The sequence below is a fragment of the Euphorbia lathyris genome, chromosome 7, assembly GCF_963576675.1.
Source record: "Euphorbia lathyris chromosome 7, ddEupLath1.1, whole genome shotgun sequence".
NCBI classification, from domain to species: domain Eukaryota; kingdom Viridiplantae; phylum Streptophyta; class Magnoliopsida; order Malpighiales; family Euphorbiaceae; genus Euphorbia; species Euphorbia lathyris.
In genome coordinates, this window is record NC_088916.1 from 80,576,970 (window position 1) to 80,633,467 (window position 56,498).

The 56,498-nt window shown below is 37.0% G+C and overlaps 1 protein-coding gene, 1 long non-coding RNA gene and 1 other non-coding gene across 3 annotated transcripts; 2 read left to right on the top strand and 1 right to left on the bottom strand.

Annotated features, from left to right (window-relative positions):
- Positions 1 to 21,147: 21,147 nt before the first annotated feature.
- On the bottom strand, positions 21,148 to 27,187 carry LOC136235104 (uncharacterized). The gene is made up of 4 exons (XR_010691652.1): positions 27,131 to 27,187; positions 22,183 to 22,247; positions 21,902 to 21,987; positions 21,148 to 21,177 (listed from the first exon to the last, which is right to left on the bottom strand). It is a non-coding gene; the product is annotated as an uncharacterized lncRNA (long non-coding RNA).
- LOC136201760 (small nucleolar RNA R71) lies at positions 27,147 to 27,253 on the top strand. Its single transcript, XR_010674103.1, has one exon. It is a non-coding gene; the product is annotated as a small nucleolar RNA R71 (small nucleolar RNA).
- Positions 27,254 to 30,502: 3,249 nt separating this feature from the next.
- Positions 30,503 to 47,402, top strand: LOC136201286 (MLO protein homolog 1-like). Its single transcript, XM_065991915.1, has 14 exons — positions 30,503 to 30,628; positions 30,733 to 30,790; positions 31,570 to 31,808; positions 32,964 to 33,080; positions 33,434 to 33,494; positions 33,679 to 33,764; positions 34,998 to 35,072; positions 35,952 to 36,040; positions 37,074 to 37,123; positions 37,578 to 37,618; positions 40,734 to 40,907; positions 42,360 to 42,395; positions 44,744 to 44,872; positions 46,832 to 47,402. The coding sequence occupies exons 1-14, from the start codon at positions 30,503 to 30,505 to the stop codon at positions 47,246 to 47,248; spliced, it is 1,698 nt and encodes a 565-aa protein (XP_065847987.1). The 3' UTR covers positions 47,249 to 47,402.
- Positions 47,403 to 56,498: the final 9,096 nt, after the last annotated feature.

Here is a 56,498-nt window from a genome sequence, read left to right on the forward strand (position 1 = left end):
TCCATTTGAAGTATCAACATAGGTTTTCGGGATACTAACCTCATTGTGCTTCTTTTTCCCAAATGTGGCATGGTTCTGGGAGCTCCCTAAAGCAACAACTTTGGACTCAAATAGAGGGTTAACAGTCTCAACTTTGTTGGCCTCCGGCTCAGCAGATTCTAACTCTGGCATGCTTAGCTCTATATGCTCGTTTGAGAGATTAGATTCATGAGCATCCTCAATAGACAGGACCCCAAATCTAGATCCAGAACCGAGGAATGCTTTATCACCAGAACCAGCATTCTTATTGGGGGGGATTTTCTTTGAACTCAGGGGCAACCTGGAGAGAATTCACTCCTTGCTAATGTCAGGAGGATGACTCTGAACAACAGTTGCCCGAGTTCTACGTCTAACCGACCTCTTAGCTAACATCCAGGGGCCAAAGTTCCTCTCTTCACCTTGAAACCCCTCTTCTCTTTCTTTATCAGCCACATAACCTCTTCGACAAGCTTCTCTTTCTTTGGACACCCTTCATAAGTATGGCCAAACATACCACACTCATAGCAAATATTATGAATGCCTTCATATTCAATATAGTAGACCGTATTCTGGACGCAGAATTTAGACAAAAGAGGCTTAGCTAGATCAATATCAATACAGACCCTGGCAAACTTGCCTCTAACTGCCCCAATGGTGGCTTTATCCACATGATGAACTTTCCTAACAAGACCACCAACTTTATTAAGAAAGCTTTCATTATAGTATTCAATAGGTAAGCCTGGGAATCTTACCCATGTAAGAATCCTATTAACTGGACAATCATGAGGATTAAAATTAGGTACCCATGGCCTTAATGCCAGAACGTGATTAGAGATAATATAAGGGCCACCATTGATAACAGCATTAAAGTCCTCCGCCCTGGTAAATTTGATGACATAATAGTCATTTTCTAAGTCAGTAATGGTGACTTTCCTTTTTTTCGCCCACTGCGCCTGGATTCTTTGGGCGAAATAATTAAAACTAATCCTTTTGCCAAGTACAGTCACTATTAAAGATAACTTCCATCTAGACCTGAGAGCGCGTTTATCCGTCGGGGATAACCGAATCACAGGACATAACGGGTCATCCTGATCTCCATCCTCAACATTAGAGTCAGAATAGACCTCCTCAAAATCATTCTCAATGAAATCTTCATCTAACCCTGGTTCTTCCTCTACCACCCCCATAACAGTATCTTTCCAGGAGTTTTTCACCACTCCTTACTCATTAGAATTTTTATTTAAAACATCCACAAAAGTCCTAGGAGCCGAATTTAAGATGGACGCGGAAACGGCATGAACCGTAGCCCCCTGGACTACCGGCCCACCCTCTTGGACTACCGGCTCACGCTCTTGGACTGCCGGCCTACTCACCTGGAAAGTCGGCCCGCCCTCTAGAACAGGCGCACTCTCCCCCGTCTTATCTCCCCTTCCACTGCTCGCGAAACCACCTCCTATTGCAAGGATTTCCTTGCCACCAGCCGCCTTCCCGCTGGCCTGACCCAGCCGACCGCCACCCCTAGAGCGGTCCGCACGTTCATCAGCCGCGGCAGAACCTTCACTCCCCCCCCCCCGCCTAACTCCTTCCTCAATCTCCTCATCCATCCCTATCGGTCCGTCGCTCGCCCAGAACCGGCCCCCAATCTGCTCGCCTGGCACCGCCCGGGATCTCTCCCTCTCCCTTGAGCGATCCCGCTCCTTCATCGACTCAGGCTAACGAAGAAACAAAGCGCACAGCTGATCTACACACAAAACAGACGCAGATTCAATCTCCCACACAGATCCGAAATCGCCTCACGAACAATAATAATAATAATAATAAATGAAATAGGACCCACTTATAAATAATAATAATAATAATAACAATAATAATAATAATTTTAATAATAATAAATTATTTCCAAATGGTATAATTATAATAAATACTAAAGTTTTGTTTCATAAAATACCCCTATGTAAGATTACGGATGTTACACAATCAATTGCACTATCAGTTCAGGTACACCTCCATTTTTTAATCTCAATGAGTTAACATGAATTTATGGTCTTGAGGTTATGAACGATGGATCTAATTCCAAGACTATGAGCTTAATTATGTGTATATACCTAATTGCAATATTCTAATTTTATGACGGGTAAAATAATAATTGCAACCATTAGGTTTTATTTATAAATAAAGGGTTATAGCCCCTAGATATTAGCATGCTTCCCATCAAATTATAGATGTGTTAGTCGCTTTTAGCTTTAGAAGGTCAATTAACCTAAGACGCTATCAATTTCGTTCAATCCATTACACTATAAATCCAGGCACGCTTCGCTTTTAATCTCAATAAGTAACACAAGTTTATAGTCTTGCTGTTATCAACAATGGATCTAATTCCAACACTCTCTACTTTCTCTCCTTATAATCTTTATCCACCTTTATAATCCGAGTTTACACAGTGAACCGTCCCCAACGCAGATTCAACGATCGAAACAGTCACTTTCCCCAACTACTCCATCATATAATATAGAGATAAGGTGCAAAAATACCTCTGACGTTTACACCTAAGAGAAACTTTACCCCTAACATCTAAAATGGTTCAATTTTACCCTTAATGTTGACAGCCAATAGCAATTTTACCCCTAACGTTGACAAGTTGGGTCAATTAGAGAAATTATTCATCAAATTGTCTTCTCAGTCATGAAAATTGTCATTTGCACTTCACATGCACGTCATTTTATCACCCATAGTAACAAATCATAAACATATGACTAAACGTGAAAAAATTTAAAAAAAAATTAACATAATATAATGTATTTTGTACGAGTTTGACAAAAAACAAATCAAATAGAATCAATATTCTAAAATTAAAAAACATAATGTCTAAAATTGACCCAACTTGCCAACGTTAGTGGTAAAATTACTCTTGGCTGCCAACGTTAGGGGGACAATTGCACCATTTTAAACGTTAAGGGTAAAATTGCTCATGTATATAAACGTAGGGCGTTTGGTATTCTATTGGGATAGGGATAGGGATAAAGGTTGGGATAGGAACAAGGGTAAATGGTTGGGATAAGGATAAAATATAATAGTCGAGAATTATTATTCAATGTTTGGTATGTTGGATAGGAATATGGATAAAATAATACATTTTACTATTTTAACCTTATTTAAACTACATAACATTAATTTGAGGGATAAGGGCCATGTTTGGGAATTAGCTGTTAGCTGATTACATTAGCTGTTAGTTGTTAGTTGATTACATTAGCTGATTTGACTAGCTGTTTGTGTAGACCTGTTTGGTAAAAATTAGCTGATTGATAATAGCGGTTTGTGCAAAAAGACGAATAAGGGCATTAATTTTGGCGCAGGTGATGCGCGTTTTACGTATACGTGCATGTGAAGGCAAGTGTACCTTAATCGTGTATCAAGTAATAAAGTAGAAGTAGAGTATCGTTCCCACGAGGATGGTGATTATAAGTATTAATCTTTTTGCTTACTATCTATTATTTAAACAACCGAAATGTAGAGTTTTGATGGACAACCAAGCTAAGACTTAAGCAAGAAGTGAGATGAAAATTGTACAAAATTAGATGAGAGATTACTTATATTAAAGAAACTAAGGCTTCTAGCTTCACTTAACCTCTTTACTTGGTAATAACACTTAACCCCTTTTAAGATGTTTTATCTTTTTTAAGATGGCGATTTTTCTTATTAACTAATAGATTCTCGAGATTGGCTCTAAACTCTCGATTAATTACTTTCCCTTGGTCCGACTCAAGTAATTAATCTAGAGAAGCATTAAGTTTTATTAGTTCCAAACCTTCGATTTATTACTTTCCTTTGGTCCGGCTCAAGTAATAAATCTAAGATTTGTAATAAGATTTAATCTAAACCTTTTTAACCTACTTTACCTTGGTCCGGCTAAAGTGATTACTTAAGATTCAAGAAAAACCGCTCAAGTAATTAGTTCTAAACTTTCGATTAATTACTTTCCCTTGGTCCGGCTCAAGTAATTAATCCAAAGAAGCATTAAGTTTTCTTATTTCCAAACCTTCGATTTATTACTTTCCCTTTGTCCGGCTCAAGTAATAAATCTAAGATTTGTAATAAGATTCATGAAAAACCTTGGAAAATCAATAAGCCACACTAAATGGTCTTTAGGTCCAACTTATGAATTTCGATTAATCAATTTAATCACGATCAATATAAACGATTAATTATACCCAAGTAGAGAGTTGGCCCATCTCCTACAAGCATTAAGAATCATAAGTTAGTTCTTAAAAAGGATAAAGATAACTTAAATAGGTTAAACGTAATTACCACATAATTAAGGTTAAGATCCGCTTTTAGCCTTAGTTAAGGGGGTTTTAGCCCATGATTAGATTAAAACACACCTTAGTAAGATAGATAATGGAGTTCATAGTAATAAAAGAGATTAAAGTTTAGAAGAAACCGTAATGACGATTGTCGAATGAACTTTTTCAATAACTTAAAACTTACTTTTATTGAATGAACTCTTGCACAAACAACAACTTGAGCATAATAACAACAATTATAATAACACAAACAACTGATTTTTTAAGAGAAAAATCAGCAAAGTAACATTATAGAGGGAGAAGTTAAGCCTAAGCTTGGTGTGTCTTCAAATGGCACCTAAGGTCTCCTTTTATAGTAAAATGGCACACATAATTCCAAAGGCCAAGTCTCCTTATGGCCTCCCACTCCCTAATCTTCTGAATTTTGCATTTAAGAGAGGATGGTGGAAGACTTTGACAATTTAGGAGTTGAAATGTGTAAAGGTGGGAAAGGAATCATAGGCTTCAACATGTTCATCAACTTTGGGAATTTTCTGGGCTTGATACACTTCGAATTTGGAGAGGCCATTATTAGTCACTTGTTCATCTTTCTCTTAGCTTTCCAACGCATTTTGAATCGCCTCAATCCGAGTCCGAAAATACGAAAATGTGTCAAATCTGTCCTAGTGTGAACGATTGGACTTTTTATCTTACAGCACACATCCGCGACGAAGTGCACGCTGGGTGTCGCTAAAATTCCTTTTTTCTGGTCCCTTTTACTCCCGAGTTGTCGCCTTAAGCCCCGACTTGGTTATTTGTGCTGAAAACCTTGCGAAAGTGCCTAGAAAACACACAAATTGGCTTAGATACATAAAATGAAGAAAATATACAAAAACCATTATTAACATTTATTAAAATGGTACAAAATAACTAGTAATTAAATACTAAAAATGCTATAAATTACGACGATAACAACACCCCTAAACTTAAGCTTTGCTTGCCCTCAAGCAAAGAAAAGCTGAAAACAAAATTTATCGTCGAATAAGTTAACGTAAAGACAGGAATTATTTTAATAAAAAATGAGCAAAAATTCTATATTCAAATCTCGGACTATTTCTTTGGATAAAATGATTTGTTTTTACACTCTTATTTTCCAAACCGACATTTTTCATTATGTTGAATAAAATTGAACCAATTTAAACACCTCGCATGGAAGTCACTCTTACGCTCAAGTGTTTAGGGCATTAAATGTTCGCTCAAATCCAATAAAAACACTAACTATTAAAAATTTGCATGGTCATCCAAATCTTTACCAAACGCGACCGACTATAAACACGATCAAAAGGTCTTTAATGGGTTGTAACGTTGGTTGAAGGTAAAGGTATGGAGAAGAGGAGATTTTTGGGTAAATAAATTCACGGGTAATTATTTGATGGATTCACAAGAAGAATTTTGTCTTTCGGAAATTCAGAATTTTTGTAACGGACATCTCTCTTTTATTTATATATGATACTATATATTTTTACTTTTATTTATATATATATTTCTTCTTTTTTTTTTCTTTTATATATAAAAATATCAATATGAATTTTATTTATATGTATATATATATATATAGAAAGTATGAAATATACGAAAATAGAGAGGTATAACCGTTATATATCGGTATAAGTTTTTGTCTGAATTTCATATTTATTGTGAATCATCATCTCAAGCACATTGGTTACTAATTACCCATAAATTTAGGGGGAACAAAAACGGTATTTATGAAGGGAATGTGGCTTGTAACGTGGTGAAATGAATGGAATGTCTAGGCTCGAAGGGGTGAACGACGGAGAATGTGTTTAAGGTGGGCTATCATTTTGAGTATGAAATGTGGGGGTAAAACAAGGAAGGCCTTGATCATATCGTGTTTTGAGCTAGACGCGTGAGGTTTTGATCAGTATTTGATGCAAATTCTCAAGTTTCATGTGATTATGGAACACTCGTGAGAGAGAAAAAAAATGAAGCATTAGTGAATGCTTTTTAAATTAGGCTCAAAAACTCACTTTGGAATGGTAATGTGTGCTAATTAACTCAATTTTTATTCCTCAAAATGTAAATGTCGATTTGTTAAATACTGAGCGTAATAACAAAATAAAATTACGTATTCAAAATAGTCCAAAATTCGTTTACAAAATTTAAGATTTTCAAGTAAAATTTCATCCTATCAAAATTTAAAATTTATTCTAGATAAAATTTTGTTTGATTTTCTCGTTTGATTAAAACAAAACTTTAGAATGGGGTTTTTATTCAAAATTATTTAACAAAACATTTATTTAAAAGCTAAATAAAGATTAGAAATAAAGGGAAAAACATAACTATTAAAAATAAGGTGCAAATTAATAAAATAGAGTGCAAAATATCATAAAATTGAAATTAAACGTACGAAAATAACAACTACTGAAAATAAAGATAAAGTTCTATCCTTTACTCCCATCCCCCATTAGTGTAGCGTTTAGTCCCAAAATGCGAAATAACACTAAAGCAAAAGTAAAGGATAGAAGAACTCCCTGTCTAAGGCAGTTGCCAGTCGTGCTGACTGGCATAGTGGGCCATGAACTGGGCCATCTGCTGGAGTATAGGGTCTTGCTGCTGTTGATACATCTCGATGCGCTGCAAAGTGGCCTGATTCTCCCTCCCTAGTAGCTCGAGAGCCTCAAGCCTTTCGTGAATGGAACGTGGGTCAACTGCCGGTGCACCATTAGGATCAACTGGTTCCTCATCCCCCGCACCCTCCATCTCATTTTCCTCCATTTGATCATCCTCAGTTGGGTCCACGGGCCAAAACTCAAAATTTTCTGTCATATATTGTGCTTTCCGCAAATAGGATTTATTGAAAAATTTAGGTGCGAAGTGAGGGACGCCCCCTAGACGGTCCGTATACCCAAAATGGTTGGCGATTTCAGTAATAATATGACCAAAAGCTAAAGTGCGCCTAGAGGTGTCTATGATGTCTTGCATTGATTTGAAAATGAAGTGGGGTAAGTTAGGTCGGGTTCGGGTGGACAGACAGTGGAGTAGAATGAGTTCCCTATTGTTGACTTTATCGGAATCTTTCTTACCCGAAATGCTATGACATATGAATTTGTGCATCAATCTGAGATTTTGATCAACAATTTGCTTGTTTAGCAATTTGTTAGAATCATACAACGCATTGTCTGTGATTGATGCCCAAATTGACTCAAATGTAACCCCTTCGGGAAGCAATTCTAAACCTCCCTCAGACATGTTAAACAATGTGCAAAACAGCCCTTCAGTCACTTCTCTTTCTTCCCCCAACAATCTAAACATTATTTTGGTTTTATCTTGTTCATCCGTACCCGTCCTAAAGCTAACAAAAAATTCCGTAATCAGTGACGGGTAACTAGAAAGTGGTTTTAATGCAAAATCATTCCATCCTAACCATTCTAAGAACTCATAAATAGCACCAAAGTTTCCCAATTTATTCAACACATCAAAATCAAAATAATAAGGATGAGCAAGATACATGACACGTAATCGCTCATACCGGTCACCTTCCCGAGGAGATTTGAGGGGGAACGGACACTGAAACTGTTCAGATAGGCGGCTCCGTGGTTGAGCAATTGGGGCATTTGACCCAGCTCATGTTCGGGACGTGCTAATTGGTGGATTGCTCTTCCTTCCCCTTTTGGAAGCCATGACAATGCTTAATTGGAGGAAATTTGAGTGGATTTGGTGTTTTGGAGAAAAATGGAGAAACTAGGTTTTGATTTGGGGTTTTTAGATTCAAGGAGTTTTTGAGAAAATTGAGGGTACAGAAACACTTACCTAAAGAGGAGGAATGGATTAAGAGCTGTTTTGGTGTGGTTTAATGGGGGAATCGATGGGGTAAGCTTGTGGAGAGTTCAAGCATGGCGGAACCTATAAGAAGGAAGAAGAACTGTTAGAATAGAATATAAGGAACATGGAAGCAACTTAACCAGCTTTTGCTGGTTAAGTGATAACCTCGACGAGGTGGGGCCTAACCTCGTCGAGGTTAGTATGCACCTCGACGAGGTTGTGATGCACCTCGTCGAGGTGCTGCATTAGCGAAACTAAGCGTTTCGCTAATGCACCTCACTTCGACGAGGTGAGAAGTCACCTCGTCGAAGTGAGGAGTTCCAGAGACTCGCAAAAGTCTCTGGAACGTCACACTTCGTCGAGGTGTTAATTCACCTCGTTGAAGTGATGAGTTCCAGAGACTTTTGCGAGTCTCTAGAACTTTACATTTCGACGAGGTGGGTACACCTCGACGAGGTGTACCTGTAGCCTCAAATTTTTTTATTTTTATTATTATTATTTTTTTAACTTAATATTAAAAATACGAAAATAAAATAAAATAAATATATATATATATATATAAAGATAAAAATAAAAGCAAACGTAAAAATTAAAATAAAGAGGTTAGAAATATCGGGTTGCCTCCCGACAAGCGCTAAGTTTAACGTCGATCAGCTCGACGTTATTGAGTGGCTAATTGCTCGTGGTCGGGGCATTGAGGTATACGACAGAATCGTTCATACTCGTGTCTCTGGCCTCGTATAGTTTCACTCGTTGTCCGTTCACTTTGAATGGTGCCATACCTTCTCGTTGAACCGTGACCACTCCCGAGGAAAATGTTTCGGTTACTTCATACGGCCCGTGCCATCTCGACTTTAGCTTACCGGGAAAAAGTCGTAACCGAGAGTTGTATAGAAGAACTTTATCCCCCGGTTTGAATGTTCGCGGAATGATATGCTTGTCATGCCAACGTTTTGTCCATTCTTTATATAATCTCGCGTTTTCGTATGACGAAAGGCGGAATTCATCGAGTTCATTGAGCTGCATCAAACGTTTTTCTCCTGCAGAACACATATCAAAATTTAAAAACTTGAGAGCCCAAAACGACTTGTGTTCTAGCTCTACGGGTAGATGGCATGCTTTTTCGAAAACTAGACGATACGGTGAGGCACCTATAGGGGTTTTAAAAGCCGTCCTATAAGCCCACAAAGCATCGTCTAACTTAATCGATCAATCCTTTCGGGATGAATTTATCGTTTTTTCTAAAATACTCTTTAATTCCCGGTTTCATATTTCAACTTGACCACTTGTTTGGGGATGATACGGGGTGGTTACCCGATGGGTGACTCCGTATTTCGCCAACAATTGGTCAAATTGCTTGTTGCAAAAGTGCGTGCCACCATCACTAATGATCGCTCGGGGTGTTCCGAATCTAGTGAAAATGTTTTTCTTTAGGAACTTCGTAACCACCCGAGCATCATTAGTAGGTGAAGCAATCGCCTCTACCCATTTTGATACGTAATCTACTGCAACAAGCACAAACTGGTTACCAAATGAATTCGGAAAAGGACCCATAAAATCAATGCCCCACACATCAAAAATTTCACAAACCAATATACTCGATAGGGGCATTTCGTGTCTACGTGATATGTTACCCGTTCGTTGACACTTATCGCAAGATTTTACGAACTCATATGCATCTTTAAAGATCGTAGGCCAATAAAACCCACACTGTAAGACTTTGGCAGCCGTGCGGTTTGGACCGTGGTGGCCACCGGGTTCACGTGAGTGACAAAACTCAAGTATAGATTTTACCTCTTCTTCTGGGATACACCTACGAATCATATTGTCTCCACAAACCTTAAAAAGGAAAGGCTCATCCCATAGATAGTGCTTTGCATCGGCGAAGAACTTACGTCTTTGTTGGTATGTGAGCCCGTGAGGAAGTATATTACCTGCTTGAAAGTTTGCGAAATCGGCGAACCATGGTAGTGTTGATACACTAAACAATGGACGTATCCGCAAAAAGTGACTAAGAAAATAAAAGAAAAGCAAAACGACCAAAGTCATTCTGTATCTACGATATATATCCATCCCGAGGGTAGTTAAAGAAAATAAACCAATGCCGTTAAATACGTGCCTCGAACGGGTATATACACCGCTTAAAATCACAAAGCCGAATTAAGCTAAACCGCGTAATCGCACCATATGGACGAGATTGTGGGTTTGACTAATGGCTCGATCATTTCGACCGTTACCAAAACTATAAGAAATATGGCCCGATCTGCGTGTTTGCTTAACTCGCGCCTAAATGGAAAAGAACGGTAATATCCCTGCTTCGAATAAGCATGCGATTAAACGAAACGTTGATTTTCTATAACCACGCTAGGATGATATATCCCGTAAATTGGAAGAAATAAAGAGTTGTTATTAGCCGAAAGATTACCGCGCGCTCAAATAAGACTCATCGTCTTTTCACGTAGCCAAAACGAGCAAGCGGATTCTTGACGTTAAAAACAAACACGTTACGCGATGAGTCCGTTCCTTAAAATAAAAAGTGCTTTCATCACTAAATAAACACGTGGTTACGTCTCTCGATAGATCCAAAAAGATCCCTTTGTAATCTAAAAATCGAAACACGAACCCACGCGAATAAAAGGGAACGAGTCATTGTCAATAACGAATGATTGAACCAGAAGAATAACTTGTACCACGTCTAAAATCCGAGATGCGCTCAAAGGGAGTCAAAACCCAAACTAATGCGTCTCGTAAAATGACAAAAGACGAGTTATTCCGAAAGGACAATCCAACTTGGTCGATATCTTAGTCACTAAACGTTGATATGTCAAAACAAACTGTATTGTCTGATGAATGATTTACTTTTCCGCAATAATCGACGGCATCACGCGTCCCCTGGATCGCAATGTGGGCCCCAAACCAAAATCCTAGGAAAGAGACTTGGACCATCGAGTGTGTGGAGGAATAAGGGTGGAAGAGAGATGTTGTGATACGTGTAATTAGACTAACGTTTGTTCTTCTTATCTTACATATCCGTAAATAAATAAACGCACACACCACGAATCATGCATATAAAATCATGCATACATACTAATGGATACCATTCGCGCAGACGTCATCATTAAGCGATTGTGGTACCGAGAGAGCAGTCGGCTAGTTAGGCAGTTTGACCAGTTACAGATTGACAGTTCTGAATCGGCAGTTGTGGCTTCGGAATCATCTTCGTCCGAGTATACTCAGTCTTCAGCCAGTATGTCTGCGTCCGACGAAAAAGTGGCCGGATTGGAAAACTCTGTGAACAACATTAATGAGCAGTTAGCGGTAATAGCGGCCCAGTTAGCTAAGTTGGCCATGAGGGATGACAAAAGTGGCAGTAAACACGCTGAGAATGAGGTGAACGATGGACCTCGCTTTGGGAATGAGGATGACTATCAGGATTATATCCGGAAGCAGCTTGAGAAAGAGAAAGCTAAGGAAGAGGAGTGGAAGCAACACATCACTCAGGAGGTGCAGGATCTACGTGGGGGAAGTTCCGGGAGTCAGGACTTTTATAACTTGAAGAATTGTTTATCAGCGACGGCTTTGCCTTTGAAATTCTGGCTCCCTGACATGAAAAGGTTCGATGGAACTGGGGATCCCACTGCCCACATGAATCAGTATGTCGCTATAATAAAGCACACGATCCTGACTGAGGATCAAGTCCTGGGGCTGTTTAACACCTATCTTGAGGGGGCTGCCCTCACATGGTTTCATGCATTGCCGATGGTGATGAAGAGGGATTGGAAAGAGTTAGCGAAGTCATTTATCGCTCAGTATAGCTTCAACACCATGCTTGAGGTCACTTTGAAGGAGCTTGAGAGCACTAAGCAGCAGACTGGGGAATCTTTCTCCGATTTTGTGAAAAGATGGAGGGCCAAGGCCGCGGTTATAAAACAAAAGCCGCTTGAGCAGGATCAGATCCGAATGGTAGTCGGTAACACATTGCCGTATATTAAGAATGAGTTGCGGTATATGCCTTTTACCGATTTCAATCAGATGTATAGCTGTGCCTTGACCGTTGAGGGGGATGGAGAACCAAAGAAAGCCTATACCAAGTGGACGAAGTCTGGATATAGTGCCGGAGGGCCAAGTGCGAGTACATAGTCCGCTGCAGTGAAAGTGCTTGATCTTAATGCTATCGAAAAGAGGCAGTTCGCCAAGTTTGATCAGACTTACGCGAAAGTTTTTGAACGTTTGCAGAAAAAGGGATTGTTGAAAGCCCTTACTCCTTATAACAAAGCTCCACCTACTCCGCAGATACAGGCTAGAGGGTATTGTGAGTTCCACAGCAGTTATGGGCATACAATTGAGAATTGTGAGAGGCTGAAACACGAAATCCAGGATTTAATCGAGGAGAAAAAGATAGCTGATCCTTCGTCAGCAAACCCTTCCACTAGGCGTAATCCATTGCCTAATCATAGGGTGAGCATGATTGGAGTTGGTTTGACAGAATGCGTAGTGATGGAATCCTTCACGGAGAACGTAGAGGAGTTGCTGGATTCCGACGAAAGGAACAATGTAGGAAATGGTCTATATGTGTCCTTCTTTGGCGAGGAACAAGAGGATGAACCGATGGGAGAGGGATTGGATGGTGGAGCACCGTATGATGAAGATACTGCCGAAGAGACCGGAGAAGGGTCGTCTCGAACTATTGTGCCTAATTTGGGTCTGTTTAGTGGAGGGGGAAATCCCGAGGTGCACTTTCATGAATATATGCGCGATATGTTTGTTGAATCCTTCGGGGTGGATGAGATTGCTCAGTGGTTCCACCATTCGCTGATAGGCGAGCCTTTGGGGTGGTTTCACTCATTACCCGACTCTTGCAAGTATGATTGGGATCAATTGTCAGATCTATTTCTAGAAAAGTATCAAAGAGCTGAGGACAGGACTGCAGAGCGCTTTGCGATGCAGATCGGACCTATCAAGCGTCCGCTACCGAGGGTCAGTAAGTATAATGGCAACAAAGATCCGATGGAACACCTTCATTTCTACTTGTCGGCCATGGCGCCCTTGGGTTTTAAGGAAGAAGAGATCACCAGCTTGTTCTGTAATTCATTGATGGGTGAGCCGTTGATGTGGTATATGTCACTTCCGATGTATGTTAAGACCGATTGGGCGGCAATGACGAAGAGGTTTATCAAAGAGTATACGGTATGGATGTTGGCGGATCAAATCCCGGACTCCCCCTCTTATGAAACGCCCGAGGCAGTGTTGGCAATGCCTAGGTATGGTGGATACCAGGATCCTGTTGAGCATGTGAAGTTATTCCGCAACCACATGTATGACGCCGGGTTCCCGCAATGTGAATTACGTGAACATTTCCCAAAAACCCTAATGGGAGAAGCCTTGTTGTGGCACCATGGCCTATCAGAAGAAGAAATGGGTCATTGGATACCTCTTAGGAATGCTTTTGTGGTGAGATATGAGATGTATGTTCCATGGACGGGATCCCTGGAAGATCTGGATAGGATCAGGCAATTCCCCGAGGAACCATTCGTGGATTATGCTAGGAGGTGGAGGCACCGGTATGAGCAGTGTCACGAAACAATGAGTGATAAGGTGCAGCTTATGTGCATACAGAGAGGAGCTATTCCACTAGCAGCAAGGAGAATGAGTAAAGTGTCCCTCCGGGATTATGATGATCTGATAGGTTGGGCATTGTATGGATCGGCGGATCCTTTTTATTTGAATCCGAACATTCCTCACGTTATGGATCTAATGATTGTAGACATTTGGGAAAGTTCCTTGGACGAGGAAGATGCTAATCGGCAGATTCCTATCAATATTTGGGATGAATCTGATGAAGAACCGGAAATTGCTGTCATGACAAGATCAGGTCGAGTGGCCGAGGGAAAGGCACCTGTGGTTGAGACTGAGATAGGGGAAGGATCGGCTCCCAAGCCAGATGACCAAGTCCTCGAGCAGTTGAAGAAAACACAAGCTAAGTCTACGGTGTGGGAAGTCCTATGCCATTCCAAATACCATCGTGAAAATCTGATGAAAGAGCTGCAGAATTTGGTTATTTCTACCGATACCGAGCCGGCAGCGTTGGTAGGGGCGATTATGGCCCGGAAGGAAACCGAAATCACATTTACTGACGAGGTTCTCCCAGAAGAGGGGAAGGCTCACAACAAGCCTTTATACATCCGAGCTGAAATTAACGGGAAGAAAACTAGTTGTGTGATGGTCGATGATGGATCAGCCATTAATGTTTGCCCGCTGAAACTCTTATCTAAGTTGGGAGTAGAAAGAGGGGACCTGACGGCCTCAGAAACTCTGATCAGGGCTTATGATGATAGCCGTAGGCACATCGAAGGAGTTTTTAAGGCCAAGCTGAAAGTGGGGCCGCACGAGGAGGAAATAGAGTTCACGGTGCTAGATATCCCGGTAACCTTTGCTGTATTGTTGGGACGCCCATGGTTCCATAAGTTAGGAGGTGTGCCCTCCACGCTCCACCAAATGATCAAATTCCCCTTCGGGGAGGAGATAGTGACGATCAGAGCAGAAAAATTGAGCTCGATGGCGGCATTGGGAATTGAGCCTCAGCTTTTCTCCGGATTCCAAGTTTCTGGGATTTACGAGTCTAGCATGACCTCCGATGTGGTGAAAATGATGAAAAGGGGTTTCATCCCCGGTATGGGCTTGGGAGCACACCATCAAGGGTTGCCAGAATTTCCGGATTTCAAGAGTCAGAAAACCCGAAGGGGTTTAGGATATGAACAGGGAAGTCCGTCCAACACAAGTAGTGAAGGAAAGGTGGGCCTAAGGAAGTATTTCGTGAATGAGGGGCATGGAAAGGTTTATTCAGGGACCCCCGAGTGATGGACTAGCACCGAAGGAAAGATTCTGCCAGGTTTTGAGATCTTCAATGATGTGACTGACTGGGGCAAAGGAAAGGCAAGTTGCTTCGTCGAGGAGATTATGATGTTAGATTTGAATGCCGAGGAGCAGGTCGTTACTATTGAGGCCACTGTGGGAGCGGTGGACGAGCCCAGTACCTCCAAAGTTCATGAGAAACCCGAGGACCTTAACGATGAAAATTGTATTACTGCTTTATTCGAATCTGATGATGTACTCGCCAATACTATCAATGAAATGAATTCTGATTTTGCTTACTTGCTTGATGTTGATCGTGATCATTCCATGCATTCTCATTCATATAACATGCCTACATTTGAAATCAATACAATAGAAATGTCAACTTTCAATCTTGGCATGGATGAAAATCCTAAACTTATACAAATTGCTCAAGAATTAACTATTGAAGAGAGGAAAGAATTTGAGAGAATAATTAAAAAATACGAAATAATGTTTGCTTGGACATACGAAGACATGCCATGAATCGATCAATCAATCGTAACTCACCGCATTCCAACATATCCCGAGGCGAGGCCCGTGAAACAGAAACTCCGATGCATGAGACCGGAAGGGGCAGATAAGATCAGAGAAGAAGTGAAGAAGCAGTTAGAAGCAGGGTTCATCGAAGTAATCGACTATCCCCATTGGGTCGCAAATGTAGTGCCCATCGCGAAGAAGGACGGCAAAGTGAGAATGTGCGTCGATTATAGAGATCTTAATAAAGCATGCCCGAAAGATGAGTTCGCATTGCCTCATATTGACGTATTGATCGATAGTGCAGCATCGAGCGTCTTACACACGAATGTGGACGGTTTTATGGGCTACATGCAAGTTCAGATGGCCGAGAAACACAAAGCAAAAACCTCGTTCACAACTGAGTGGGGAACATACTGCTACAGGGTGATGCCGTTTGGTTTGAAGAATGCCGGGGCAACTTACCAGCGAATGGCTACAGCACTATTCCATGATATGATACACAAGGAGGTAGAAGTTTATGTGGATGACATGATGGTCAAATCAGAGACGAGAGAGGGGCATTTTGCTGCACTCGAGAAGTTTTTGGCTCGAATTGCAGAATTCAAACTAGGGTTAAACCCGAAGAAGTGCTTCTTCGGCGTTTCATCGGGGAAAATCTTAGGCTATATAATCGGAAACAAGGGAATTGAGGTAGATCCCGACAAAGTGAAGGCCATACGAGAAATGCCGGGTACCAAAGAATGAGAAAGAAGTGAGAGGGTTTCTGGGGCAGGTTCAGTATATCAGCCGGTTCATAGCAAGACTCACTGCAATCTGCGAGCCGATCTTTAAGTTGCTACGGAAAGATCAACCCACGATTTGGAATGATAAGTGTCAGCAGGCCTTAGAGAAGGTCCGGGATTACTTGTCTAATCCGCCAATTCTGAGACCGCCTAAACTGGGAAAACCGCTACTCCTCTATGTGGCAATCGAGGAGCGATCCATTGGGGCAATGCTGGCCCAGGAAGGGGACACGGGCGTGGAGCACGCGGTATATTATCTGAGTAAGAAGTTCCTGGAGTACGAGCTTAAGTATAACATGATCGAAAAGACGTGCGTAGCAGTAGTATGGCTAACCAAGAAACTACGGCACTATTTTCAATCTTACAAAGTGATCATTATTTCCCGGATGGACCCCGTGAAGTATCTGTACCGAACTCCGTCTCTAACAGGGAAGCTAGCCCGATGGTTGTTGCTTTTGTCCGAGTTTGATATTGAATACGTAACGAAGAAGGTTATCAAGGGGAGGGCCGTAGCAGAATTTCTGGCCAACCAACCCCTGAGCGCAGAAGAAGAAGAAGAGATAAACTATGATTTCCCCGATGAGCACTTGAACGCAATAGAAATTATACCATGGAAAATGTTCTTTGATGGAGCAGTTAATTCGAATGGAGCCGGAGTAGGGGTATTACTTATCTCACCAGAGGGAGAAAGGATCCCGATGGCAAAGAAGCTATCCTTCCCTCTCACTAATAATATGGCCGAATATGAAGCGTGCATCTATGGGTTGGAGTCATTAGCAGCACTGGGAGCATCATATGTTGAAATTTGGGGCGACTCAAAACTGATTATCGAACAAGCGCAGGGAAACTGGAAAGTGAGGGAAGAAAGGTTGCCTCCATACCTAGACCAGCTAGAAGGGTTGGCACAAAGATTCAAGGAATGTCGTTTTTATCATATCCCTCGAGCACAGAACCAGGCTGCGGACGCTTTGGCCACTTTAGTGTCAGTTTGGGACAACCCCCGGAACCTTGCCTCGAAACCGTTGGTATTGAGGAGATCTCACAAACCATGCTACGAAGACGTAATGCTGTTAGGGGCAGATGAAAAGCCGTGGTATTTCGATATCGTGAACTTTATGAAAAGTGGAACATACCCGGCAGAGTCAGAACTTAGGGATCAAGCTGTGATTAGAAGGTTAGCTCGGCAGTTCGTCATCCACAACGACTTGCTTTACAAAAGGCACATCGATGGGTTACAACTGAGATGCTTGGATGCGGGAGAAGCCCGCGAGGCAATGGAATCGGTACACTCGGGAATTTGTGGGGCCCATATGGGAGGAGCGGTGTTAGTAAAGAAAATCATAAGGTAAGGCTTCTACTGGCTCACCATGGAAAGAGATTGTAACGAATATGCGAAGAAATGTCACGATTGTCAAATCCACGGGGATTATAGTCATCTACCGGCCATGGAATTGCATGTGTTGGCACCTATTAGGCCATTTGCGGCTTGGGGCATTGATATCATCGGGGAGGTGAGGCCTAATGCTTCGAATGGGCATAAATTTATTGCAGTCGCCATTGATTACTTCAGCAAGTGGGTAGAGGCAGAGTCGTTTGGCAAGTTGGGGTCTAAACAGATGAGGAAGTTTATTGAAAAACACTTAATCACCAGATTCGGAGTGCCTCATCACATAATCACAGATAATGGGGTCCAGTTTCAAGGAGAAGTGAGAGGTCTCTTCCGAGAACATGGTATTGAACATCACAGGTCTTCTCCGTATCGTCCGCAAGCTAATGGCGCAGTAGAAGCAGCTAATAAGAACCTTAAGAGAATTCTCATAAAAACGGTGGAATCACATTGGAATTGGCACGAGCAGCTCCCACTCGCGTTATGGGCTTATCGCACGACGGTTAGGACGTCAACGGGGGCAACGCCGTTCTCCTTAGTGTATGGGGCAGAAGCAGTCCTGCCGATTGAGATCGAAAAGCGATCGTTGAGAATCGTAGTGGAAGCAGAGATTCCCAAGACGGAATGGGTGAAGAAGCGATATGAGCAGTTGGCTTTGGTTGACAAGAAAAGGATGGAAGCCCTTTACCATGTGCAGCTATATCAGAGAAGGATGGCCCGAGCCTTCAACAAAAAGGTCAAGGCCAGCCCTATCAAAGAGGGGGACATGGTGCTGAAATAGATCTGTGTGACGCACACCGACCCTAGGGGCAAGTTTAAGCCTAACTGGGAAGGGCCATTCTTCGTGAAGAAGATACTAAGCAAAGGAGCGGTGAAGTTAACTACTATGGACGGCATGGAATTCTCCGAACCTACCAACCTGGATAGGCTTAAGAAATACTTTTCGTAAAAAAAAAAAAGAAAAATTCCCGATAGGTTGAAAACCCGTAAAGGGCGGCCTATGCAACAATAAGGGACATCCCAGTGGGTGAAAACCCGAAAGGGCACTCATTTGAAAATTCTGGGATAGTAAAAGGAGAGGAGAAAAATCGTCGGGATCCGAAAACCGAAAGGCGGGTCCTGGTAACAGTAGTTATAACTTGAGCAATTACAAAAACAATGTATAAGAGGCTAAGTATTTCTGTTGTTTGTAAATAAACAAAGGCATGAATATATTTGACGAGAATGATTGGAATCATCATAATCTACTAAATGCATGGTAATATGAATCATGAGTTATACATTTCCTACCTTACTTTTCACAATAAAAAGCCTACATGCTATCCACCCCGCTCCCTATACATCAGATATACATCGGGGTAATCCTAATAAAAAAACTACTACAAAGCCATAAAGCCTAATAAGGAGGGATATCCCAGTAGTCCTCAAAATCCCTCAAGCGTGACGCCCGCTCTGCAGATAAGGCCTCCTCGGCAACTCGGAGTCTCTCCTCGGCGACTCGTGCTCTCTCCTCGACAGCAAGGCGACCCTCAGTCTCCCTCCGCATTACCTCCGACCAGTGGTCGTTCCGCTCTTGTTACACCTGGCCAACCCTGGCATCGGCCTCCCGCACCGACTCACTCCGTCTCCGCTCATGGGCGTGAAGATCGCTCTAAAAAAGGAACAAAAAAAGAAGAAAAACAGATGTGAAAAAAAAAAGCAGCATAGGCAAGAACAGAAATCATACATACATGCATGCATTCCACTACACTAAAATAAGGCAAGGGTACATACCAGGTGGTCGGCACAGCGCAAGCTGAGGCGGTCTCTGAGATAACCGGACAGCCCCACGTAGTCAGTACAAGTCTCTCTCGTAGTCTGAGAAGCGTCGGAAGGGTCAAATGGTACCCTCGATGTGAAGACGGGAGGAGCCATCTCGACACCCGCGTAGGCTACCCCGGACTCATCATAACAAAGGGTCGAGAAATCTCTCCCGTAGTCCGGAACGGGCACACCCAAAGAGGATCTCTCCGGTCAGGCAGCGCTGGAGGACTCGCCGACATAGTAGGGGGCTCGCTCGCAGATGTCTGAGCCCGAGCGCCATCGAAGAAGTCTGACAAATGAGCACTCCTCCAGGACCCCTCCTGCAAATGAAAACACAATGAATACCGCTAGCTATCTTGTGAATAAAGGTAAATAGGCTGAACCACTCACCGGGACCTCCTCCTGACCGAAGACTGCCGCGACAACCTCCCGCGAAAACACGTCTGCCACGGGATCCACATCCATCGCCACTGCTGGGGCATCCCTCGCGCTCAACAAAGTCGATAGGTAAAGATCACGGCCCCCGACATGAACCCACACCTCTCTACCCACAAACCGATGGGTCAAGTCCTGACGGATAACCGACAAGGGCATGGTCCGCACCGCGAACATGGAAATGGGGATCTCACCCGGGGACCAGTGCGACGCTCTAATCCCGGTGATGCCCCGGTCGCCTAAGTACCAGGCCCGCACGCAAGGGCCGGTGAGCACGCACTGCTGCTCCTGGATCAAAGTCACGTACGCATAGTCGGGACCGAAGTCAAGGTCGTCCCACCTAAACTTGATCTAAAAACACAAAGAAAAAGTCAGATCCAATCAAACAAGAATCTAGCACGACTAGAAGATATCTACCTGTCCCAAGGTCCGCGAGTCAATCCAGTCTAGGAGCCGCGCCACTGTCCATCTCTTCTCTGCGCCTAAATCAAACTCTCTCCACCGAGTCATGAGAGGGAGCCTCGGTACTCGTGACCGATGCCGAGACTGGCTAGGAAGAATCCGCCTCTCGTACGCCCAAACCTGCTTATAAAAAACAAAGGTTATGAACGGAAAGCATGAAGAAGATAGAAAGGACGAGTCCAGGGTGCACACATACCAGAAGAGCGAAAGTGTAACCACCGAAGTCCTTGCGCTTCCGGCAAGTCAAATCCAAAAACTTCTATAGGAAGGCTAGGCCCACCCCGCCCAATCATAAGACACCGCCGCATCCAAATCGCTAAAAGCCTGAATAAGACCAACATGTACCTTCCCGCTCTTGGTGCGGAAAATCGTCTCACTCAAAGTGTACACTAGGAAGCTACGGACAGCCAAGTCAGCGTCATCCGTCTCACAAAAATCTCTGCGACTCAAGAGGCTCGCGGTAGAAATGAACTTCGCTGGAGAGGATTTGGCACCTGGGTAAACTCCTGGCCCAATCAAAGCGGCTAGCCTAGCACGGTCGACCCGCGGACGTATCATGTCAAAGCAGAAGGGAACTGGAGTGCTACTCCCCGAAAGAAAGGTGGAAGGTATGGGTCGAGTCAACCCACCTCTCGCATAGGGCACGCAGGCCAAAGCGATCGCACACCCCATTGGTGTGGGGCAGCGCTGAAATAAAGGGCTCAAAGCCCAACTCACGCACACGGGCTCTCGTCGCGGCGCCTAACATAGAATACCACACGTGGATCTCGGCCGTGGTCCCGGAAATCTCGAGGAACTAGAAAGAACAATACAGGAAAGTTTAAATATAGTTCCTAAGCTTGCATTTGATGAAAACACGTTAAGACTAGTTATTCTTTCGGTCAGAATCTAACCTAGAGACGTCTGGTCAATTTGGACCAATTTTCTGTAAAATCTCTCCTTAGGGTCATTTATGTGGGATTTAGTTAATTCTTTATTCTTTAATCCACTCTCGTCCGCACTGACAAGGAGCATTGGTCAAGTTTTTACCATTCGCGTGCATTAGTTAAGTTTTTACTATTCACGTGCATTAGTTAAGGTTTTTACTATTCGCATGCATTAGTTAGGTTTTTACTATTCACGTGCATTAGTTAAGGTTTTTACTATTCACATTTTTACTACTCACGGGCATTAGTTAAGTTTTTACTATTCACGTGCACCATTCACGCTTTTACTATTCACGTGCTCTATTCATGTTTTCGTTATCCACGTGCACTATTCACGTTTTTTACTATTCACGTTCATTATTCATGTTCTTTTTACTGTTAGCACGCATAAAGTCGTAGTTTTACTATTCACAATGCATATAGCGCACATTCTTACACCAAAGTAAACAAGTGTTACTTGTAAGTAAAGAAATTCACATTTTCTAACTAGAGTCCTCTAAGGCAATCTAAAGGTTAGCATGCAAATCATATTCGGATAAGGATACTAAAGCCTAGAATTTGAACCAAATAACGAAAAAGTGAGAAAGTACTTACCTCGTTACAGCGTGTCCGGCTCAGATGCGTCGTAGGGTCGTGGAAAGGGTCCACTCTAGCAAGGTTCACGTAAACCTCCTCCATGCCTTTCGTGTCATCGCATTCATCCAAATCCATTCCGAGAATAATCCAAATCAAAATCTAGAGAGAGAGAGAAGAAAGAGAAGGTGTGGGGTTGAAATGGAACCCCACCACCTTATATAGGAAAGAGGAATGGCATTCCCGTAAATAGCGAAAAAAGTACGATGTGACATAAAGGTAAAAAGTAAATAATTGATTACCAGGTGCACAGACCTCCGATTTGCAGTCCGTTTCAGCCTGCGCTTCTCCCAGACAGTGGCCAATACTGTCAAGATAAGAACTCCCAATGACAGTCAATTTTTACAGAACAGTGGCACCAGTCAAAATACAGACGACAGTCAACAGAAAAATAATCGACAATGTGAATCATTCCGAACCAAAAAGACATTCCTACCAAACCATTCGAACCTCCAGGACACTAGCTCCAGTGAGAAAATACAGACAACGGTGTTTTAAAAGAATTCAGAATCGTTAGAAAGAACCTTTTTGCCTTTGAGCCACCTTACCTACGGTTCACGACCGAGGTAGCTTTTTTACGGTTCACGACCGAGGTAGCTTTTTAGTCATCTTACCTACGGTTCACGATCGAGGTAGCTTTTCAGCCATCTTACCTACGGTTCACGACCGAGGTAGCTTTTCAGCCATCTTACCTACGGTTCACGACCGAGGTAGCTTTTTAGCCATCTTACCTACGGTTCACGACCGAGGTAGCTTTTTAGCCATCTTACCTACGGTTCACGACCGAGGTAGCTTTTTAGCCATCTTACCTACGGTTCACGACCGAGGTAGCTTTTTAGCCATATTACCTACGGTTCACGACCGAGGTAGCTTTTTAGCTATCTTACCTACGGTTCACGACCGAGGTAGCTTTTTTACGGTTCACGACCGAGGTAGCTTTTCAGCCATCTTACCTACGGTTCACGACCGAGGTAGCTTTTTAGCCATATTACCTACGGTTCACGACCGAGATAGCTTTTTAGCCATCTTACCTACGGTTCATGACCGAGGTAGCTTTTTTACGGTTCACGACCGAGGTAGCTTTTTAGCCATCTTACCTACGGTTCACGACCGAGGTAGCTTTTCAGCCATCTTACCTACGGTTCACGACCGAGGTAGCTTTTTAGCCATCTTACCTACGGTTCACGACCGAGGTAGCTTTTTAGCCATCTTACCTACGGTTCACGACCGAGGTAGCTTTTCAGCCATCTTACCTACGGTTCACGACCGTGGTAGCTTTTCAGCCATCTTACCTACGGTTCACGACCGAGGTAGCTTTTCAGCTATCTTACCTACGGTTCACGATCGAGGTAGCTTTTTAGCCATATTACCTACGGTTCACGACCGAGGTAGCTTTTTAGCCATCTTACCTACGGTTCACGACCGAGGTAGCTTTTTAGCCATATTACCTACGGTTCACGACCGAGGTAGCTTTTTAGCCATCTTACCTACGGTTCACGACCGAGGTAGCTTTTTAGCCATATTACCTACGGTTCACGACCGAGGTAGCTTTTTAGCCATCTTACCTACGGTTCACGACCGAGGTAGCTTTTCAGCCATCTTACCTACGGTTCACGACCGAGGTAGCTTTTCAGCCATATTACCTACGGTTCACGACCGAGGTAGCTTTTTAGCCATCTTACCTACGGTTCACGACCGAGGTAGCTTTTTAGCCATCTTACCTATGGTTCACGACCGAGGTAGCTTTTTAGTCATCTTACCTACGGTCCACGACCGAGGTTGCTTTCGAGCCAATTTTACCCACAGTCAACGTACGCTAGGGTCCGTAAGAAGAACATCCGCCGGCAGCCGATTTAGAGGCAAGGACGAAAAGAATCGAGAACGACGCCCGAACGCGCAGCGCGAAGGTTAGGTATTCTTCCTCCTACTCTTTACGTGTCTTTTACTTTTATATGTTTTACATTGCATGTGTTGCGTTAGCAAAAAACGTTTTCAAAACACACACATCACTGTCAAAATAGGAAAGTAGGGGCAACTGTAGACACCGAGTCGGAGGACCTGTGACGAAAACCTGTAAACAAGACGGTTGAAACGGTTGATTCCGGAAGTTTTAAAAAACAAAAAAATAATATATAATAAGGAAGGAGAAGTTGCGATGGTGCGCGGTCGTCGATTGGGCGGCTCGCGAGTGCTCAGCGGCGCGGTGCGAGCACCTAGCGGCAGCTGACACGCGTCCAACGATGGTCGGATGCCCGCCCGATAGCACGGGGCGCGCGCTCGACGTCCGCTGGACGCACGCGTCCGACTGCGAGTGGCACGCGCTCGACGTCCGTTGGACGCACGAGCCCGGCGGCGCGGAGCGCGCGCTCGACAGCCACGGGGCGTGTACGCCCGACGGCGCGAGACGCGCCCCGGCAGGCGTCGGGCGAGCGCGCCCGGCAGCCGTTGGGCGAGCGCCCAACGATCGTTGGGCGCGCGTCCAACGATTGTTGGGCGCTCGCCCAACTCTGTTGGGCGATCGCCCAACAATGTTGGGCGATAGCCCAACAGAGGTTGGGCGGCCGCCCAACATGGCTTGGGTGGCCGCCCAACCCCTTTGGGCGACACCCGATCTTGCTCGGGCGTCGCCCATTCCGTCCGGGGATCCAATGCCTATAAAAGGCACGGATCCCCATGCATTTGGAGGAGGCTTTTTGGGAAAGATTTTCTCACTCTAAACATTTTTAGAGAGAGAAAATTGTTTTTTTGGGAAAAAACATTTTTTTTCCTAAAAATTCCAAATCTCCTAAGAGTTAAAATTTTACCAAAAACAACGGGAAGCACGATTCGTGAAATCAACCGACGTCAACCGTCAATACCGAACTTAAGGTATTATCCGAGGATTAGACTCGTTTTTATTTTTATTTAATTTATTTCTTTCCTTTATTTATTTTTATAGTTTTTATTTATTTAGTTGTTCATTTATTTTATCACTTTTTATTTAATTTGGTGTATTTATTTAATTTCCATTTCGGGTTGAATAAAATTTGGTTTTATTTTAAAAAAAAAACCTCGTTTTGATATCCCAATACGAACCGTGATCCGATAAAAAGGGTAGTTCGGGTATTAAAAGACGTTGTAATTATAAGCTTTTTTTTTTTAGAAAAAGAAATTTCCAAATAACGTTTTAAAATAAAAACGTCGTTTTAGGAACTTCCGTTATTGACTATGATCCATTTTTGGTAGTTCGGAAATCCAAAACGATTGAATTAGACTTAATTTAAAGCTTTTGAATAAATCTGGAAATAAATGGAGTGCTGCTGTAATTTACCGTTTCTGTCACTAATTGCTGTTTACCGACGGATTTTCCGTCGGTAAATCTGCCAGAATGTAAAAAATGCTGTTTTAGTCCCTCTTTCTCAACTTTTAAGCTTCTAATCCTTTGTGTATATATATGTAGTTATGTAATAAATATTTTCAAACTATTTTTGGATAGTTGGTACATATAGTTATTTAGGATATTTATATATCATTTTTTGATTTAATCTAATATAAGTATATGTATATATATATTTTCTTTTTCCTTCATTTAAATGATAATGGATTTTATTTTAGAATGTTATTTATTTAGGTGTTTTGGAAGTAATTAATTAGTAGATATTTTGTGGATAATGGGTATTATTTTGATATTTAAACTACATTATGTATATATATATATATAGTTTTTGGGCTATTCGGGTTATATTAGTTATTATTAGGTGAAACTATTTTGGGGATAAATGTTATTTTCTTATTTAGGAGTTTTATCTATTATTTTCACATGTTTAAAGTAAAAATGTATTATATTTAGTATTTTTATTATCATTTCTTATATGTTTATTACATAGTATCTTTTTACTTATCCTTATTTTCTCTATAAATATTTCATGGGTTTTTTTGGCTAAAATGTATATAATATGTCTATATTGACATTTATGGGTCCATATTTCAAATGGGCTTTATTTGGAGTGAATTTTGATTTAATATGTTTATTGTTGTAATTGTGACAAGTAAAGAGTCCATTGAGTCAAAAGGGGGAAATAAATCACCAAAAAGAGTTTTCAATTTGATGATTTAAACTAAAGGCTTTTCTAGAGGTTCTAAAAGTGTAAATAACGTTTTCTTGACATCTTTAACTTGTTTCCAAAACATCACGTTTTAAAACCTTAGTCCGTTCCAACGACGGATTAAGTGAACCTTATAATTAAAATCGTTTTCATTATAAATAATAGAGTTTTTTAATCGTTTTCTTAAATGATTTATACAAAATAAATTGACTTGTATGCTTAACCACGTTTTCTTATTAAAGGTTTTTACCTTAATGTTTTCAAACACTTGAGTCGTTCCAACGGCGATTCAGGCGGACTTCATCAAACGGGGTTTTAAAACGTACCTAAGTCATTCCAACGGCGATTAAGGTGCGAACCATGTAAATGAACTCATTTTGGGGAAATGAGTAAGTATAGAATTAACACGCAACACGAAATGTAAATCACGTTGTAGATAAATCAATTCTTCCTTCTTCCCCTCTCTTTTATATGTATATTGAACTGATATAAATGGGTGATTCTTTACTAAAATGGCTTTTCAATAATGTATGCTCAAAACGGTTTTCAAAACGGTTTTCAAAACGAGAAAGAAAAGGTTTCAAATGAATTTTAAACTTAAAGAAATATACGATTAGTCTGTTATCGCCTAACATGCTGAGTAGGAGGCCGGTGGTTCATAATCGGGCGATGTCGGGGTGCCTAGTAGCCTTTCTCCGGAAAGGAGCTAGCCTTCTCGGCTCGTACCTAAGTTTCCCGAACCCACACCGGTCTCCCGTAAGGGATCGGTGTTCATTTTCCCATTCGTGGGTGGCGACTCTTCCATATCTCCGAGCTCCGGTCCTGCCAGCAGCTTGATTCCACGATTGGTTGCTTTCGGCGCCAATCACCACTTACGTCGCCATGAGGTGTCCACCCCCCGGTCCGCCCGGGAGATTAGGTCGCGGCACCTCGTCTAACATCTTGTTTTGAGGTTTTTCTCCGCTTGCCAATGAGAGCACCTTTCCGCCAATTCTTGGATTAAATCATAAGCCTCCGTTTGGGTCTTCTTAAGAATGTTGCCACCTGCGGCGGAATCAATTGTGGCACAGTTAGCGGAAGATAAACCATTATAAAAAATACTAACCTGTTGCCACTTCTCAAATCCATGATGTGGGCATTTCTTCAATAGTCGACGAAATCGCTCCCACGCATCATATAGTCTCTCTCTCTCGGTTTGGCGAAAAGAACTTATCTCATTTTTGTACATCGCCGTTTTAGATGGAGGGAAGTACTTAGCTAAGAATTTCTTAACTAACTCATCCCATGTCCCAATGGATCCGGCCTCGAGAGAGTCTAACCAGTCAGCTGCATCGTCCCTTAAAGAAAAAGAAAACAACTTTAGTTTAATAGCTTCTGGTGGTACCCCATTTTGCTTAAGCATAGAATAATGTTTAAAAAATTTATTTAAATGGGAGTTTGGATCTTCTCTCGGATCTCCGCCAAATTGACCGGAGTTTTGTATAAGTTGGATCATTGCCGGCTTGATCTCGAAGTTGTTTGCTCCAATGGTAGGTTCCACGATACTTGAATTCATGTCCAAACGGTTCGGAGTGAGTAGATCCATGATGGAACGTTCCTCTTGCGCCATGTTTGCTCTTCGATTAGCCAAGTTCCTGTGGAAAGTACGCTCAATTTCAGGATCGGGCAATAATAAAGGCCAACTTAAACTTCTTGTGTTCATAAAAACAACAAAAATAAAATAAAATAAAACGTCTAAATTAATAGAAGCTCGACTAGATTAATATTATAATTCTACTATCCCCGACAACGGCGCCAAAAACTTGATGCGCGTTTTACGTATACGTGCATGTGAAGGCAAGTGTACCTTAATCGTGTATCAAGTAATAAAGTAGAAGTAGAGTATCGTTCCCACGAGGATGGTGATTATAAGTATTAATCTTTTTGCTTACTATCTATTATTTAAACAACCGAAATGTAGAGTTTTGATGGACAACCAAGCTAAGACTTAAGCAAGAAGTGAGATGAAAATTGTACAAAATTAGATGAGAGATTACTTATATTAAAGAAACTAAGGCTTCTAGCTTCACTTAACCTCTTTACTTGGTAATAACACTTAACCCCTTCTAAGATGTTTTATCCTTTTTAAGATGACGATTTTTCTTATTAACTAATAGATTCTCGAGATTGGCTCTAAACTCTCGATTAATTACTTTCCCTTGGTCCGGCTCAAGTAATTAATCTAGAGAAGCATTAAGTTTTATTAGTTCCAAACCTTCGATTTATTACTTTCCCTTGGTCCGGCTCAAGTAATAAATCTAAGATTTGTAATAAGATTTAATCTAAACCTTTTTAACCTACTTTACCTTGGTCCGGCTAAAGTGATTACTTAAGATTCAAGAAAAACCGCTCAAGTAATTAGTTCTAAACTTTCGATTAATTACTTTCCCTTGGTCCGGCTCAAGTAATTAATCCAAAGAAGCATTAAGTTTTCTTATTTCCAAACCTTCGATTTATTACTTTCCCTTGGTCCGGCTCAAGTAATAAATCTAAAATTTGTAATAAGATTCATGAAAAACCTTGGAAAACCAATAAGCCACACTAAATGGTCTTTAGGTCCAACTTATGAATTTCGATTAATCAATTTAATCACGATCAATATAAACGATTAATTATACCCAAGTAGAGAGTTGACCCATCTCCTACAAGCATTAAGAATCATAAGTTAGTTCTTAAAAAGGATAAAGATAACTTAAATAGGTTAAACGTAATTACCACATAATTAAGGTTAAGATCCGCTTTTAGCCTTAGTTAAGGGGGTTTTAGCCCATGATTAGATTAAAACACACCTTAGTAAGATAGATAATGGAGTTCATAGTAATAAAAGAGATTAAAGTTTAGAAGAAACCGTAATGACGATTGTCGAATGAACTTTTTCAATAACTTAAAACTTACTTTTATTGAATGAACTCTTGCACAAACAACAACTTGACACAATAACAACAATTATAATAACACAAACAACTGATTTTTGAAGAGAAAAATCAGCAAAGTAACATTATAGAGGGAGAAGTTAAGCCTAAGCTTGATGTGTCTTCAAATGGCACCCAAGGTCTCCTTTTATAGTAAAATGGCACACATAATTCCAAAGACCAAGTCTCCTTATGGCCTCCCACTCCCTAATCTTCTGAATTTTGCATTTAAGAGAGGATGGTGGAAGACTTTGACAATTTAGGAGTTGAAATGTGTAAAGGTGGGAAAGGAATCATAGGCTTCAACATGTTCATTAACTTTGGGAATTTTCTGGGCTTGATACACTTCGAATTTGGAGAGGCCATTATTAGTCACTTGTTCATCTTTCTCTTAGCTTGCCAACGCATTTTGAATCGCCTCAATCCGAGTCCGTATGAGGGAGATACGTTGAAAATACGAAAATGTGTCAAATCTGTCCTAGTGTGAACGATTGGACTTTTTATCTTACAGCACACATCCGCGACGAAGTGCACGCTGGGTGTCGCTAAAATTCCTTTTTTCTGGTCCCTTTTACTCCCGAGTTGTCGCCTTAAGCCCCGACTTGGTTATTTGTGCTGAAAACCTTGCGAAAGTGCCTAGAAAACACACAAATTGGCTTAGATACATAAAATGAAGAAAATATACAAAAACCATTATTAAAATTTATTAAAATGGTACAAAATAACTAGTAATTAAATACTAAAAATGCTATAAATTACGACGATAACAGCATGAGAATAGAGAGTCTATCTATTAGGGTTAAAGAAGTCCATTAATTTTAATATTGCAAAACGCTAATTGAAAAAGCTCTGGAGCTTTTTCTAAATTAACGTTTTCATCCCAAAACTCTCTCCCAAACCTTTCTCCACCAAACACTACAATCAGCGGTTTCAGTGGTCAAACCTCTAAAGTTGGTCAAAACCACTCTTTTTATCCCAAAACGCTCTTTACCAAACAGGGTCAAGATAGACTTTTCCATCCTATTAAAATCGCAGGAGCTTATCCGACATCCTTATACCACCCCCTCTTGGGTATAGGATTTGAGGTATAAGACTCATATTCCGCTTTTATCTCCTTAACCTATCCCTAAATCAAACATGAGATAACTCATCTCAATTTTTTTATCCCTATCCCCGTGTATTTTTTATACCTTCTCCCTATAATATATATATGAGCCGGCTAATATTAGTACATTAAATTATTTAATTTAACTCTTAAACAATTTGCCGGCTTCCATTTTGCATTATTACATTTCATGAAATAAAAGACTAATTAAATTTTCTCTTCATATGCAACAAAAAAACAAACATTTATAATAACAATAGACTTTATGATACAACATTTTGTCATTTTACTTGATTACAATTAATTAATAGCATAGTTAACTTCTCCCATTAATTAATTAATTAATTACCTAATCATTATTTAATTAATTTAATTTGTTATATAATCCTAAGAAAAAAGTATTGAAAATTCTGTTGCAGCCATGGCTCCTTCTGCTTCAGGAGATAGATCATTGAGGGATACTCCTACTTGGGCTTTAGCATTAGTTTGTGCAGTTTTTGTGATAATTTCCGTCGCGATTGAGCACGGAATTCATTCATTAGGAAAGGTAATTAAGTTTAATTATTTCCTAATTATATTCTTAATTTTATGTTTTATTATTATGTATATTAAGACCTTGTTTGTTTGCCGGAAAATATTGTACGACAACAGTGGTTTCAGAAACGACATAAGAAAGCCATGAATGAAGCTTTGGAGAAGATTAAAGCTGGTCAGGTTAATTTAATTTTTGAAATAAGTGTCAAGTTCTATGATTATTGGAGAAGTTCAATTTTGTTCTTATCGTTTAAAATAATTTAATTTTGATGTTATGATAGGAATTTTAATTTGATTTTGACATTTTTGATGACATTTTGTCGCTAATTTTTGTCGGTGTTGACTTGGAAAAGAGTCAAATTGAACTAGATTTTATATTAGAGAAAAATACAAAAATAAATTACGTGGTTTGACCGATTTAAAAGACAGTACTCTAGTTTAAAAGTCTGCAAACAAGTGTCTGTACTTTTTGTAGTTTACAAACCCAATGATTCCTTTAAAAATTATTGTCGTAACTATTTACCCTAAAAGGGAGCGATTTGGAGCAATTAAAAAATTAACTTTGTAAATTATCGAAAATTCAACGTCTAATTTTGCAAATTAACTAAACCACAAGTATTGTTTAGCCGAAAAAATGACTCATATATTCTTTAACTGCAAAATTCATAAAATATAGACCTATGTTTGCAAACTTTTAAACCACGAGAGCTGTCTTTGCAAATCGGTCAAACCACAAGGTTTATTCTTGTACTTTTTTCCAATTTTTTTTTATGATAAGGGTAAAATTAGGCTATTTTATACGATAACGATAACATTTATTTTTTCCAACAATTTTAAGAGCAAATTTGAATCCTTAATTTTTTTTTTCAATTAATAATTAATTTATCGTACTTTAATTTATTGATTATTTAATTAATATAGAGTTTAATTAATTTAATTTCCATTGAATTACAGAGCTAATGCTGCTAGGGTTTATATCATTGTTGCTTACGGTGGGTACAAAATATATTTCGAAAATATGCATCTCGGCTAGTTACGGAGACAACATGCTCCCTTGCAACCCTAAATATAAGGACAATGACGGAGGCAAAGAAGAAGATCGCCGGAGAAAGTTACTTTCATTTGCCGGCGATGTAGTTTGGCGCCGAGCTCTAGCAGCTGCCCCCGGTGCTGTAGATTATTGCAGCACGAAGGTGATTGATCTGACATCATTTATTATTTTTACTGTTTAATTAGGGGATTATGGGAACCAAAACTCAAAAACTCGGAGAGTCGGTGGGCAAAAATTTAGTAAGAAAATAGATTTTTTAGGGGATTAAGAATCAGCGACGGAATAATCCATCACTAATAGATCAAATTTGTCACAATTCTATAATAATATGTTTAGCGACAGAATTTTCCGTCGACGTCTACTTTTTCATTCTTTTTCTCCCAAAGTCGGGTGGTCGACAGTTCCTCCATGACCCCTGTAGTTCTGAGGTGGCACATCAATAAGGGTGTTGATGTGTCAGCTTCTCAATGGTCTAAGATCTGTTACTCCGGGATCATAGTAGAATTTTTCAATATGGTACTAAATAGGTTATAGGCTCATCCGAAAATATTACAGTTAATTATATATAAATAGGTCTAATACATAAATAACCCCCTGAACTTGCCCAAATGTTGCAACTGTCCCCCCGAACTTTCAATTGTAACAACTTACCCCTCAAACTTGTCCAATTGTAAAACATAACCCCTCAAATTTGTCCAATTGTAAAACATAATCTCAAATTGCTGATATGGACTGCAATTGAAAAAACACGTGAAATACAAAAGCTGCAATGCTCGTGGAGTGTGATAATCAGATCTTTGGCGTGATATGAATCCGGAGAAACGTTTTTACGGTTGCTCAAGTACGGGATAAAAAAATTCTCAATTTGGGGTTATGTTTTACAATTGGACAAGTTTAAGGGGTAAGTTGTTACAATTGAAAGTTAGAGGGGGCAGTTTCAACATTTGGACAAGTTCAGGGGGTTATTTGTGTATTAGGCCTATATAAATACTAGTTGTCACTAAAAGCAGAAGGAGGTGCACGTAAACCGTTGCATTTTCAATACTGAAATCCACCCTGAAAGGAGTCGTTTTAGGAAACAGACAACCTAGGAAGAGAGATTTATTATTTTTACGACGTAATCAAACATTTTATATCTACTGATTAGAGAAAATTTATAACAAAAACCGAGATATGAAAAAGAACAAACGAATACATAAATAAGATTAGTAATTGAATTGTATCAACTAATTAGTTAATTACTTTATGTATCTCATTAATTAAATTATCTAAACGCTAATTTTAATTTTAATTTCAGGGTAAAGTAGCATTGATCTCGCAGACCGGAGTGCACCAATTGCATATATTTATATTCGTTCTTGCCGTTTTTCACATTCTCTACAGCGTCGTTACAATAGCATTGGCACAGGCAAAAGTAAGTTTCATATATATATATGGATGGAATGCAACGAATTCGGTGCACTCCTGCCCTCCGTCACTAAAACTAGTCAAGATTTATATATATGGATGGAATGCAACGAATTTCGTGCACTCCCCCCATCCGTCACTAAAACTATCGAAAGAGTTCGGGGAATTATATTTCTAGCCACTGAAATTCATTCCAAAAAAGGCGGTTTCAAGCAGCTCTTCGCCCGAGAACTCGAAAAAGCGTCTAGGGTTGCTGCAACGGCATCACTAGATTTTTTTCCTGGTTCCGTCACTGATTAATTTATACGAACCATATCGCGATGAAAATGATTAGATTTATTTGTTTGTGGATATGATCAGATGAAGAAATGGGAAACTTGGGAATCAGAAACTTCATCTATGGAGTACCAATTCAACAATGGTAATTAATTCTTGAATTATTATTTTTCCTCGTTCGAATTCCCGTTTATGAAATGGAGAAAACTTTCCATATTCCTGTCTCGGTTGGGATCCGTATTCTCGATTAAAATTAGTAGATTATATGTAATTAATTACTATATTTTCTTAATTAACATTGCATTTTCAATTTTTTTTTAACTTTACAGATCCTGATAGATTCAGATTAGCCCATCAGACTTCCTTCGTGAAACGTCACTCCGGCATCTCAACGGCGCCTGGGATTAGATGGATTGTGAGTTTATTATCAGTTTAATTCATTGAAGTTTCGATTAATTATAATCCCACGTATTAAGTTTCGAGTTACTAGAAAATTTGTGAACATAAAAATCGGTTAAAAAACGTTATTTATTTCATTTGCATTGAAATTATATATTTACAGTTCCGAGCTAACTTTTTTGATCAATTGCTTAATATAAACAAATATAATTAATCAAATTTTCAATATGTAAAATTAAAAAATTAGATACTTAATTAAAATAAATAAAATAATACGAGGCCTAAATATAAATTTTTCGTTATAAATTGATGAGGACCATATATGATAAATATATTACATTCCTATGTTGCTTATAATCAGTAATTTTAGGAGGTATGCCTAATTCATCTTAGCTATTGTATTCAATTAATCAGGGGCAGCCTACGGGGTCACTGAGGGTCGGTCGAACCCTAGAATATATTGAAAATATATTAACCGACGGAAATTGTAGTTTGCAAGTAGACCTGTTCACGGGCCCAGGTACCCGCTCGGTCCGTCCAGGCCCGTGTCCTCTAGGCCGGGCTTGGACATGAAAATTTATCTTTAGACTCAGATTTGCTAAAGCCAGCCTTGTTTTTTTGGACAGACTTAGAATTTATAAAAATAGCACGGACTGGCCCAGCCCGGCCAGCCTATTAATATTAATTAATAAAATTATATATTAATATTTATTTTTAAGTATAAATTTAATTTTTATTATTAAAAATTATACGTATATATTTAGGTGGGCTTATATGGGTTGGACTTGGGATTTGATTTTTGAGCCCAAGCCCGGCCCGGCCCGAGCCGTCTAAATTAACTGCGGAATGGGATGGGCTTGGGTTGAGCATTTTTAGATAAAATTCTGCTGGGCCCGGCCCATGAACATGTATATTTGCAAGATATAAAAATTCCGTTGGTAAGTACGTTATTTCCAGAGCTGTGTCAAATTTGACGTCATTGAGGGAATTAGCGACGAAATATTCTGCGGCTGAATTTAAATTCCACCAACACATTCCGTTTTTTTACTAATTTTTTGCCATTTCATCCTGAATATTTCGCTCTAGTTCCGCCACTGCAATTAATGGATTTACAAGTTTAGTTTTTTTTTTTGTAATTATTAACTAGGTCGGATTAATCGATAAATAGTGATTCGAATTCGAGATCTTTACGTCAAGCGGTTTACGACTTCTGTTACTTAATTCTATATGTGTTTAATCAATTTGGCAGGTTGCATTCTTTAGGCAATTCTTTGGATCGGTGACAAAGGTGGATTACTTAACCATGAGAAATGGATTTATTAATGTAAGTGGATTAGTTTATTCTATTAATCAAAGAGTTAAACGCGTCGTTGGTCACTGAACTTACATGGTTGTCTCAAAATAGTCACGCAACTTGAATTTGTTTCAATAAAATTACTCAACTTTAAGTTTTGTCTCAATTAGGTCACTCTGACGATTCCAGTGATCAAAATGCATCGGAATGATATCATGGCTGACACGTGAGCAAGAGTTAGCTCGGATGTCATGTGTCCTTTCGATTAGATATCTAAGTTGATTCATATCATCATTTTGATCCCTTTTAATCACTGAAATCGCTGGAGTGACATAATTGAAACAAAACTCAAAGTTGAGTGATTTTATTGAGACAAATTGAAGTTGAGTAACCATTCTGTAAGTACAAATCGACTGATTTTATTGAGACAAATCGACTGAATTTAACCTATCCCTACTAAAAAACTACTGATTACGGAAATTTCCATGATTTATGTTAGAAACCCTCTTTTTCGATGGAAATGTAACATAATTTTTTTGTCGGTAATCCATTCTGATTGAACGTTCTGACGAAGTATGATGGATGTTCCGTCGCAAAGGAAGCCATAATTTTTGTGGCTATAAATCAATAGTGGAGGAAACGAGTGCATTGGGATTCGTTGCATCCCGACTACCAAAATCCATTCTAAAAGGATTGGTCTCCAGAGGCCTTCTTCCTGGAAAGAGTCCGGGGTGTTCCAATAACATCCCAGACCCTTTTCTCTAACTCCGCCGCAAAATTTAATCTACCCCTACTAAAATCTATCCGCTTATTTTATCTCGCCCCCTTCTCTCTCTTCATTTCTCGTACTCTTATATTCTTTTCGCCTTCTCTCACGCGAACTGTATTGTGTGTGTATATATAATGTAGGCGCATTTTGCTCCTAATAGCAAATTTGACTTCCACAAATACATAAAAAGATGCATGGAAGATGACTTCAAGGTGGTTGTGGGTATCAGGTTCTTTCTTCTCTTCTGAAAATTTTATAATGGTCCGAGTTCAAATAGATCTGACTAATGAGAAACCGACACGCAAACATACAATGTTAATGTGTCAATTTCTCATTGGTCAACAACTCAATTATTTCTATTAAGGTAGATAGTTTATTATTTTTTTACTTTTTACATACGTATTATTGTCAGTCTGTCCATGTATTAGCAAAAATACATTAAAATGTTCTCACGTTTTGCCCGTCAGCAAATTAATCTCTCTAATTAGAATTATCCAAAAATCTGTTAGTAAAAAACTATGACTAACATACGTTTGACTAACAAATTCTCGAATGATTTTTAGCGAGAGAGATTAAACAGTTGACGAAAACAAAATTTAAAAACATTATAATATATTTTTACTAGTATAGAAACGGGTAAATTACACCCATGGCCACTGAACTTTATCCATTTTCACATTATGGCCACTGAACTTCATTTCTTTCCGGTATAGCCACTGAACTTTACACTTTTTAACACCGGTGGCCACACAACGCCTCAAAACGACCGTTGACGGCTAAAAATAAAAAATCCAAAGCGTTAATAATATTCTAAGGAACTTTAATTCTTGAAAATTTTCATTTTGAGGTCATTTAGGTGTTGTTTGGTTAGGAGAGAGAAAGTAAATTTTTAGAAAGAGAAAGCTCCAAAAAATGTGATTTTTGAAAATAAAAAATGTGGTTTTATGGTAAATGTCGTTCTGAACAACTTTAATTCTTGAATATTTTCATTTTGAGGTCGTTAACGATCATTAACAATCATTTTGAGAAGTTAGTTAAAATTGAGTGGCCACCGGTGTTAAAAAAGTGTAAAGTTGAGTGATCATACTGGGAAGAAATGAAGTTCAGTGGCCATAATGTGAAAATGGATAAAGTTCAGTGGCCATGGGTGTAATTTACCCGTATGGAAACTGCTACGTAAGGACTAATAAATTTTTTATTTTGTATATTACTGTAATATTTGGACCTCACTTTTGACTTTTTATTTTCCTAAACTTTTGCAGTATCCCTCTGTGGATTTTTGCAGTCCTCTTTTTGCTGCTAAATGTTTATAGTAAGTTAGTTTGTACTTTATTGCTCGTATAGTATGATCACTAAACATCAAAACGTAATATATATAAAAATTACTTAACTTTACATTTTCTAATACTATGATCATTAAACTTCAATTAACGTCTTAAAATAGAAAAATGCAAGAATTAAAATTATTTAGAATCACATTTATAATTTACCAAGGAGCCACGTTTTTTATTTTCGAGACAATTTTTTGGAGCATTCTCTATCCTAACCAAACAACACCTAAATAACTTTAAAACGAAAAAGTTGAAAAATGAAAGTTGCTTAGAACATTATTAATTTTTGAAATTTTCTATTTTGAGGTCATGAACGGTCAGTTTCAGGCGTTAATTAAAATTTAATTGTCAAAATATAATTACATTTCATATTAATGTATGGTTATTCCATTAATTATTATCCATAATTTTTCTGATGGGATCTTAAATTTACAGAATGGTACACACTTACCTGGTTGACACTGGTGCCACTTGTTGTAAGATATCCTCAATTGTTATTTTCATTATATTTATTTGAATTAAGTGTCGATTTAGCTCGTGAAGTTGACAGACAGATTTAATTTAGTCTAAATCGAAATTTAAGTATCGATTCAATCTTGAAGTTAGTAATATTTAATAAATTAGTCCAAATTTGATAAAAAAAAAAGGTATTGAAATTGATTGTAGTTGGACTAATTTGTCAAATATTACTAATTACGGAACTGGATTAATATCTATACTTCGATTTGGGCTATATTGAACATCTCTATCAAGTTCAAGGACCAAATTGACCCTTAATTTATATTTATTTATACTATGCATATGTTAATTAATATAGACTGATAAATACCGCCCCCAAATTATTTATCACCGCCCACATTTGGACTTTGTTGCCCTTCTCATAATTTTTAATCAAAAACTGAAAATTCTCTCTCCAAAATCATAAACTCAAACAACAATAATTGAAATTATGAAAATAATTGGTGTGACAACCCAAACCCCAAAAGTGGATGATTACGAGTCGGAAACATTAAATTTTACGTTTTTTTATCAAAGAACTTATGAAAATAATACATATTTTTTATGACGATTTTGCATTTTTCGTCACAAAAAATTAAACGACTTAGTATTTTTCGTCACTAAAATTTTACGATTTTGCACCGACCAAAATTTGGCCTACGCGGATGCCGTATCTGCCCGTTCCATGGCGGGGGCAGATGTCGTATCCGCCCATGCCATGGCGGGGGCAGATGCGGCATCCGCCTAGGCCAAATTTTGGCAGATTCTCTTAAAAAAATCAGTTTTGAAAAAAAATTATGAAAAGGACAAAATTGTCCAAATAGGGGCAGTGATAATTTGGAGACGGTAAATAGCAATATCCTAATTAATTAAATAAAGGGTAAAATCATGCATTTGTAATTGAAAAGTTTACGGACAAAGGTTTGAGATTTTTTCTATTTGCAAAAACATTTTTTTACTAAAAGAGTTTAAATGAGAATTTCGATAATTTTATTGAAAGAAATGAAATTGAGTAATTTTTTCTAAAAACATACGTCAAATTTCAATGATTATCGATACAATTTACCTCTCGTCATCAACACTCTTAACTTAACATGTGTTATGCCAGCTGAGTAGACCTGTTCATGGGGTTGGACCGGGCTGGGCGTGAGCCGGGCCTAACCGGGCTTGTCACATAATTATTTTGTCCAAACCCGCACTATATTTACATCGGGCTCGGGCTGGGCTGGGCCAAGCTAAAAGAACTAATTCCCAACCCCAACCCGGCCCGGCCCAACTAATATCTTTGTATTTTTTTAAAATTAAAATTAAACTAAAAAATTATACTATAAATATATATAATAAAATACAATAAACTAAATTTTAGACGATTATTTCAATAAAAATCAATTAACGCAATCCTAAATAAAAAAATATTTTTTTAATAGTAATAAATAAAATAGTAACAAAAATATGTACACGTTCACCAATTCTAAAAAATATATTTGGAAATTTTTATGTTGAAGAAATTTAAAATTTTTATTTTTGGAATATAAAGTTTATTAAACTATAAAAGTTATTAAATTAAAATTATTATTAAAATTTCGGGCCGGGCTGGGCTGGGCCTGGGTTTTGAGACAAATCCCAAGCCCAACCTACTCCATATGCGGGCCTAAGCGGGCTTGGGCCGGGCCGGACCTATTACGAAACATATACGTCCAAGCCCAGTCTTTAAAGAGCGGGCTTGGACGGGCTGGACGGACCAGTGGGCTTTTGAACAGGTCTACAGCTGAGGTCACCCTCCTAGAGAGGATTGTTTCAGCGCCTAATTTGTTGCCTCTTGTACTTGGTCCTTCAACTGTTCCATTGAACTTTTACGAGTTCTAAATAACCGCACATTCTTATCCAATTGCATTCAATAATCTCATATTTTTCAATAGAATTTATTGATGCAGAAAGTGGGAGACACTCTTCTCCACGAGTCGAAGTGCTCGCCACATGTTAAAAGGAAAATGTCAAATAGATAAATAATTAGGAACTTTTGAAAGTTCAGGGAGCAATTGATGTTTTAGAATTACTGAATGCAATAGGATAATAATAGGGAGTTATCGAATGCAATTGGACATGAATAAAGGCTTATTAAATTAATTGGATAAGAATAGAGAGTCATTTGAAGCTTTTAAAAGTTCAGAACAGTTGAAGTTTTGGACCAAATACAGAGGGTAACAGATGTATTAGGCCATTGTTTCAGCACTTCCAACCATGTACATATGGTTGCTTAAAATGTCATAAATCTTAAATTCTTAACGAGAAACTCGTCACCATTTAATTTTGGTTTCACCTATGATCATTTTGCCCGAAAAGCGACCAACACATTTGCCTGAAGATACCACGTGGATGGCATATCATCAAATTATTGCCATGTGGAATTTTAAAAAAGCATTTCTATTTTTCTATTTCCCACGTGGCGAAATTTTGATGACATGTCATCCGGATGTGGCATTTTCAGCGAACATGTTTACTAGTTCCGGATAAAAAAAAAATCAAGAGTGAAACTAAAGTTAAATGACGTACTTAAAGATGGCAACTGGTAGAGTACCCGCGGGTAATACCAATCCCAAACCTTACCCGTTTATTTTTTAATTATCAAAATATTACAAATTTAACAAAGTATAAATTTAATAAATCATCCATCCAAAAATTGAACAAATCGAACTTTAATCAATAAAAATAAAGTAGTTTAATGATATCACTCGATGGTTGAAAAACAAAAAGTTTTCCACATCTTACATCTAAAAAACAAAAATATTTTTTAATATATAAAAGATTTATGACGGGTAACGGGTACCATGGAGTATTCCCATACCCGTCATGGGTAATTATTTTGATCTCATACCTTTTTATATAGGGTACGGGTAGTCCCATTAGGGTCGGGTACCCGTGGGTACAATACCCGTTGCCATCCCTAGACGTACTATAACTTTCTAGCTAAGATTATAACATTTTTGTTTCATTTCCGTCACTGGTTGAGGATTCGAGTCTTTGTTAAGAACTAATTAAAGACCCAACCTCTGTATTAACGATCGTAATTTTCGTCGCTAATTTTTCGTGCAGATACTTCTTTTGGTGGGTACAAAATTAGAACTTGTTATAATGGAAATGGCAAATCAAATACAAGAAAGAACAACAGTTGTTAGAGGAGGTCCTATTGTTGAGCCTAATAACAAATATTTCTGGTTTAATAGACCCAGATGGATTCTCTACTTAATCCATTACACTTTGTTTCAGGTTAGTACTAATTAATTTTAGTTAACTATATAATCTCATTTTAATTGTTTCGCTCTTATAAATTATTTTAGCGATGATAGTCAATTTTGCTGCTAAAATTATCGGGGAAGTTCGGTTTATCTTCATAACATAAAATAAATCAATTTTGATGCACGATAGGAATTTCAGTTCAATTTTACGAGTTTTCTCAAGAAATTTTGTCCCTAAACGTTCATTTAGAAAAAGGAATAAGGGTCAATTTTGCCCTAAAATTATTGGGGAAATTCAATTTTACTCATATCATGAAAAATTACTCAATTTTCCCCTATAGTAGAAATTTTAGTTCAATTTTACTCCTTTTGAAGAAATTCCGTCGCAATGTTTTGTCGGTATTCACTTAGAAGAGGGTAAAGTTGCACAAAAGTTTATACAGTGGGGCAAATGAGAAATTTTGACTCTTATCCCATTAGAAAATGGTAAAATTGAACTAAAGTTTCTATATAAAAAAAATGAAAGTAAGTTAAACTTTCTAACATAAAATAGCTCAATTTTTTATGCATGATAGGAATTTTAGTTCAATTTTATCATTTTCCTAAAAAATTCGTCGCTACTTTTTGTTAACGTTTATTTAGAAAAGGAATAAGGGTAAATTTTTCCGTAAGGTTATAAGGGTCAATTTTTCCATAAAATTGTTGGGCAAGTTCAATTTTACCCATATCGTAAAAAAAAAAAAACTCAATTTTGACAATGGTAGAAATTTTAGTTTAATTTTACCCTTTTTTTTCAAGAAATTTTGTCACTAATTTTTGTCGATATTCACTTAGAAGAGGGTAAAATTGAGCTAAAGTTTATATAATGGGGCAAAGGAGAAATTTTTACTCTTATCCCTTTAGAAAATAGTAAAATTGGACTAAAGTTTCCATCAACAAATAAAATTAAGTAAAAATTTCTAGCATAAAATAGCTCAATTTTGATGCATGATAGAAATTTCAGTTCAATTTTACTATTTTTTCTAGAAATTTCGTCGCTAATTTTCATTAACGTATATTTAGAAAAGGAATACGGGTCAATTTCCCCCCTAAAATTATTTGGGAATTCAATTTTACCCATATCATGAAAAATAACTCAATTTTTCCCCTCTGGTAAAAAATTAGTTCAATTTTACCCCTTAATAAATTTCGTCGCTAGATTTTTGTCGATGTTTACTTAGAAACGGGTGAAATTGAGCTAAAGTTTATACCATGGGGCAAATTTGACTCTTATTCTTTAAAAACATGGTAAAATTGAACTTAAGTTTTTATCGGAAAATAAAATTAAGCTAAAATTCTAATATGAAGACAAATTCGAGTTATTTTATACGATGTGTAAAATTGAACTTTTTAAATAATTTTATGAGTAAATTTGACACTTATCTCATTAATTTAACGAGTTACGGATTTATTAATTAATTAACTTACTCGTGCATACTTGCAGAATGCTTTTCAAATGGCATTTTTCTTATGGACATGGGTGAGTAATACTTCAATCTTCAATCTTTCTTTTCTTATTTGTCATTGTAAAAAAACGAAAACATGTATCGTATGCCAATTTGACCTATAATTATTATAGCGGAGGGAGATGATATATACGATTCTCCGGCATAAAAGAGGATATGTCGGTGTTACAATTGCACCCCATACTCTATTCCATGTCTTCTCCATTGCCAATGATCAGTGGCGAAACCAGAATAAAAAAACTCGGTGGGTTAGAGTGGACAAAATATTAGGAAGAAAACACATACCCTTTTGGATTACAATTCAGCGACGTACCTACTGTCGCTAATTCAGTGAGAAACTCTAAATTTACAACAAATTTGGAAATAACGAAATTACCGACGAAATTTTTTGTTTAGTGATACGTCTAAATTTATTCTTTTGTTATTTTCTTGCAGAGTTGGAGGGTCGACAGACCCTTCATGACCCCTGTAATTCCGCTCTGCCAATAATGTTGGGTAAATTACACCCATGGCCACTCAACTTTACCTATTTTCACATTATGGCCACTGAACTTCATTTCTTCCCGGTATGGCCACTGAACTTTACACTTTTTAACACCGGTGGTCACTCAACGCCTCAAAACGACCGTTGATGGCTAAAAATAAAAAATCCAAAGTGTTAATAATATTTTAAGGAACTTTAATTCTTGAAAATTTTCGTTTTGAGGTCATTTAGGTGTTGTTTGGTTAGGAGAGAGAAAGAGAATTTTTAGAGAGAGAAAGCTCCAAAAAATGTGATTTTCGAAAATAAAAAATGTGGTTTCATGGTAAATGTCATTCTGAACAACTTTAATTCTTGAATATTTTCATTTTGAGGTTGTTAACGATCGTTAACGGTCATTTTGAGAAGTTAGTTAAAATTGAATGACCATCGATGTTAAAAAGTGTAAAGTTCAGTGGCTATACCGGGAAGAAATGAAGTTCAGTGGCCATAATGTAAAAATGGGTAAAGTTTAATGGCCATGGGTGTAATTTACCCCAATAATGTTAGACTTTATTATTGTAACATGTTGACTTGTTATTTATATTGGCCTTAAGGTTCAAAATGGTCTAAATTTAATTCTAACGTTTTCAAGTAAGATTAATTTTAGTCTTACGTTATCGAAAATTAGAAAATATTGGTTTGACTGTTATTTAATTGTCACATCGAACATATTTAAGATATTTAATGTGTTACTAACACAATTACAAAAAAACCTGTTAAAATGCAAACGACTAAGTCTGTCACATACAGTTAATCACAAATTTTATTGTCAAATTGTCTAAAATGTTTACTGTGTTACTAATATAGTTACAAATAACCAATAAAAATGTACGAAATTGCTTCAGTTTATCGACAAACTTGTTTGGAATGTCTGATGTACAGTTAAATAACAGTCAACCCAGCTTTTTAAATTTTCAATAACGTAGAGATAAAATTGATCTTCTTTGAAAATGTTACGGTTAAATTAAACAATTTCACACATTAGAGCTAAATCTAAACTTCATACAAAAAAAATGTTAGGGTCAAATTTGATAGTAAATTATATACATGGTGTACAACATTTATCATTTTTCACATTTTAGTATATAACATTCAATTTTGCACACAAAACTGTACAACATTTTCATGGCTTCCCACTAAATTGTATAGCCGGTAATTATGGCATGTCAACGTGCCATGTCAATAATTTAACTTCCACAAAAGTCAAAATTACTGACGTGGTGCGTTGACTGTACACTTTAGTGGGAGTTCACCAAAAGGTTATACACTAAAGTGTGAAATAGAACAAAAGTTGTACACCGCGAATGTAATTTACCCCAAATTTGATCCTTATTCCTTTTATGTTAACGTGATATATTGACTTAATGCTACGTGAGTCGTTGCATCAACAAATTTTAATAGACATAATATCCATTTGGCTCTCTAAACTAAGGCTCCAAAAGTCAATTATGACCTTAAACTATCAAAATCATCAATCAGGTCTCTGAACTAACCAAAATCATCAATTAATGCCTCATTGAAAATCATTCGGTTGAACAGTTTCAGACCATTTTCCTCAAACTCATTTTGAACCAACACATTATAGTCTATATCAAATAGTCACAGTTTCTTATTTTAGGATAGGATGAGGATTCAATTGACGATTTTTGCTTAGTTTAAGGAGCTGATTGGAGATTTTGATAGTTTAGGATCCTAATTGAGTTTCAACCTTTAGTTTGGGACCCAAATGGATGTAATACCAATTTTAATATTATTGGTTAATTTTGTTTTATTTTTATATGCACTTTTTTATATATAATTTCTTTTTAATGAGAATTAATTATAATTTAATTTGTACAGTATGAATTTGGGTTGATATCTTGCTTCCATGAAAACCTAGTAGCCATATTGGCTAGGGTTTTTCTTGGGGTGGCTCTGCAGTTTGTGTGTAGTTACATTACCTTCCCCCTCTATTCCTTAGTCACACAAGTAAGTATTCAACTACAAATATTTATTTATTTAGATTCGATTAATTGGTTCGAGGTTATTCGGATATTCTTTAGCTAGCATCTCTTTCAATTAAAGTTTATAGCGTACGTATGTTAGGATTCGAATTCGAAACCACTAATATTATACTAATATCATACCATTCTTTACGATAGGTTTATGTGACAATTTTGATTATCATATCATAGTCGTAACGTAATATTTATTATATATTTCATATGATTATATAAAAATAATAATTTTGTTAAATGAATCGTGTTAATTAGATTATTTTTACAAATCGTGTTATCGAATTAATTTGACACTCAAAAATTAATATCGGTCAAGTAATTGCAAACAATCACTCAAATTAGGGTTTTGGTATATAAAAATTATTATAAAATCATTAAATTTCACGTTTAATTTCAGTAAAATAATTCCGACCATGTCATATATTGAATAGAATGTTGATGTGATACAGAATATAATTTACTATATATCAATAGAGCGTCATGTTCGACAAGAATATGTACATTTAAAATTTGGTGGCTTATAATGTCACATGGCTGTCACGTCAAGCATGAAACTTAGGCATGTTCGATGCGATGCTTAGATAACATATAGGCCATATAATTTGGCTAGAAAAATCGATTGGTGACCCCTAAACTTTAAACATGTATCGTTAGCCTTTTTTTTTATATAGAAAATATCGTTAGCTTTCTAAACTTGCTTACAATGACTTAATAGCTTCTAAACTTGCTTAAATTTATATGTTGCTGCCTGAAGTTATTACAATAATTTATTAGACCTCTGAACTTGCTCAAAATAATATACGTTTTAACTTGTCCAAATCTCGCATTGTTCTGTCAAATGGACTTAGAGACATTTTGGATAAATTACACTCATGGCCATTGAATTTTATTCATTTTTATGGTAGGGTCACTTAACTTTAAAATGTAACACAAAAGTCACAGAACTTTACACTTTGTGGCTACTAAACTTTAACTAATTCCTCAAAATGAAAATGTCCAAGAATTAAAGTTAGAATGACATTTACCATGAAACCACATTTTTATTTTCTAAAATTATCATTTTTGGAGCTTTCCATCTCTAAAAATTCATTCTCTCCTAACCAAATAATCCCTACATGATATCAAAACGAAAATTTTCAAGAATTAAAGTTGCTTAGAATATAATTAATTCTTGAAATTTTTTTATTTTGAGACCGTCAACGGTCTTTTGAGACGTTAATTGAAGTTTAATGGCCACATGTGTAACAAAAATTCAGTGTCTTTTATGTTACATTTTGTAGTTCAATGGTTATACCGTGAAAATGCGTAAAGTTCAATGGCATAGTTAAAATTTACTTGATATATTTTAAATAAGTTTACTGAGCGACCAATGAGTTCTTATATTAAGTATCCGATCATCAATGTTACTTAGATGATCTCCAATTCACATTTGTATACATGTATTATGACCGCAGTTAATAATTAAAATAGTGAGACCTCTTATAATATGTGGGTTCATATTACATCTAGCTAAATATGACATACAAAACTGGACGCCTCTAATAATTTACCGCGACGAAGACAACATAAAGTTTAGATAATCAATATGTTTTTCTAACCAAGTTCAGAAGGTCTATATTATGCCCAAACAACAATAATGTGTGGAGTTCATTGAAATTTGATTTAAGAAAATTGAGCAACTAAGGTTGATCCGAATCGAAAACGCCTCTAATCGTTTAAATTAAGTTTCGGATTCGATTTCTAGTAGACACATAAATCTTAATCGGAAAAGAATGAAAGCCTCTAATCGTTTAAATTAAGTTTCGGATTCGATTTCTAGTAGACGCAGAAATCTTCGAGAAATCGAAGTATTTCCCAAAAAAAAATTGTGTGATTTGGACTCATTTGATTAAAATTGCTAAACTGATACCTTTTGAATATGTTGGAAAAGATGGGATCGCACATGAAGAAGTCGATCTTCGAAGAACAAACAGCAAAAGCTCTAAGAAAATGGCGGAAAGCAGCGAAGGACAGAAACAAATCACCAAAAAAAGCAGGAGCAACTTCTCCTACTCCAGGATTCATGAGCGTCGAAACTACACCAAGCCGAGGAACATCGCCGCTGCATTTACTCCAAGGCCATAAGTTCCGATCTAGCCAAACCGATACCGAAAGTGTTCTTCAGTCTCCGATATCATACAGATCTGACACCGATCTCTCACCTTCCGATTTGTCAGATTACGAAGGATCTAGCCATGGTCGCCGGAACCGTGGCCGTGAATCGGCAACAATAACGCAGTTTCCTCCTCTGAGATCGGGATTACAACAACCGCAAAATCATGGTGAATTTACCTTTGTTAAGATCTGATTTGTAATTCCTTGATTTGATCTACTTTTGTTCTTCTTCGTTGATTGTTGCTCTCTTTTTTGGGTTTTTTTTTTTTCAAATTCATTAATTAATTGTAAAAATATAGATATATGGACTTATTGCTTTTGTGAAAGAATATGATAATGTTAGTACAACAAGGACAAAGTTATTCCCGAAATTATTCGGAATCGGCTAATATGAACCATCATATAAAACCGTGAAATCAAACCGTATCAACGACATTATGTATATATTTTTAGGTGAGTTTATATGGATTTGGCTTATGATTTGATTTTTAAGCTCGAGTCCGCCTAAATTAATAGTGGGATGCGCTGAGCTTGGACTGAATAGTTTTATATGAAAGCCTGGTAGGCCTAGCCCAACCCGGTTCATGGACACGTCTAATCTAACGTATTAAATGGTCTACAAATTTGTCGATAAATTGAAGCAGATTCTTACATTTTTATTGGTTTTTGTAACTATATTAATATTTTAGACAGCCGACAAAAAAATTTGTGATTAATTTATAGGTATTAGATTTGCTTTTTAGAATTTTAACAGAATTTTTGTAATTTTTTTAATAATACACTAAATATTTTAGGCGTAATTAATTTGGAAGGTCTGAAGAGATTCGGCTTGCTGACATGGACATTTCCACTGCCATACAAATAAAAAATAAGTTTCTTCACTAGGCGAGAGAGTAAAAAGTAAAAAAAAAATTACAAAAATCGATTTTCAGTAAGTTCTTCCAATTAGGAAATCGAACTGGTAAGAACTTGCTGGAAATGGATTTTGGTGTTAGAGGAGAAGATCGATTTGGTGATTCTCATACTGCAAATCGTGAAATGAGACAGAAGAAGGTCGGGTTTGTTAGAACTTAGTGGAAATTTATTCCTCTAATTTCTTTTTACTTTTTACTCTCTATCTCTTCTAGTCAATAAATTGTTATTTTTATTTATCCATATTAGTAGGCCGAATTATCCTAATAGCGAGTGCTGTCCCAATTCGATAGAAAATTTAAATAAGAGTCGGATGTATAACGAAATTAATGATTAAGGACCCAATATAAAAATAATAATTGATGTAGACTTAATGGTTAAAACAATTAAAATTCAAGGATTTTTTCCCATAAGAAAAACTTTAATAATTCTAATGCTATGAGTCTATAATGTGTTAAACCCCTGACACGTGTCAGCGCTGACAACGGTCAGCTGATTTGGTGCCGTGCCGGTCGAATTTTCTTTTTCCACTCTCTTTTTGTGTACCCTCCTAACGCCATGTCGTTTAGTGTTTCCCAAGCCGAACCACACGTGTGAAAATACATAAAAAAAAAAAAACCAGTACATACATAGATATATTAATAATGGAGATAAGCTCTAAACAAAAAAAAGAAATCGGAGCTAAGTTACTAAAATAGATCTATTGTTATTTTAAAAAGTATTAATTTCGGCTTCAGTATAAAATAGTATTAATATAAGTTTAATGTTTAAAAAAGAGTACCAATTTAGACCTCAGTAACGGAATGTGACACATTATTTATATTACTTCGTTAAGTTCTGATTTCTCTCCATGTACAATTGATAGAACTTAACATAGTAATATAAATGATGTATCACTGCTCATCAGTAACAAATCGCAAACACATGTATATACATGAAAAAAATTAAAAATATACTGTAATATGTACGAGTTGTACAATAAAAATTAAAAATCCAAGTATTTTATCACATTTAAAAATATATTAATCTCTAATTTTGATATGTATTATAAAAAATGCAAAATCTTTTTTTAGAACAAATTGATATTCAATTGATGTAGAATGCGAGAACAAAATATCTGCACTTTTTAATAATGTCTGAAATTAACTCAACTTGCCAATATTATGGATAAAATCGCTTTTGATTGCCAATGTTAGGGGTAAAATTATATAATTTTAAACGTTTGAGCTAAAATTGCTCCTAACTGTTAATGTTAGAGATATTTTTACACATTATCCCATTTATTATTAACTCTTTTCTCATTACCCTTTATGGAGATAAATACCAAATTTGATCCTAACATTTTAGGAAAATTGTAGATTTAGCCATAACGTATGAAATTGTACAAATTACTCTAGCATTTCCAATGAAAGTCAATTTTAGCTAATGTTACCGAAATTTTGAAAAGATCGGTTTGACTGTTATCTACTGTCACATCATACATTCCAAACGTTCATCATGTCTAAAATATTTAGTATATTACTATCACAATTACAAAAGATTTGTTAAAATGCTAACAACTAAGATTATCACATATAAGTTAATTACAAAAAAAAAATAGTGAAAATGTCTAAAACGTAGTTACAAACAACCAATAAAAAATTGTACGGAACTGCTTCAGTTTATTAACAAACTTGTTTGGAATGTCCGATGTAACAGTTAAATAACAGTCAAATCAAATTTTTCAAATTTCTATAACGTATAAGTAAAATCGTTCATATTTAAAAATATTAAAATTAAATTTGTATCATTTTTATATGTTATAACTAAATTTATACTTCTAAAAAAATGTAAGATCAAATTTGGCTATTACTATTTATATATTTACAATAAAGTCAAATAAAGTCATTATTTAACTTTGTGTACAAATATTTATTGAATTTGGAGGTTATTGTATAAATTTTATTTTATTTTACTTTATTTTTTAATAAATTATTAATTTTATATTTAATTTCAATAAAATTCTTATTATCAATTTATAAAAAACTCATTAGATAAAATAATTGAAACACTTGTTGAGGAGAGCTTCCTTCTAATATCAATTAATATTTTCTTCAAACAAAAAAGACATGAGTTGGACAATACCATGATGATGTTTAATTAATATATATTCAAATGTATATATAAAACTTTGTATAAAAAATGTATATATAAAACTATATAAAGTGCACTTACATATAATATTTTATAGAGATCCAGACAAAATAAAGTATAGACACTAAAAAAAAGTATAGACACATTTCATTGCTTTAAGCAATATCAAAGAAAAAATTTTATATTAATAAACTTTGTGTTTTATAATTTTTGAACAAAATTATTATTGATTATCCATTAGAGATAAAGTATAAAAATACCCCTAACATTTAGGGTCAGAAACAATTTTCTCTATAACATTTAAAATGATATAATTTGATAAATAATTCATCAAATTGTCTTCTCTGTCATGAATCTTATTATCTATACTTATATATGAGCCATTTTATCACTCATTAGTAACATATCATAAACATATGATTAGACGTGAAAAAAATATCGTCTTTTGTACGAGTTGGACAAAAATTTCATCGAATTTATAAAATATTAGTCTCCAATTCTATTATTAAATCATAGAAAATATGAAATCTTTTTTTAAAACAAGCTGATATGCAATTGGTGCGGAATAAAAAATAAAATATATGTGTTTTGTAATAATATATGAAATTGACTCAACTTGCCAATATTAGAAATAAAATTGTACTGCTCGTTGTAAACATTAGGGTATTTTTTTAGCTTATCTCTATCCATTATATTGGTACTTTAATGAAATTGAAGGACCCAACCATTGTTACTTTCTCCTTTCTCAATTAATAAATTAATTATTTTATTCATAGAAAAGCTTAATGATAATTAAAGAAATAAACAAAGATTCGCAAATCAAAATAAATTAATAAATTAATAAGACAAATCTATATATAATATAAAACAGTAACGATGGAACTGAGGTGTCACTTCCTCCTTTTTTAGTGATAAAAAATTTAATACGTTAATTTTAATTTTAATTTTATTATATATAAATATATAAATATTAATAAAAATACAATCTAATAATTACAATTAATGACATAAATGTGTTATATAAATTAAATATTATTATTTGATTTTCACATTTACTTTAAATAATATTTTTATAGATAAATATAATAATAAAATAAAAACTAATATATTATATATTATATTATATTTTTTATCAGTAAAAAAGGAGGAAGTGACACCTCAGTTCCATCGTTACTGTTTTATATTATATAGATTTATATATTAAGATGAATCCGTACATCGCACGGGTCAAAAACTAGTAGCATATTATAAACAAAAGAGGAAATCAAACTAAAGGTTCATGTTCCATTACAATATAAAAATATTTAGGTGACTTATAATTAAAGTAGTTATAATTAAACAAAGAACAATTGCAAAAATCTAAGTGCTAATAGGCAACTAATCATCTATTCAATAAAGTCAAATGCATCTTGATAGAGTATCCAAGATGGAGTGGTAATTCCGGTCACCGGTCATACATCGGGATTGGTTCTCAGTATACTTCGAAGAGGAACTATTGGAGGGAAAGTCTGGTGTTAGTAACCATAGTAATTCCAGTAACACCAGTTGGAACTAGTTAAAAAAACTCGTAGTTGAATCAGTAGAGTCCTAAAAGCAACACCAGCTGATCCCTAATCGGCATCACATAGTTCTTGGGATATTCCGTGCTCCAAGGGATACGCGAGACTCCCGGTAACCTTTTTTAGAAAAGGCGCTCGTCCGACTGATTTTCACACCAAATTCAGTACGACAGGGTTTTGCATCGTTTTCGGTCCAGAGTTATCTGCGTGATCAAATTAGTTATTGATAGATATTAAATAGAGAGATATAGCAGATTGAGTAACTAGTATAATAAATGACACTTTATAGAATTTATAATTTATTAGTTGAGAGAGAATCCACTTAAAAGGTATCTGACATATCTCGAATAGATTAATTAGAAAACCAATTTACTCTCAGACGGATCGATCCAGTCACATCATATGTATGCAATATGTACCTATATTCATAACTGACTTAACAAGTAATATGGCTAGTGCGAATTACTATCATACAGTCATCGAATATACAAGTCCGTGGTTCTAATGATTCCCATGATAGAATAGACTTGGGATATGGTTTTACGATTGTCAATCAATGAATTCTCTATTCATATTGTAGCACAAGATGTAAATGAACTAGATTAATGCCTTTATTAATGTGACACAAATATATTTTCACAAGAATCAATGCATGTGAACTGTGGCACACCAACAAAAATCTATCATTTACTCCAATCTCCCGTTAGCATTTAGTTCTAAAATGCGAAAAAATAACACTATGAAAGGAGAAAGGATATGAAACTCTTTGTCTATGGAGTCAGTTGTTATAACTGGCATAATAAGCCATGCATTGATCCATCCTCTATAAAATAGGGTCATGCATCTCCTGGTACACCTCGATGAGCTGAAGTGTTGCCTGATTCTCTCGTCCTAACTGCTTCATGTTGGTCCCTAGTGAGATAGTATTAGTTCCAAAGGGGGATGAATGGAACTATTTGGTAATTTTGCCTTTTTATAAAATTCTCACTTAGTCAGCACAAAGTTGCTTTGAGTGCAAGATAATTAGTATCAGAGGCTGACGTAAGATAGACAGAGGGATCTGTTCAATCTGGCAGTTCTGATCTTAATTATTTGCTTTTGAGCTTAGCGTTGAACTTATCGGAGGTCTGTTCACAATGTGCTATACTTAAATGAATAAATAATGAGATAGAGGCAGTTATGCAGTTTATATGAGATCAGATATAGCACATGAATAATCAGAGGCAGCAGGTTAGAGATTAGAAAATAGTTACTCAGCAGACTTATCCTAGTTCGGCCTCTAGCCTACATCTAGTCCCCAGAATACCTTTTTCTGGGCTTTAATCCACTAGAGCACTCTTTCAGAGGTAGAGCACAAACCTTGTACAAATAACTAGAGCCTCAGTAGAGTACCTTCCTCTACAATCACTCAAATATCTATACTTCTATTGTTTGCTTATTACTGAAGCAAACAACAGAGCTTCTGATGAAAAATATTATGAATAATGATTTTTCTCTTACAAGAAATACAATGAAGATCTAAACAATATCCTTGGACAAATAAGATAAGAACAATGCTTGAATTTTTTAATATTGTGTTTTGCTTTTGAAGATTGATTTCACTTGAGAGCTTTTGGATTTCGTCAACTTCAATTGGAGCTTGTGAGCTTCTATTTATAGGCAAGGCTGTCAAGAGATCCGTTTGGAATTCAAATAACCGTTCTGATCATAATAGAGGTTGTCTTCTCAGCTTCTGACACCTTTTTGTCTGTTAGGTGAAAAGGTCTGCTACACTTCCAGAACTTCAGTCTTGGGCCGTGTAATTCTGCCACCTTTTCTATTTGCGATAGTGATAGAGGTACGTTGACCTGACATGACCTTTGTAGCGCTTGTACTTTTGGATCAAGCCTTGGGAATAAGCATGCCAGCTGTATATCCACTCTGTTTTGTGGTCTTCTGATTTATAAATGGCCCTTTGGATGAATGGTGAACCTTTCTCTATTTCAAGCCCCCCTATTTTACTTGGCTTTACATTAGTTTTGTGGTCTTCTGATTTATAAATGGCCCTCTGGTGCAAGCAATTGAGTAATTATAGATGAATTTGGGTTGGGGTGAAAAACTCCAAAAGTTAGGGTATGAAATTGGGACATCTTAATTGAGGGAGGATTTAAGCGATTGAAGAGTGTAGAAGTGTTTACCAGGTGTATATGAATAAGTTTCGAGCGAAAAATGGGAGTTTCTTCAGTCTAATCATCGGGATAAATTACTTCTAGGTCGAAGGTGGAGGAGAGGGCTGCAAAAGAGAAAAAGAGATGGTCATAATTCAGGAAAAATACATGTGGTTTTTATTACTATTTTATGGGCATCTCGGTGAGCTTAGTATGCATCTCGGCGAGATGCCCGTTGCAAATTTGCTTGTTGTGGCCATCTCTAGGAGATGGATTTCCATCTCGTCGAGATGGACAGTTCTATAGAGTATTGAACTCTTTGAAACTTGTGATCTCATCACGATCACACATGTAGAACATATTTTTATTTAATTTGATTTTTTTTTGTTTTTTTATACAATTTCAACTGTTTATTTGATAATGATTTATATAAAAAATTAGAAAAAATGAAAATAAATGACGAAAATAATGAAATAAAATTAAAAAGTTCAGAAAGTTGGGTTGCCTCATGATAAACGCTAAGTTTAACATCAATCAACTTGATATTATTGAGTTCATTAGCTTATGGTTGGATTTTCGGTGGGAATTCCGAGGTAAACAATTGTACAGGGCATGTTAATTTCTCCATTTTTGTATACTTTGACACGTTATACATTCATGTTGAACACAGTCAAAGCAATCCTAAAGTACTTACAAAAGACTAAGGATAACTTCTTAGTATAAAGTGGTTAGGAAGAGCTCGTTGTAAATGGTTACACCGAAGATAACTTACAACCCAATGCTAATGAACTGAAATTGCAGTCTAGCTACGTGTTCTTGTTAAATAGAGGTGTTATCAGCTGGAAGTAGGGGTGCACATGGTCGGTTAACCAGTCCATTAACAAAAACCATTAACCAGTCCATTTAATTCGGTTAACCATATTTCGGTTAATATAAACTTCGATCGGTTAACCTATATTTCGGTCGGTTAACCATTAGTGACTTTTTGTAGTAAATATCACTTTACATCTATAATTATTCACTTTAAAATAAATATATAATTATTCAAATATTAAATAAAAATATGTAACTTCAAATTTAATTAACAAAATTGCCAAAACAAATAAGTTTTAAGTTATTTTGATATTTTTAACTTAAAAATTAAATACAAATATGTATATTTATTGCTTGATAATTAAGATTCTACATATATTTGTACTAGTTTTATGTGTATTAATACATAATCGGTTTATTTTTCGGTTACGGTTAACCTATTTTTCGGTTTGGTTTCGGTTTCGGAAATCGGTTTTTCGGTTTTCCGGTTAGTTTTGTGCAGCCCTAGCTGGAAGAGCTCAAAGCAGGATACCATAACAAATTCTACAACAAAGTCTAAGTACATTGTTGCATATGCAACGGACGTCGTTTGGATCAAGAAGTTTGTAACTATGTTAGGAGTCGTTTCAACCATCCTAAACCTAGTTGACATCTTCTATCATAATAGTGGGTCCATATCACAAGCCAAAGATCCCCGGTCACACAAAGGACCAAACATGTACTCTAGAAATACCATCTTATTGGAGAGATCATCGATAGAGGAGATGTGAGAATCACTTGGGTTGTGTTAAAAGACAATATCGCGAATCCACTAACGAAATAGGTGGCTCAACTGAAGCATGAGGGACATGTCAGGTCTATAGGGATTAGGACCATGCATAGTTGTTAATGTATGCTCTAGTTCTGAGACATTGTCGTTTGACCATTCTAATAAATAATGCATCAATCTATTCAATTCATTTAACTTATGAAAATTTACTTTATAGAGTATCCAAGTTTAGTTATCTCCTCATGTTTATCGGTTTGAGGACCCATGCAAGTGAAACCATGAGGCAACATGATACTATTCTAAAACATCCCTAGTATGTTATCGTCATGAGAATGATAATGAATAAGTGCCTCGGTTGTTGATGGTGTTTCATCGGTCATGGGCATTAGATGTCAATCAAGGGCATATAAGCTTATAAAATAGTAAGCACTGGTTTGATCCGTTTATGAGAACACCACATGGTCATATATCATATATGTGACTCATGTAATGCTTATAGTAGACTTCTTAGACTCGAAATCACTATAGGGCCTAAATAAGATGTAATATACTTTGATAATTAGCCTAACTAGCTCGTGACTAGGTACCAAGTATGGGTTTAATATGCTTTGAATCATGCTGAGGAATTATAAGTGAAGTGAGGGGATTGTTGGTTTCTAGCCACTTGATTAGTGAGATTGAGAAGTGTAAGACCGTAGCCAAATGAGGCAATAGAGTTTGTTGTTCATTTGAAATTAATAAGTTCACATGAGAATTAAGAAATGTCTTAGCAATAGATGAGGGTGACAGAACCATATCTCATGCTATAAATTGATATCCAATAGTAATGGATCACACAAGGTTACTACTAGGTTCTTGTTATTACATAAGAGATATTTATCTAGTTTGGATGGTTATATAGTTTGGATGGTTATAATAGCTTGCTAAAGTCTGCATATGATCTATGGACCAAAGGATGTTTTTTGGGCCCACTAACAACTCTAAATGGACCTACATGATCACAGATAAAAGAAAGATTGACTAAATTATACAAGGGTGGCTTGGAAATATATATATATATATTATATATATATATAACAGTTAAAATTAGTGCGTTTGGAGTCGGGTAAG

Excerpts from the sequence above, each read along its gene's own strand:
- LOC136201286 (XM_065991915.1), top strand. The coding sequence starts at position 30,503 with ATGGCTCCTTCTGCTTCAGGAGATAGATCATTGAGGGATACTCCTACT. Across the intron at positions 31,809-32,963 it reads TAGATTATTGCAGCACGAAG|GGTAAAGTAGCATTGATCTC; the intron begins GTGATTGATCTG and ends TTTTAATTTCAG. Across the intron at positions 33,081-33,433 it reads TAGCATTGGCACAGGCAAAA|ATGAAGAAATGGGAAACTTG; the intron begins GTAAGTTTCATA and ends GGATATGATCAG.